Source organism: Sorex fumeus, unplaced genomic scaffold, assembly GCF_029834395.1.
Source record: "Sorex fumeus unplaced genomic scaffold, SorFum_2.1 ptg000039l, whole genome shotgun sequence".
NCBI lineage: Eukaryota > Metazoa > Chordata > Mammalia > Eulipotyphla > Soricidae > Sorex > Sorex fumeus.
This window is the reverse complement of record NW_026606096.1, coordinates 15468689-15540156: the sequence shown is the minus strand read 5'-3', so window position 1 is coordinate 15540156 and position 71468 is coordinate 15468689. Positions and strand designations below refer to the sequence as shown.

Genomic DNA, 71468 nt, shown 5'->3' with positions numbered 1-71468 from the left:
TCTTGCCGGACAGGGACTGCACCGAACCTTGTTGCAGGTACGCTGTGGTGAGTGTTCTTGGGTGTGCTGAGCTAGCTTCACGTTGATCCCCCTGGGTCTCTCGTGTCTGGGGTGGTTCTTGGGAGCATTAGGTCGGGAAGCTGGGTACCTTAATTAAGCAAGATTTTGATTTGACCCAGAATGTGGGGAGTTGTTATTGAAATGAAACTCAGGCTTAGTGAGGTCTCTTGAAGAGATGGTAGAGGTGCAAACTGGAACATGATTTTGAGTTGGACAGATCTGAGGGTAGGTGTGTTAAGGATGAAAGGAGAGCCAATGTGAACCCACGGCTGGAGTAATAGTACAGTGAGCTGAGTACTATCAGTGAGCAGAGCACACAGTCAACCTTGGTTCCATCACCTGAGCCCCTTTATGGCCTCCCATTTCTGATTATATGGTCAAGAGTAAGCCCTGAGCACAGCAGGATGTGTCCCGAAAACAAGACAATCTGGAGATTTTGGTACACATGGGCTTGAAAAGATTAGTCTAGATGAGGCTGGGAGGCGGGGCGAGGAGGCGGGGCGGGGAGGCGGGACTGGGAGGCGGGGCGGGGCGGGGAGGCGGGACGGGGAGGCGGGGCGAGGGGGGGTTGTGGTGATAGGTAAGAGGGAAGAGTGTGGCACACGAAGTAGCCTCCATGTGGACCTTTGAGATGCCCCTTCCCCCAGTCTCGCATGTTGGCTATGTCCAGGGTCAGTTTATGCTATTATTAATGTTCACAAAAATCTGAGTGATGGTTTCAGCTTGACAGATGAGCAGTCTGTGGTGGGTCCTTTGGGGTGTAAGTTCTCTACCCCAGGCTCTATTTCTTTGCTTCATTCTTTCCTTAAATGCTTTTTAATCATTTTCCCGGGTGAAATAAATGAGCAAGCTGGATGCCATTTGCACTTCAGGCATTTGACAATCTATTATGGGTATGGGAAGGTCCCACCAAAATATACTCTCGGTAGCTTGCCGTGCTCTCCGAGAGGGGTGGAGGAATTGAACCCGGGTCGGCTGCGTTCAAGCCTAATGCCCTACCTACTGTGCTATTGCTCCAGCCCACAACAAAAGAGAATAGTAAGAAAGCAAAAAGGCTTTCTTACTATTGCTTTTGTACTGGCTGGGAAAAATATTTGCATATATACCACAGTTTAATACCCAAGGTATATGAAGAATTTATGCAACTGAAATGTAAAAGAAAATCAAAGATGGGACCAATACGATAGTAGAGTGGGTAGGGTACTTGCCTTGCATGGTGCCAATCTGGATTCTATCCCAACTACCCTGCATCATCCCTGAGTCATTCCTGGGTATCCATATCATAAAAGATATGACAAATACTCTTTTCTTGAATATATCTATCTATCTATCTATCTATCTATATATATATATCAGGTCTGTTAGAGTGCTTTCACATTTTACAATTATTTTTTGTTTGTTTAGGTTTCTGTTTCTGGTTTTGATTTTGGACTACACTGGCAGTGCTCAGTACCTTCTCCTGCCTTTGTGTTCAGAAGCCATTCCTTGCTGTGATCGGGGGACTATCTGTGGTGCCAGAGATTATACCAGGTAAACCAAGTCAGCCTCGTACCAGAAAACCCACTATACTATCACTCTGCCCATGTTTGATTTTTTTTTTTTTTTTGCTTTGGATCACACCCAGAGGTTCTCAGGGCATGCTCCTGGTTCTATGCTCTGGAATCACTCCTGTTGATGATCAGGAGGCCAAATGTGTGGCAGAGGGCCACATCCAGATTGGGACCACACAATTGGTACAGCAGCTGCTGTAGGGTGGGTGTGTTGGGCCATACCCTACCCTTTGTTTCTCTGATTACCACTGGCAGATCCTGAGGAACAGTAGGGTGTGGCCCTGAAAGAAAAAAAAACACAAATTGACCTCTCCTATACAAGCAGCCTTAAATTCAAGTGCTCTAAATCTTGGCTTCTAACTTGGGATTCTATCTTGGAGAAGAGATCATCCTGGCTGGAAAAATGGCACCTCCGAGTTCCCCAGGCCCCAAGGGCTCATCAGCTGCAAGCGTTCCTCAGCCTGAGGAGGAGATGGTGCTGCCTGGCTTCCCGGACATCGACAGCTTCATGAAGTTTGCTCTAAGGTCAGTGGAGGCAGTCATTAAGGCATCTGGGAGCCTGCCAAAGTCTGGCCCAGAATATGATTTTTACCAAAGTTTTCCTGGCTTCCAAGCATTGTGTGAGACTCAAGGAGACAGAATACTTGAGGGCATGAGCAGAATGATGCAGTACTACGTGTGTCAGAGCAACATCAAGGATTGCAGGAAAGTGACGGACTTGGAAGACAATTTTGATTTATTGGTTGACGCCAATGATGCTATTCTGGATGGAGTGGACATTTTACTGGATGAAGCTTCAGGCATGAAGAAGCATCAGCAGCCTGTCCTCCCCATAGGATCACAAGCCCGCCAAATGATCGTGTCCAGCTGGAACCGGAAAGTAGGAGAATCTGGCAAAAAAACAAAATCTGAACCCTTCCGGCTGCTTCACGTGAAGAACATCATCCGACCGCAGCTTAAATTCCGAGAGAAGATCGACAATTCCAACACCCCATTTGTTCCGAAGATCTTCATCAAGCCCAACGCCCTGAAACCTCTCCCTCGGGCGCTGTCTAAGGAGAGTCGGGAGCACACCAAGAACCAATCAGAGGACCCGGATGTGCCACCGGCCCTGGTCCACTTCCTCCACCAGCAGCGGACACAGCAGGTAGAGCAGGACGTGTTCGCACACCCCTATCAGTACGAACTGGATCACTTTACGCCCCCAGAGTGGGCGCTTCAGAAACCGCAGCCCCAAGCCTACAAGCCCCTGGAGGACACTGCCTGCCACTTGGTGACCTCGCTGGACCAACTCGTGCAACTCAACGCGACGCTCCTGGCCTGTTGGGAATTTGCGGTGGACTTGGAGCATCACTTTTACCGCAGCTTCCTGGGCCTGACCTGCCTGATGCAGATTTCCACGCGCACCGAAGACTTCATCATCGACACGCTGGAGCTGCGCAGCGACATGCACCTCCTCAACGAGAGCTTCACAGACCCTGCCATCGTGAAGGTCTTCCACGGCGCTAACTCAGACATAGAATGGCTGCAGAAGGACTTCGGGCTGTACGTGGTGAACATGTTCGACATGCAGCAGGCAGCGCGCCTTCTTCGGCTGGGCCAGCACTCCCTGGACCACTTGCTGAAACGCTACTGCAACGTGCAGGTGAACAAGCAGTATCAGCTGGCCGACTGGAGGGTGCGCCCTTTGCCGGAGGAAATGCTCCACTATGCCCGCGAGGACACCCACTACCTGCTCTACATCTACGACTGCATGAGGCTGGAGCTGTGGGCTGCTGCCAGCGAGCAGCCCTCGAAGGCCCGGGTGGTGTGGCAGCGCAGTAGGGACATCCGCCTCCGGAAGTTCGCCAAACCCCTCTTCACGGATGAGTCCTACCTGAAGCTGTATGAGAAGCTGAAGACGCCTCTTAATACGCAGCAGCTGACAGCCTTCCGGCTGCTGTTCGCCTGGAGGGATCACCTGGCAAGGAGGGAGGATGAGAGTTGCTGCTATGTCTTGCCCAACCGCATGATGCTGAAGATCTCAGAAGAGCTGCCCGAGGAGCCCCAGGGCATCATTGCCTGCTGCACCCCCGTCCCGCCTCTGGTATGGCAACAACTTAACGAGCTGCACCTTCTCATCCAGAAGGCGCGAGGAACCCCTCTGTGCCAGTCGGAAGTTGCCACCGGACTGAGGAGGAGAGCACTGCTGCCCCATCCCGAGAGGCCTGAAAATGTTCTCGTTGGACCTCACGACCGCTCCAACGCTTGGTCGAGTGACTGCCCTGCCGTCCCCACCAATGAGCCCGTCCCGGGCCAGATGCAGGCCGGACTCTTCCCAGCCCAGCACGAAGAGAAGACCCTGCTGGCACCAGCCGCTTCGTTGCCACGGCCGCGGACACCTTGTTTAATGAGGCAAGTGCAGAGCAAAAGGACAAAACCCAGAAGAAAGTCCAGCCAGTGATGCAGTACTTGGAGAACCCATTCGGGATGCTTCCGCAGGCGCTCCAACACCATGCCCACATTTCCCAGGCAGCCAAGGCCGACCCTTCCTCCAGCATCAATGAAATCAGCGAGCGCTGGGAGCTGGCCAGCCAGGCGCAGGGACAGAAAGACTCTAAGGACACCGCCAGGAAGAGGGCAGCCCAGGCGACAGCCGCCCAAGACGAGGCCAAGGAAGGGTCGCAGACCCCTCCCCAGCCGGCTCTGTCGCTCAGCCAGCAGATCGCCCTGGAAAACGCTGCCAAGAAGAGAGAGCGAACAAGTGACCCCAGAGCCCCTGAACAGAAAAAAGAGGAGAAATGGTCCAAACTGGCTGAGAAGCCCAAGGACCCCAGAGAGGCGCGGGAGAAAGCTTCTACTTCCTTTGACTACTGCAAGCCAAACGTCCAGGCGTTTGCTGGAAACAGCAAGTCCCAACCGGCCTCCCAGTTTGACCCCGGTAAGCAGATCGTGGCTGGCAAGAAATGCTTCGCAGCCAAAGAACTCCAACAGACCGCGGGAAACAAAAGCATGTCCTTCGTTCCCCGTGAGTTGAACAGAGGGTTCAGATGCAACTGGCCCAGGAGACCGTGTCCGCCAGCCTTCCGGGTTCTTCCCGGGACTGGGAGGCAACGGCCTTGGGATGGTTTTGTATACCATCCCAATTTTAACACTGTTAGAAATAATTGTTACTGGGAAAAAGAATAACTAAACTGGAGCTTGTGACCCCATGTGCGGTCATGTATTTGAATAGGTGGTAGTAAAGAATCTTTTTTCATTTGTTTTTCTTGTTTGTTTTTGGGTTATATCCAGTGGTACTCAGCATTTATGCCTGGGTCTGTACTCAGGAATTACACCGGGCAGGCTTGAGGGACCATGTGGGGTGCTGTGGATCAAACTGGGGCTGGCTGTGGGGACAAGGCAAATCCCTTAGTTGCTGTACTATTGCTTCACTCCAAAAATCTTTTAAAAAATTGTTTTAGGATCAGAGAGTCGGTACATCAGGGACAGTTCTTGTATTTTGGTTCCAGAAATACCTTAGGGAGTGATTCCCAAGCACAAAGACAGGAGTAAGCCCTAATTATAGCCAGGTACGGCTCAACCCTCCTGCCTACAGCAAATTAAATAAAAAAACTGTTTTAAAATACATTTCTTAGTTCTGGAGATCAATGGATTGATGCTTTACACGGAGGAAAATTGAGTGTTGATCCGTGGCACCATATGGTTCCTGAGCACTGTTAGATTAGTGCCCAGCACAGATCTAGGAGTAACCCCTGAGCACCACTGGATTTACCCACTCCAAATTATTTGTTATTGTTAACAGGAAATGTTTGAATTGTATACATATGCATATACATGTACACCTGTATACTTGAATTGTATATACATATTACTCTAGTTGCATAAAAAATTATTGGATAGTGGGACTAGAGTGGTAGTTGAAGCTTGCCTTACACAACCTTAGAGTGAACTATTAGATTATTTTGGTTTTGCTTTGGGTCAGGGATTGGGTTTCGGAATGGGAACACCCAAAATATGGTGGTGAGAAGGTGTAATGGTGATGGGTTTGGTGTTTGAATATTAAATGTAATAAGATATTGTGAACTACTTTATAAAATAATTTTTTTTTAAAAGCTTGCCTTGCCTATGTCAGACCTGGGTGGTTCAATTTCTGGCACCCCATGGTGCCCAGTATCGCAGGAGTGACCCCTGATCACAGAACCAAGAGTAACACTGCCAAGTGTGGCCAAAAAGTAAAAACAAAATACCCCAAAACATATTGAGTGAAGGTGGTGGTGAAGGCCAGACAACTGGTACAGCAGGTAAGGCATCTACTTTGCCCACGGCTGAACTAGATTCAATCCCCAGCACTATTTGTGGTCCTCCAGCACTTCAAGGAATGATCTCTGAGAGGATTAAGCCCTGAGCAAAGCTGTGTATAACTCAAAACAGAGAAGGAAAAAAGGAAGGCTGGAGCTATAGCTTGGGCATTTGCATTGCACGTGGCCGACCTGGATTTGATCCCTGGCATCCCCTATGGTTCCCTGAGTACTGCCAGAAGTAATTCCTGAGTGCAGAGCCAGGAGTAACCCCTGAGCATTGCCGAGCTGACCCCAAGAACCAAAAAAAAAAAAAAAAATTAAATAAATAAATAAATAAAAATTAAAGAAAAATAAAAGAGAAGAAAAAGGGGAGGGGAGTCATGAGCAGAAAAATTTTAAGGAACCTGCTATAGCTCTGACTAGAGGCAGCCAGAATGCAGGGATATTTCCAGATGTTTCCAGAATCCCAGGGATGTTTTCAGGTGTGGGTTGAACACACATGCCCTGGATCCCCCGCAACACAGAGAGGAAACTCTGGCACAAGTAGTGCATGTTTGGTTACCATCATGTCCCACATTCCAGCTCCTTAGGCTTGAACTCCAGCGCCCATAGGTTCAGCGGCCAGTCCTCCCCTTAGCCAGTCACAGGGTGTCTGGTGGCTGAAAGAACCAGGTACAGACTTTTCCCTCCTCAGTTTGATACACGGCCCGTTTTTTGATACACACCCAGGATCCACCTCTCACCTGCTTCTCCATCATTTGGCCATGGAACCCTGTCCCACTCTTCTCTAGAGGAAAAACTCCTGTTTTTTGCACAAGCCAGGGGTTACTCCTGGCTCTGTACTCAGGAATTGCTCCTGGAGGTGCTCTGGAGAACATATGGGATGCTGGGAATCAAACCCAGTTGTGTCTTGTGCAAAACAAATGGTCTTACCCACTGTAGGGCCCCCAGGGGCTCTTGTTAGCAGTGGCCCCAACCCTCTCTATCACCTCCCTCCTGTCTCTCCCTGTGAGGTGCTGTTCCTCTAGCCATGCAATTGTTATTCAGGATCTGCATTTCACTCAGCATTTAGTTGAAAACGTGGGAATGAGAACCCAGTAACTTTCTCCATCCTTTGCATTGCTGGTATCCCCTGGTAGTCTTACCCCCTGATAGTCTTACTTAAAGCACAGTCACTCTTCGAAGAAATTCAGTAATTTTACTGAAGAACATGTTAGATGGGGCCAGTGCTCAGTCCAGCTTGCTCTTTGGACCCACAGCACTGACTATTGCTCACAGGAGCTGGGCTGGGAGATGGCTGCTCTCAGCAGTCTACGGTAGGCCTAGAAGCACGGAATCAGGTCATTTACTGCCCAGCAAAGGGAAACTTAAATGAAGGGGATTGGGTTTCTCCAAATAAATTTATAAATTTGATGTATTTTTAAGAGATGTTAAAAGGTCTGAGCATGTTACTAACATTTACGTATAAAAATAGAAGTTCTGTAAAAAGAAAAACTAATTCTGGGTAAAAATAATTGTACAAGCACCATTAGGATTCCTTTTAGTAAGAATATACAGACAAGATGTGTTTTCCTTACCAGAGCGGTACTAAGACTGGTTATTGCATTTGGGGATGCAGTGGGGGAGGTTACACCCAGAGTGCTCAGGGTTTACTCCTGACTGTATTCAGGGATACTCTTGGTGGTGTTCCAGGGACCATATGTGATGCCAGTGAGTAAACCTTGGTCATTTACATATAAAACAAACACCTTAAATGCCTTACAACTGCTTCAGCCCAACTACATGTTCTTAATGGTCCAGGAATACAGAAATAAAACACTGTAATGAAGTATAGTATAAAAAAAGCCATACAGGTTATGTGGTTCTATCTCCTCTTCTAATCGCATACATTCTCTGATTCTTTCTGAACATCTTCATTAGAGGTCGCTCCTCATTTCATGCTTCCTTTCCATTATTTATCATCTCAGTACACAGTATAATCATATATACATATGTATGTATATGTATAAGTGTGTGTGTCTACACGTGTGTGTGTGTGTTTGTGTATATGTGTTTTGCTTTATGAGTTGCGTTCAGCTCAGCACTAGGGATAGCAAGCCTGGAATCAAACACAGGCCTCACACACTCAGAGCAAGTGCTCTTCCAAATGAACTACATCCCAACACTTATTTTAATTTTTCTTTGCTTTGTTTACTTGGGGGACTTGGAGTTCCTCAAGAGTCTCTCCTGTAGTGATGGGGGAGTCTGTTTTAGGGTATACACCCTGGCCACCTGCATAGCCCCTTCCCCCGGCTCCTGAATCATCAGTTTCAGAAGCAAATCGGATTATTTTCATTTTCTGTGTAAAACCCTCATGGGTGCTTTGTACACACAGCTCCAATTTTATTGAGCCTGGACAGAAATTTTATAAAAGAGTTGAACTGTTTTGAAGTTCCAGCTATTTTAACAAATACCACTGCTCCTAACACTAGACAATGTTTCCTATGGCCAGTCTTCAATGGTGAGATGGCATTCCAGAGCACCCCTCTGTCCCCCAATTTAATAGATTGAAAAAAGCTAATGATATACCACGAGGCTCTCCACACAACAGAAATACAAATTTCTGAGCAGACATATAGTGACTACCCTCAGCAGTAATCTGGTGATATCACTAACTCATCACAAATTTCCCTCCTAATAATAATGAAAATTAAAGAGTCTCCTCAGATCTATTTAGAAAGGATTGTGAGAACAGTTGCACACTTTCTAGGGAAATATGTGTGCAGACTCTTTTACATAACTTAAAAATATGAAGGGAAAACTTGGGTGAAGGAAAAAGTCACAGCTATGTATAATATGACACAGGATTTTTTTTTCTTTTTGGGTCACACCCAGCGATGCTAGGGGTTACTCCTGGCTTATGCACTCAAGAACTGCTCCTGGCGGTGCTCGGGGGACCATATGGGATGCTGGGAATCGAACTTGTGTTGTCCATGTTGGCTGCGTGCAAAGCAAATGCCCTACCTTCTGTGCTATCACTCCAGCCCCGACACAGGCTTTTAATGCACATCCTGTGGTGATGTTGGGGGAAAGGGGGGCATCGTTGGTGTTTGTGGAACCACATGATGGAAAGAGCATATAAAATATGTGCCTGTCCTTTTTCTCATGCCCGTATAGTAGTTTTGAAAATGTGAAAGTATAATGAAGTGAAATTGTAGGATATGGGAACTGGGAACTTTGAAATAGTTTATTTAGAGTTTTTCTTCTCAGCTTAAGTACATGATGAACTCAGACAGTCTCTCACCCTGTTCGTTCCATTCTAGGCCATGGGTCCCAATGTGAAGTTCTTCAGCTGATCTTCTCGGTCCTATCTTGGCATTAAAATCACCCACAATGATCTTTTATTAGGTGTGGTATTCTTTATAGAACTTCTCTAGCTCCATGTAGAACTTCTCAATGGATGCATCTGATGCTAGCGTACGTGCATTGAAAGTACAGACGATCATTTTTGGAAAGGTAGGACTACAGCTGAATCTTACGAAGACAATGTACTCGGGAGTGACCCCTAGCTGCAATTTGAAGAACCGTAAGTGGTTCTGGGCAATTAAACCAGGGTCAGCAGGATGCAAGACGAGCATTTGAACTTTGATCTCTCAGGAGGAAACTTTTATATGTTAAAGAAAAAAATAATGTCCAGGAAGTATGACAGACTCTGAGAAGGGCTAAGGTTGAAGCGGGTAGGTCATTTGCCTTGCACGCGGCTGATCCGGTTTCAATTCTGAACACCTCATATGGTCCCCAGGGTCCACTAGGAATGATCCCTGAGCATAGAATCAGGAGCTAAGTCTTGAGCTCTGCCAGATGTGGTGCGAAAGACAAATAAAAAAATGGTGGCATCATCACTGAGCTGTGGAGGCGAATCAGTGCTATTTTTGAAAAAACACATACATTAGCTGACAGTCGGGAACAATTTTAACATGTTAGAGAAAAAATGATGTCACTACAGAATCTAAGGAGAAAATGATATACTAGGTTCCCATCCCTGGAGAGAGAATGACCAGTCAGTTTAGGTCTAAGTTTAGTATGTCCATTTCTTTTTGTTCTATTTTATTGTGATCCCTTTCTATAAGGATTACCCGTTGACCCTTACCTGCCCTTCCCACACCCGAGGATGGAGGAGGTGTCGGCAGTCCTGGCCAAAATGCATCCAGAGCTCATCTGTCCCGTCTGCCTGGACTACCTCGATAACCCCATCACCATTGACTGCAGCCACAACTTCTGCGCCTCCTGCATCCGCACATCATGGAAGGACCTGCAGGACAGATTCCCTTGTCCCGTGTGCCGGCGGGCCCTCCAGGAGATGCGCGTCAGTGGCAACGCCCAGCTGGGCAGGCTGGTGGACCTGGTCAAGCTCCTGCACAGCTCTGGGAGCAGAGAGATGGCGCAGGCATAGGAACACAGGTGTGAGGAGCACAGGCAGGTGGTGAGCCTCTTCTGTGAAGATTACCAGGAGCCGGTGTGTCCCCTGTGCCCCCAGGGCCCTGTCCACCAGGGACCCAACATCAGGCCCGGGGAGGAGGTTGCACATCAGTACAGACAGAGGCTCGGCGGCTTCATCGAGTCCCTGAAGTCACAGCGGGCAACGGTGGAGAAGCTCTTAGTCATCCAAGAGAAAAAGCTCCTGCAGCTGAGAGAGGAGGTAAGAATGCGTAACAGTCAGTTGGCCTCAGAATTTGAGCAGCTCACCCAGTTTGTGGAGCGTGAACAAGAGGCGGCACTCTGCAGGCTGGCCAAAGAGGACAAACGCCTGCAGCAGCAGCTCAGGGCCAACCTGGAGGCCTACTGGGACCACATCTGGGCGCTGAAAGACCTCAGACGGGAGGTGGCCGAGTGGAGCGTGATGTCCAAGGAGATGGTGCTGATGGGCGTGAGGGGCCTGCAGAAACGCTGGGCGGGCCTGCAGTCCCCAGTCATGCAGCCCCTGCTCTTCAGGCCGGTGGCCTACAGCCTCCCTCCTCTGTGCTCGGCGCTCAGCAGCATCATCTGGAGATTCCGAGAGCGCATCAGCATGGACCCCTACATGGCACACCCCAGCCTGCGCGTGTTCCAGGACCTCATGTCAGTGACCTGCGTGAGGGAGAGGCCCAAAGGGGATGGGAACACCGGCCCTGGGACTACACTGCCCCGTTGGTGGTCCTGGGCCGGGAGGGCTTCGCCTCTGGCCGCCACTACTGGGCGGTGCAGGTGGGCGCCAAGCCCAAGTGGGCCGTGGGCGTGTGCAGTGTCGCGCCTTCCGCCCAGGCCACCGGTCCCCTGGCATCTCCCAAGAGATGCTGGACGCTGCAGCTGCAGGATGGAGACTACCTGGCCCTGGGAGCGGGGCCCGTGCCTCTGGCTCTCAGGGACCAGCCCGCGGCCATCGGCGTTTACCTGGACTGGGAGCTGGGACAGCTTTCCTTCTACAACGCCGCCGACAGGTCTCACCTGCACTCCTTCACAGAGCCCTTTGCTCAAGAGCTCAAGCCCTACTTCCTCCTGAGGCCCGACTGTGCCCCTCTCTCCGTGGGTGTGGGGAGAGTTTAAAGGAAGGATAATCCCTTGTGTTTATTTTCCCACTCTAAGTGGAAAACTGTTGATGTAAACATGATGAAACGGATGCATAGATATTCATATTTAGGGACAATGAAGGAGAAACGTTCTCTTTTGTAATAAGTCGTATATAGAAATAATTGTACCATTATTTGTTGTAAATAAAACAAAAAATTTTTATAATGTAAAAGATATTTCAGGTCTTCTGTGCAACAGTAAAGTATTTTGAAAGCATTGCAAAACTTCACACATTATCTGTGAGGTTGGAAGATTTGACTTTCACCAATTTTGATGTTACAGAATCAATGTTCACTAATTTAATAACACCAAAAACAGTACTTTTATGAAAGAAAGAATGATAAAAGATTTCCAATTTTTTGGAAGAATATGTAAGTATGATATTTAACTAGTGGCAGACATTTCCACATAGACAAAAAATCTGAATAGACAGTACACCCTATCTTTAATTCCTGAGTACATGAGCCAGGAGTAACCCCTGTGCATTGCCTGGTGTGACCCAAAAAGCAAAAAATTAAAAATTAAAAAAAAATAAAAAGCATCTTTGATCTTAGAGATCTTAGAGATTGGTGAATGTAGGCAGATTCTGGGGAGAATGCAGTCAGTGATGTGTAAGAGAGAGGTCCAGCCCTGACTGTCACCTCATGGTCCTAACCAAAATGAATTCCTCTTCATTTGAAGTTTGATATGGGGTCTAAGAAGCAGGAATCATGAGTGGAAAGAGTGAAAACAATGATAAGAGGTTAGGGATGTTTGGAGTAATCCCTAAAGTAACATTGTAGACTCAGAAATTTTGATACCTCAGGTATTTGAAATGTAGGGAAAAAAAGAAAAGAAATCTCAGATATTTGAGATGTAGGAGAAAAGACAGAAAAGAGTAAGATAAAATTTGATTTGGTTAGAAGAGGGGCAACACAATAATGGTGAGCTCTAATATATTACTAGACAGCATTTTAGGCAGATGAAACAAAACTATTATGATAACCATAATAAATCCTCCAATAAAAATGTAATTCCAGCTTTCTTTTTCTCAGCCTTTTCAAGCAAAACTCAGACCACACATTAGTTCATGTGTAAATTCTAATTTTTGATAATTAATGGATAGAACCTGTTTTGATGTCAATAAATCATAATATAATTATTAAAAGGAAGGCTTGTAACAATTAGATGCTCAAAGATACATGGCCTTATAATACTTTTTCTGTCAGAATAAATGCATTTGTATCAGGAAAATGAATTAAACAAGTATTTGTCAGAGCTTGCTAGAAAATTGGAAAGAGTGTTCAGATTCTTTAAGGGAAGTGAGTAATGAGCACATATTTTCTTCTGACAGCTCGGTTACTGGAGGACTGAACTATATTCTGAAAGACTTATCTTCAGAAAACTTATATTCTAGGGCCAGAGTGATAGTACAGCAGATAGAGCGTTTGCCTTGCATACAGCCGACCCCCAGCATCTCATGTGGTCCCCCAGCACTGCCAGGAGTAATTCCTGAGTGCAGAGCCAAAAGTAACCCCTGAGCAATGCCGGGTGTGACCCAAAACAAACAAAAAGAAAAAGCCAAAAAGAAAAGAAAAAAAAACATTCTAAAAGATCTATCTTCAGAATACTTATATTTTAAAAGACTTATCTCCAGACATCCTTCTTCCAAGAATGGCTTTTTCCGCTTCCCTGGCCGAACTCCAATCAGAAGCCAGCTGCCCTCTCTGTCTAGATAACCTGAGAGACCCAGTGACTCTAGCCTGTGGCCACAACTTCTGTGTCTCCTGCATTCAACAGCGCTGGGTTGATCTACAGGACATCTTCCCCTGTGGTTGGGGACCCAGACAACCTGGATATGCTCATTTCATGTCCTGCCCTAGTAGGCCTGACCTCAGATTCTGTAAGCTACTCATCCCGCGTCTTGCATGAACTGGTAAGCGCCCCTCACTCCACAAGCCACCATCAGTCCCTATCCTCCTCTCCAGTTGTTCTAAACAAGCCCCCAAACCAGAGTCCCCTATCTGCATCTCCTCTGGTCTGCAGGAGGGCAAGAAATGTGACAGAGAAGAGTCAAATTTCATAAGAGCCAAAAGCAGGAGAAACCCCCTCCCCCACTTACTTATAGGATGTTTAAGGAGTAGCAGGTGTTGATAATCATTCAACAGCCCCAGAAGAACGATCTGCCCCCAGAATCGAAAGTCCAGTCCTCAAGATGAAGGGCCAGTCCAAGGTCTTACTGCCTTGAGGAGGAGCACATGAAATGGGGCAAAATAAAGAGAGGTTCTCTAGCATGGCATTAGTCCTACTACATGCTCTTCCCTGGGTTCTTTCTGTGTGACCTGTTGTGGTTTTTTCAAAAGACTTTGCAATATTTTTCAAAACACTGCTGCATCTGACCTTCAGTTTTCCTTTTGGTGGTAAACGGGCGTAAAGTGCTCACTTTATTATTTTCCTTCAGTTAAGCCACTGTAACATATTAACACTAATGCCTTCTTAATAAATTTGAACACAAAAATGGATGCTATCACTTCCACCCAAAATCTTTGATATCCAAGCAACCACACCATACACAGATGAATAAAGATTTTTGTCCTTCAGTTGGGGGAGGGAAACGTACCTGCCACAGAAGCAGGCTGGGGGTGGGAGGAAAATCAGAGAGATTGGTGGAAGGTAGTGAGCACTGGTGAAGGCATTGTTGGAACAATGTATGCCTGAAACTCAATCACAAATGGCTGTCGTTTTGTAAGTTTTGTTAACTCAATTTTAAAAAAGAAAAGAAAAAATATTTTTTACTTTCCCTCACTGCACCCCAATCCTCCAAAAAAGATAGGTGATTTCATCATCATTGATGCTTCAAAATAATTTGGGGATAGATTCCCCCTGACTGGCTTGACGAAAGCTGGCACCATGCAGAAAGGCTGAGCTGTGGAGGTACAGCTCTGGGACCTTGAAGTCATATGTGTGTCCAGGCAGTTGGCACTTTCAACTGTGCTGGTTGTGCTTCTTTGACCAACTTCTACCAATGCTGGTTTTGGCCCATCTGATTTCTATAACACAAGTACTCATGACAGTGATTCTTGTTTAAGAATAAAGGCCTCCTTTGAAGTCTTTCTTTAAGTGTTTCTCTCATGGTTTTCTACACACCTGTTTATACTCCACACCAGATTTGGAGGTCTCCAGGCATTGTGCTCTTATGTCTGATTGTGTCATCATCTTCTGGTCAACCACGACTAAAGATGAGTTCTCAGGATATTAAAATCCCAAACATTTGAGTTAGTGCCTATTAAAATCTTGAAGTAGAGACTCTAGAGATAGTGTAGTGGGTAATGGCATTTGTGTTGAGCACAGCTGACCTTGATTTAATTCCTGGAACCCCCTAGGGTCCCCTGAGACCCATCTGGAGTGATCCCCGAACATAGAACCACGAATAAATCCTGAGTACTTCCAGTGAGGCCCAGAAACAAAACAACACAGAGGCACCAGTTACAAAGTGTCTGGTCAAGCAACTAGCCATCAGTGCTGACCATGGCTACATGCACCACCGTACCAGCTGCCCGCTGGCGCCTCCGTGAGGCACACTTCTGTGTGCCCTGCCACAGAATGGGGGTAGCAGAGCAGGGTATCCCAGGCAATGACTGGTTGCAGAAGGGGATGCCCAGTGATGACCTCAGACATGGCCTGCGTCGAGAGCTGGAACCACGACTGCATGAAGTTCTTAGACAAATGACCATGTTACCAGCTATCCTTCAATAGAGGTGAGCCGCCCAGTTCCGCGAGTGTAGGAAAATGGCAAACTCAGCCATCATCACTAATATGGACATTTGCCCTACTTCAGGATGAAAGGACAAACTGGGATCTATCTCTGCAGAAAATAGTTTTGACTGGAGAGATGCTCAGAGGACTGGAGCACAAGTTTTGCCCACATGAGACCTGAGTTTGATCCCTGGCATTGCATGGTATCCTGAGTGTTGCCTGGAGTGACCTCTCTCCACAGGGATGGATTAACAAATGAACCCAAAACCTAGCACTCATGATTCTTTTGTCGTTCTGGAGGTCAGAAGTTTAAAATGGTTCTCACTGGCTTCCCCCCAGCATGCTAGCTGGCCTCAGTTCTGGGGAGAAACAGACACTCTTCCCTCACCTGCCTCCACATTCTGGGGCTGCCATCCTAGACCGTGAGCCTTTTCTGTAGTCAGAGTCAAGAACATCGCATCTTCACATCTCTCTTAGCTTCAGGCTCCCAGCACCTACTTCCTTACTGATTCCTGCTTCCTTACTAATAAGACCCTTGAAATCCTATGGAACACACTTGCATAGTCCAGGATTCTCCAGTTCTCCTCAGAGATTTTAGCCTGAAGACCATATAGTTTCATTGGATTGCCTCAATATCTCTTCTGAGATTAGCCATGAACGTGATTAGGATGTTTGCAGAGTGGCACATGTCCCCCTCCTTACTTAAATGGAATCTCCCCACTCCTTCTGTAACAAGTTATCCATCCTCTGAAACAAGCACTGTTACTACCCTTAGCAGAATCAACTATCTCTTAGCCATAACAGGGGCTATTCCCCCTCAGGGAAGAGCCAAAACCTGAACGTTTGTATGCTAGTTCAGATCCATTGCTCCCTCACCAGAACTTTGTGAAGAGAAATTTGGATATATTTTGAAGAATTTTTTTAAGCTTAGTAATGGATTTGTTATGTTAAGTGTAACCTTCTCTTTCATCTGGCAAGATGTGAACACAGGTTTGACTCACTCGTGCACACTGGATGAGAAATAGGATCCTTTATTGTTTAGTGGGAGAGTGGGGGGGAGCAATAGTTGGGGAGGGGATGGAGTCTCAGGGAATAATCTGGGGACATGGAGCTATTTCCAGTAATACTCGTCAAACCAGGCTAAATGTTAGGAAGGTTGTTGTTCGACCTCTGTGGTGTATGGGGTTTGGCAGATTTTCAAAAGCAGATTGGGGGCAAGGATCTGTGATGCTCTTCAGAAGTAGTGATCCCAGAGGGAGAGGCCAGATTATGCATCATCTCACACACCCTAACTTGCATATGCAACCAGATTGGTCAGTGGATAGGCTCATTTGCATAAATGCAGACGAGATCATTTATATGCTCAGATGAAGGGATTAGTTATCTGGTAGTCTTCTAGATTTACTTGCATCAACGTGTATATGTGAGATCATCTTTTCTTCTCTCTTGTTGGGATATACAGTGCAGTTAATTAATCTTTACACTTTTATTGAAATTTACAGTACTGTTAGTTAAACTAAACAACTAATCCAGGTTCCATTGCCGGCATCCCATATGGTCTCCATGGAGAATTGCTAAGAGTAATCCTGAGTTCAGAACCAGAAGAATGCACTGAGCATTGCTGGCTGTGGCCCCAAAACAAAACAAAACAAAAGAAGTTTTAGGATGGTTCTGAGATAACAAACCATGAATTGGAGTTCATAACTGATGTTTGTCATATTATTCGTGTACAGTTTATATGATAAATGTTAATTAGTCTCAGAAATGTTTCCACACATCTGTACTTTGTCAATGATGGACTTGGTGTTCCATTTGTTTAAGTTTCTCTGGAGATTTCACCTGACTGGGAACAAGAATCTGTAAACATATTAGTCCAAAACACTGCCCTCTCATTGATCATCGATTTGCTCCAGCAGGCCAAATAACATCTCCATTTTGAGATTTCTTGTTACTGTGTTTAGCATACTGAAGACATCATGGGTAGCTTGCCAGGCTTTGCTATGCAGGCGAGATACTCTCGGTAGCTTGCCTGGCTCTCCTAGAGGGGCAGAGGAATCGAACCTGGCTCAGCTGGGCTGGCTGTGAAGAGAGCAACGCAGAGTCTTCTGCCCCCTTGCCTGGCTGTCCTTGCTGGCACCCCTTGGAGGGGGACAGTTTGAGTTCCCCTCCCCGCCCCGAGCAGAGATCTGGCAGCCGAAGACCTCCAGAACCAGCCACAACCATGCTGAGCCCACTCTCCACACACATGAAGGAACCGGTCGAGGAACACAGGTAAGAGGGTCCCGGGGCTGAGATCTCCAAGCCTGCTTGGATCGGGGCTAAGTATCCTCCACCCAGATCCTCCATCTTCCAGTAGGCAGCGGTCACACCCACCAACTGCCCCCTGGTGCTGTGTAATCCCATCAATGGCGAAGACCCAGAGACTATAAAAGCCAGCTCCCTGAAGCGCATGGCCACGAATGTGGGACATCTTATTATTTCATTTTTGCTTTGGACAACCTGGCAAGCTACTGAATGTAACCTGCCCACACGGCAGAGTCTGGCAAATACCCCGTGGTGTACCCAATATGCCAAATACCAGTAACAATGATGGGTCTCATTCTCCTATCCCTGAAAGAGCCTTGAACATGGCACTTTTTAAAATCTCAGGGCTAGGACCGAAGGAGACGTTACTGGTGCCTGCTCGAGGCAATCCATGAGCAACAGGATGATCGTGATGGTGAGGGTGATCGACCGGGCTGGTTGCGCGCAAGGCAAATGCCCTACCACTGTGCTATCGCTCCAGCCCTCATTAGTCCAAGCAGAAAGAAATAACAAGTTACCTGAGAATTGGGCAAAAATATAGGCACACAAACACCAGTGGGTAGAAAACTTGAGATGTTTCTCTAGGCATTTTGAGAACAGGATGGTATAGAGGAGAGAGAGCTGACTCACTGTACAGAATGTCTGAAGTGTTGTGAGGCATCTGACAGCTCTGTCCATACCTTGATTTAAGAAGTGCAGTTCTTTTTTTAAAGAAACTTCACTTAAGTCCTATGGTTTACCAAGGTGTTGGGCTGGGGCGATAGCACAGTGAGTAGGGGGTTTGTCTTGCATGCCAGTGACCCGGGATCAATTGCTCCTCCCCTCTCAGAGAGCCCAGCAAGCTACCGAGACTATCTGCCCGCACGGCAAAGCCTGGCAAGCTCCCCGTGACATATTCGATATGCCAAAAACAGTAACAAGTCTCACAGTGGAGACATGACTGGTGCCCACTCGAGCAAATTGATGAATAATGGTAGGACAGTGCTACAGTGCTACCAAGATGTTCATAATATATTTGTTATGGGCATTCCACGTTCCTACACCAAACCCACCACCAGTGTGACCTTCCCTCCACCATTGTCCCCATTTCCCCCATTTTCCTAACCACTCCCTAAATTGCCTCATTAGTGTAGGCCCTAAATAATTTATTTTTATTGCCTGTTTCAATGAGTAATAGACGAATGGAATATCCATTAATCTAAATGACTAAAGGAATTATAAAAAATAATCACTAAAAGAAAATTTGTGAAGGGTCTTATATCTCGCCATGGGGTCATTAAGTCCTTTTGTTGCTAGTTGAGCCTTGTATTTGTTTTTGTTCATTGAGTTTAGTTGGCTTCTATGTCACTTTCCCATATAATTTGGTGTGCTTCTACTGGAATGTCAGTATTGTACGATTTGGAGGTGTTACCAGACAACACACGCCCTCCTACACCCCCGCCCCCCCCACCCAAGGAAGTCCAGAAATTGTAGACCTGAGCTAATGAATGAGTTTACATGGCAGAGACTCTGGCATGTGGGAATTAATGACTTCCAGGGCTTCCTAAAGTTCAGGGTCAGGAAGGGGGAGAATGGGAGGTTGCCCACCGCCACTCTGAAAAGACCCAGAGTTTTCAGCCTGAAAACCAGTGTACTTGAATTTGTGTCTGTTTGGTGTCTCTGCAGAGATTTGTCATGAAGCAGTGGAGTTGGGCCTTTGGCAGCTTTAGGATACAGCTACAAAGACTTTGGGAGGGTGAGGACTTAGCATCTCCCCACAAAGACACCCCCAGGGATTTTCGCTGGGAATTTGGTGTATCCATGAATTTTAGTGGGTTGGCTTACATCTCCTTGGAGATTTAGTTATGACTCTGAGACTCCGGAGAATACTATTCTTTTAACATGTGTTCCCTACATCTTGCAAAGGATAACACGAACCGTTCTGGAAGTTCCTTTAACATCTGTGTTCATCACTCAATCACAACAGGAAATATAATTTTTGAAGAAAGAGACCCTCCTGAAGAGACACGTCTCAATCCAGTCTAGAGTCAGGGTTCCCACTGACAAGACCGTAAAGGCACAGCACCTCGGGGCAAGCTCTGATGATGGACACCTAGTACCACAGGCTGAGCTCGGTGCCCACAACTAGAGCTGGTGACTGTGTGAATGCTGAAAAGCACAAAATGTGTTTGGGATCCAGAAAACAAGAGGCAAAAACTAAAGCTGGAAATACCTCTCTTACTGACAGGGGAAGTAAAACTGCTTGATCAGAAGTTAATCACAGAGTCAGCCCCTGCCCCCTGGGGAAATGCAGCTGAGGTCTGCTTCAAAGGCCATACTCATGGCAATGCCAACAGACATTCCTCTTTGTGTCCAGGAAACTCAAGTTTAACAAAGATCATTGAGCTGGATAAACTTTCTTTAGTCTTGTGTGAAATGGAACCTAGGAATCACATTTCCCTTAAAAAGTGAATCTTGGGGCTGGAGTGATAGCCTAGTAGGTAGGGAGTTTGCCTTGCATGCGGCCGACCAGGGTTCAAATCCCAGCATCCAATATGGTCCCCTGAGCAATGCCAGGAGTAATTCCTGAGTGTATAGCCAGGAGCAACCCCTGAGCATCGCCGTGTGTGACCCCCAAAAGGAAAAATAAATAAATAAATGAAATAAAAAGTGAACCTCCCTGACATTTGCTTTGGAAGGAGACAGGAAACCAAACTGCCCTTTCCTCAGTGTGGAGAGATCATCCCCACCTATCATTGCCTCCGCCCCCGCCTCCTGCAAATGCATAGTTTCTCTAAAGGGCTCAATGGCTCTATCCTAATTCATGGGAAAATATGGGCCACTAATCACTCTTCTTGTTCCCACCTGAAACACTTTGAAAGAGGTCATCCAAAAAAAGGAGACTTTAAAGGATTTCAAATACATATATGAAAACTATTGGAACTCAGACAGGAAATTTTATAGACTAGAAGGGCTGGAGCGATAGCACAGCGGGTAGGGCGTTCGCCTTACAAGCGGCCAACATGGCCGACCCGAGTTCGATTCCTCTGCCCCTCTCGGAGAGCCCGGCAAGCTACTGAGAGTATTCGATATGCCAGACACAGTAACAACAAAGTCTCCAATGGAGACGTTACTGGGCCCGCTCAAGCAAATCGAGTATAAGAAAGGAGGCATTGAAAGAGTTATGCTTGGAATATCATGTTTCACTCAAATGAGAGAAAGAATCTGGAGTTCCGAACTCCTTTGACGATCAAGAATAAAGGGCACTGTCTCATTTGCCAAGGCGTCAAAAATCAGAAGGTCTGGGCACGCACATAATGAGATTTGGAGATGACCGCTGGACTAGAGCCGGTTTACTGACTGGATTCTACGGGACTTCTTCATTAAGACCCTAAATGATTGGTTTGAGGCTCTTTGTGTTCCTAGAACGAACAGACACCATTGGGCTACGCTAGCACGCGACAGGGAGAAATGGAGACGTTACTGGCACCCGCTGGAGCAAATTGACCATTAATCGGAAGTCAAGTGATCAAGTCTAAGAAAGAAACAACAGAAAACACAAGCAACTGAATAAAAAACGCCTTTATTGGAAATGTGGTATACAAAGGAGAAGCCTGTCTGCCATCCCAGGCAGCAGGGAAGGGCATGTGCTTCAAGCCCAGTGTAACCAGGACAACTTATTTCCACAGTGAGGAATTTCCTGAAAAGTCACCGGTTTTTGTGAGGGTGAGAGGTGAGCACACATGGTTGAGCTACAGAAAAATAAATTTATATAATCCTGCATGGGACATAACAAAAGAAGTCTTAAGACCATCTCCAGGTAGTACATCTGAACACTCAGGGCTGGGATCTACAGCCCACCCATACCACCATCCCACCAAAAAAAAAAAAAAAGGAACAAGAGGCAATATACAGAGAAAAAAACAATGCTATTCTTCCCTGAAAGTGAAATGAATACTTTTCAAAAAAATCATGCCAGATTCGATGACAACTGAATTAAATAAGACACAGTGATCATTGCAAAATCCACAACCTACTCTATAAAGTAATTACAGGAGGAAAACAGAAACAGGGATCAAGCTCCTACGTCCTCCCCACGCCCACGGAGAGAGGGGTGCAGTCACGCCCCACGCGGAAATAGGGCTTGAACTCTTGAGCAAAGGGCTCGGTGAACGAGTGCAGGTGAGACCTGTCGGAGGCGGCGTTGTAGAAGGAAAGCTGGCCCAGCTCCCAGTCCAGGTAAACGCCGATGGCCGGGGGCTGGTCCCTGAGAGCCAGAGGCACAGCCCACGCGCCCACGGCCAGGTAGACGCGGTACTGCGGCTGCAGCGTCCAGCATCTCTTGGGAGCCGCCAGGGGACGCGAGGCCTGGACCGAAGGGGCGACACTGCACACGCCCACGGCCCACTCGGGCTTGGCGCCCACCTGCATCTCCCAGTAGTGGCGTCCAGAGGCGAAGCCCTCCCGGCCCAGGACCACCAGCTCGGCGGCATCTTCCGGTGGCCCAGGATCCCCAGCAAGGTTGGGATTTTTCCTCACCCAGGTCACAGACTTTTTATCTTTAGACACGCGCAGGCTGGGGTGGGACGTGTCGGGGTCCAGGCTGATGCTCTCTCGGAATCTCCGGATGATGCTTTTGAGCGCTGAGCACAGAGGAGGGAGGCTGTAGGCCACCGGCCTGAAGCACAGGGGCTGCACTGCCGGGGCCTGCAGGCCCGCCCAGCGCTGCTGCAGGCCCCTCACGCCCCTCAGCACCACCTCCTCGGACATCACACTCCGCTCCGCCACCTCCCGTCTGAGGTCTTTCAGCGCCCAGATGTGGTCCGAGTAGGCCTCCAGGTTGGCCCTGAGCTGCTGCTGCAGGCGTTTCTCCTCTTCTGACAGCCTTCGGAGAGCTGCCTCTTGCTCACTCTCCACAAACTGGGTGAGTTGCTCAAACTCCGAGGCCAGCTGACTCAAGCATTCTGGCCTCCTCGGTCAGTTGAAGGATCTTTCTATCATGGGTGACTTCTAGCTTCTGCACCTTTGCCAACCGCTTTTCCAGTGACTTGATGTACTTGAGCCTTTGTCTGTGATAGGATGTGGCCTCCTCCACAGAACACTGAAGATCAAGACACCGGGCACACAGGGGACACAGCAGCGCCTGGTCGTCCTCGCAGAAGAGGCTCATCCCCTGCCTGTGGTCTTCATGCCTGTGCTCCTCTCCCCGTGCCATCTTGCTGCTCCCGGAGCTGTGCAGGCGCTTGGCCAGGTCCACCAGCCTGCCCAGCTGGGCGTTGGCACTGATACGCATCTCCTGGCGGGCCAGCTGGCACACAGGACAAGGGAATGTGTCCTGCAGGTCCTTCCATGACATGCGGATGCAGGAGTCGCAGAAGTTGTGGCCACAGTCGGTGGTGACGGGGTCATTGAGGTAGTCCAGGCAGACTGGACAGAAGCATTTTGACTGCATTTTGGCCAGGATTGCTGACACCTCCACCATCCTCAGGTGTGGGAAGGGCAGGACTGGGATAGCGTGGGCTGTCTGAATGTGGGACTCCTCAGGTGGTTTCCTGTCAAAATAAGTTACACCTTCAGACCTCTATCGTATACTCAATGTCTTTCTCAGTGAGGATCCTTCTCTGATGACTTATCATACTGCCTGATCCACTGTTGTCCAGTGACTCAAGTCACAAGGAGCAGCCCGTCATGAATAAATGTGGATATGAAGAGAAGTCGAGCTCACCAACTCTCTTGGCCAGCAATATCTCCAGCTTTAAAACAGCTGATATGTTCTGAGGAAGAGAAGACCCTCCCAAGGAAGTAGGAGAATGAGCTTTCCAGGGCCCTGCTCACCGTCCTCAAGGCAACCAGATTCTCCTTCTTCATAATCACTCAAAGATGCCAACTCTGTAAGGCTTCATGGAATAGAACCCTGAATATTTAGTGATAATCCCCAGCTGTGACCAAAGTCCTGGAGATGGGGAAATGACTCAACGTAATCCAGGAAGATAGGTGCTAAAGTATAGTACTTCATATAAGCAAACAGATATCAGATCGTCTATGAAGTATTTCCTCCAATAAAAATAGTGTTCTCATAGAACAGACACTAGGAATGGAAATTATGCTCTCCCTCTGCCTCCCATAAACCCACAGTCCTTATTGGTTATTTCCTGGATCAGTGACCCGGGTCTGGCTGAGTCCTTGGTAGTGTTGAGCTGACTCTCCCTGAAGGACTGTGGAAGTCGGCCTGGCGCTGTCCTGTGATTGACCTGCGTTTTTATATTCTGTTGGATCGGTGGGGCTTTAGAGAAAAGACCAGTCAGAACGAAGGGAGCTGCATTAATCCTGATAGGATACTCTGAAATAAGGGATTAAGTAGTACTAGCCAGGTGGAAGGGGTAGGCCACTAATCCTGAAAATCCAATCTCCACAGTGAATTTCCTACCTTTATCCTTCTCATGTTTTTTTTTTTTTTGCTTTTTGGGTCACACCTGGTGATGCACAGGGGTTACTCCTCTCTCTCAGCCCTCAGGAATTACCCCTGGCTGTGCTCAGGGGACCATATAGGATTCTGGAAATTGAACCCGGGTCAGCCGCGTGCAAGGCAAACGCCCTTCCTGCCATGCTATCACTGCAGCTCCACCTTCTCATGTTTCTTAATCCCATACTGGTTGAGAAAGAAATAGTAGTACCATGCTGTGTTTCAAGTTCAATCTTCCTTTCTGAAAGTGCAACTGAATTTTTAAGTTTCTACTTCTCAACTGAGATTCAATTCCATTGCATATGGTCCCCCAAGCACTGCTACGAGTGACCCCTGAGCACAGAGCGTTGAGTAACACCAGGTACAGCTAAAATCAGAACAAATGTTGCACATTCTCAGAATCTTTAGGCTCCCTGGAAGGCTTGGAATTATTTTTCTTCTAACAGGCAAACAAATAAATAAAACTTTCTGGCTTTGTTCAAGCTACGGGATGCATGATGGTTGGCATGTCAAAGTTTTCTCCTATATCATCCACAGAACTGTGAATGTCTCTGTCTTGACCTCAAAATTTTCTTGATCTTTTCCTAATCACTGTGGATTGGTGGGGCGTTAAAGGAAATCCCCACCATGTTCTGGTTCTGTTATTATTTGCTTTTTTACAGGACATACCTGGGGAAAGAGAGGTCAAAAGAAGCAAGAGAAAATATCTTTCAGTGGTTTGATAACCTGTTAAAAAGCTTTTCTTATAAAACCTGGAGCGATAGGACAGTGGGTAGGGCATTTGCCTTGCACGGGGCCGACCCAAGTTCGATTCCCAGCATCCCATATGTGCCCATATCTCTCAAGTCTCTACTTCAAGATTTTAATAGGCACTAACTCAAACGCTTGGGCTTTTAATATCCTGAGAACTCATCTTTAGTCATGGTTGGCCGGAAGATGATGATAAAGTCTGACATAAGAGCACAATGCCTGGAGACCTCCAAAATTGGTGTGGAGTACAAGCAGGTATGTAGAAGACCATGAGAGAAACACTTAAAGAGACTTCAAAGGAGGCCTTTATTCTTAAGCAAGAATCACTGTCATGAGTACTTGTGTTATAGAAATCAGATGGGCCTACACCAGAATTGGTAGAAGTTGGCCAAAGAAGCACAATCAGCACAGTTGAACGTGCCAACTGCCTGGACACACATATGCCTTCAAGGTCCCAGTGCTGGTCCTCCAGAGTTCAGCCTTTCTGCGTGGTGCCAGCTTTCGTCAAGCCAGTCAGGGGGAATCTATGCCCAAATTATTTTGAAGCATCAATGATGATGAAGTCACCTATCTTTTTTGGAGGAATGGGGTGCAGTGAAAGAAAGTAAAAAAATATTTTTTCTTTTATTTTTTTAAAATTGAATTACCAAAACTTACAAAATGACAGTCATTTGAGATTGAGTTTCAGGCATATATTGTTCCAACAATGCCTTCACCAGTGCTCACTACCTTCCACCAATCTCTCTGATTTTCCTCCCACCCCCAGCCTGCTTCTGTGTCAGGTACATTTCCCTCCCTCCATTGAAGGACAAAAATCTTTATTCATCTGTGTATGGTGTGGTTGCTTGGATATCAAAGATTTTGGGTGGAAGTGATAGCCTCCATTTTTGTGTTCAAAATTATTAGGAAGGCATTAGTGTTAATATGTTACAGTTGCTTAACTGAAGCAAAATTATAAAGTGATTCCTTTACAACTGTTAACCACCAAAAGGAAAACTGAAGGTCAGATGCAGCAGTCTTTTGAAAATTAATACAAAGTCTTTTAAAAAAACACACAACAGATCACACAGAAAGAACCCGGGGTTAGTGTGTAGTACAAGGACTAATGCCATGCTAGAGAACCTCTCTTTATTTTGCCCCATTTCATGTTTTCCTCCTCATGGCAGTAAGACCCAGGGCTGGCCCTTCATCTTGAGGACTGGACTTACGATTCTGGGGACAGATCTTTCTTCTGGGGCTGTTAAATGATTATCAACACCTGCTACTCCTTAAACACCCCATAAGTAAGTGGGGGAGGGGGCTTTTCCTGCTTTTTGCTCCTATGAAACTGGCCTCTTCCCTGTCACATTTCTTGCCCTCCTGCAAACTAGAGGAGCTGCAGATAGGGGACTCTGGTTTGGGGGCTTGTCTAGAACAACTGGAGAGCAGAATAGGGACTGACTCTGGCTTGTGGGGGTGAGGGGCGCTTACCAGTTCATGCAAGTCCCGGATGCGTAGCTTACAGAATCTTAGGTCAGGCCTACTAGGGCAGGAGATGAAATGAGCACATCCAGGTTGTCTGGGTCCCCAACCATTGGGAAAGAGAGAAAGCAAACTGGAGCCTGGCACAGGTTGGGGTGGGTGGAGATGGGGGCTACTGGGCCGTGGAGGATCCTGGAGAGAAATCTGATACAGGGCCTTGAGTAGGAAGTCATTCCTATCTGTGTCCGCAGGTTTCTCTAGTTCCCTATCTTGTTCCTTTGTGAGTGCAGGAATGATCAGAATAGGTATCCCCAAGTAAATGAGTTCATCGAAAAGCAAGTAGCTAAGATGTTGGTGGTTACTGGTTTATATGAGAGGAGGGTCACTGTCACTGTCCTACCATTGTTCATCGATTTTCTCGAGCAGGCTCAGTAACGTCTCAATCTTGAGACTTTGCTGTTATTTTGTTTGTCATATTGAATACGTCACGGGTAGCTTGCCAGGCTTTGCGGTGCCAGTGAGATATTATTGGTAGCCTGCCAGGTTCTCGGGGAGGGGCAGAGGAATCAAACTTGGCTCAGCCAGGCCAGCTGCACACAAGGAAAATGCCCTACCGCTGTGCTATCGCTCCAGCCTTTGAGAAGGGGGTAGCACAACTCAAGATTTTCTATCCCTAAGCAGGTAGGGTGTTTGCCTTGCATGAGGCCGACCTGGCCGACCCAAGTTCAATTCCTCCACCCCTGTCGGAGAGCCTGGGAAGCTACCAAGAGTATCTTGTGCTCAAGGCAAAGCCTGGCAAGCTACCTGTGATGTATCCAGTATGGCAAACACAGTAACAAGTGTCAAAATTGAGACATTACTGGGCCCGCTGGAGCAAATCGATGGAAAATGGGAGAAGAGTGACGTGAAGCTTTTCTCCTCTCCAAAAATCCTGCTAAGTAGTCCAGGAAGGTTTGGCTCAAGGGGAAGAAAAAAATGTGAGCCCTATAGAATTTCAGTAGGCAGACAACAAATATGAACCAGGAACTTATAAATCTTCTAAACTTTATTTATAAACCTTATAAACAGTCTTTCTAAAAATAATCACTCAAACACACTCAAACACAAATAATTTTCATAGTAGTTCACCATTCCTTTGTGGTCAAACATATTGAAATTGATTTTGAAGAGGGTCCAATAGCAAAATATGGCATCAGTTTCCCTGTGAATTTATCAGTGATTTTACACAAATATAATCTGTTATTCAAACGATAAATGGAAAGTTCTCCCAGTTCATAGTCTAGAAATACACCAAATTGCATACCTGGGTCTGCTTGTTTAATGTCCATGTCCTGTTCTGTGTTCTTTGCAGTCTGTAAAAATGCCCAATAGCCATTTTCAGGGGTTGGTAGTATCCCAGAATTTCCGCAGAATGATTTTTTACAAACACCTATGGACCATTCACCAACCCCTGTGACTTCTACTTGCCAAAAATGCCTGCCCCCATCAAAGCCCTCACAGCTGAGCACAGCTGGGTAAGGAGTAAATGTCTGGGAGTTGTCAAGAAATTGCGGTAGACTTGTTGTAGATATACTTTTCCTGTCTTTGGAGATAATCAGACTTGGATGTGCAGTTTCAGGATCAAGTGTCAAATCTACCTGGAACTTGCTGATCATTGTGTGCAGACCAAAATAATGTGGAGGGAGGGCTAAACTCTCTGTCTTGAGTTTATACAAAAAGACTGCTGGGAGGGTTAAGTCTTTGTGCCGACTTTGAATACTTTTGATGCTGGATAGCAACTCTAGGTTGGGCAGCAAATACTTTTTTCTTGCGTCACTTAGAAGATTTTTATGTGTGTCCATGTGACTTGAAATATAGCTTTTGTTTTCGGTGAATTTATCCTTCTCTTTGTTCTCTTCCTTAATTAATCTGGCATCACTTGCAAAATGTTCCCTTCTCAAGAAAAAAATGAATTCTTTAAATTCAGAATCTAATTCTGTCTTCTGACTCTCTTCAAGACTCTCTTCAAGAAATTTTGAAATTTGTTTCTTACAATCCATTTCAGTGGTTTCAATCTTCCTCTTCAGAAGCTCCATGTAGCTTCTGAGCTTCTTTCTTTGACTTGCTGCAGCTCTCTCAGCAGGGAGGAGGTAGTGATCCTGGTGGTCATGGGCGGTCCTGCACTGGGGACACAAGAGCTCAGAATCCTCCTCACAGAACATGTCCAAGACCTCCTGGTGCTTCTCACATAGTTTCTGTTCCTGCCGTTTCCTTTTATTCCCTCTGATGGGGAGCTGATTAACGATGTCAGTGATGTGACACAATTGGTTGTTTCTCTTCAAGTTCCTGTCAGGGCAGTGGTGGAGGCAGACAGGACAGGGGAAGATGTCCTGTAGGTCAACCCAGCGCTGTTGAATGCAGGAGACACAGAAGTTGTGGCCACAGGCTAGAGTCACTGGGTCTCTCAGGTAATCTAGACAGAGAGGGCAGCTGGCTTCTGATTGGCGTTCGGCCAGGGAAGCGGAAAAAGCCATTCTTGGAAGAAGGATGTCTGGAAATAAGTCTTTTAAAATATAAGTATTCTGAAGATAGATCTTTTAGAATGATTTTTTTTCTTTTCTTTTTGACTTTTTCTTTTTGTTTGTTTTGGGCAAACCCAGCAATGCTCAGGGGTTACTTTTGGCTCTGCACTCAGGAATTACTCCTGGCAGTGCTGGGGGACCACATGGGATGCTGGGGGTCGGCTGTATGCAAGGTAAATGCTCTATCCGCTGTACTATCACTCTGGCCCTGGAATATAAGTCTTCTGAAGATAAGTCTCTCAGAATATAGTTCAATCCTACAGTAACCGAGCTGTAAGAAGAAAATATATGCTCAATTACTCACTTTCCCTAAGTAAACTGAACACTTTTTCCAATTTTCTTGCAAGCTCTAACAAATACACATTTAATTCATTTTTCTCATACAAATGCACTTATTCTGACAGAAAAAGTAACATAAGACAATTTAGCTTTGAGCATCTAATTGCTACGAGACTTCCTTTTAATAATAACAATAATAATAATAATAATAACCTGGAGCGATAGCACAGCAGGTAGGGCGTCTGCCTTGCACGCAGCCAACATGGCCGACCCGAGTTCGATTCCTCCGCCCCTCTCGGAGAGCCCGGCAAGCTACCGAGAGTATTCAATATGCCAGACACAGTAACAACAAAGTCTCCAATGGAGACGTTACTGGGCCCGCTCGAGCAAATCGATGATCAACGGGAGGGCCTTTACCTTTTACCTTTAATAACCTTTACATAGGACCCACAAGAAATTGGAGTTAGCTCAGAAGTGTTCATAGAATGCTTTTAAAAAGCATCTTTGAGTGTCTGGAGCAATAGCACAGCGGGTAGGGTGTTTGCCTTGCATATAGCCGACGTGGGTTCAATTCCCAGCATCCCATATGGTCCCCCGAGCACTGCCAAGAGCAAGTCCTGAGTACATGAGCCAGGAGTAACCCCTGTGCATTGCCTGGTGTGACCCAAAAAGCAAAAAATTAAAAATTAAAAAAATATAAAAAGCATCTTGGACCTTAGAGATTGGTGAATGTAGGCAGATTCTGGGGAGAATGCAGTCAGTGATGTGTAAGAGAGAGGTCTAGCCCTGACTGTCACCCTATGGCCCTAACCAAAATGAATTCCTCTCCATTTGAAGTTTGATATGGGGTCTAAGAAGCAGGAACCATGAGTGGAAAGAACGTAGAGTGAAAACAATAATAGGAGGTTAGAGATATTTGGATTAATCCCTGAAGTAACATTGTAGACTCAGAAATTTTGATAACTCAGGTATTTGAAATGTAGGGAAGAAAAAGATAAGAAATCTCAGACATTTGAAATGTAGGGGAAAAGACAGAAAAGAGTAAGATAAAATTTGATTTGGTTAGAAGAGGGGCTCGACTCGACTCCAATTCAAGTAGGCTTGGAGGTCTCGGCCCCGGAACCCGCGTGGCTTTGTCCCTCTGCCAGTACCTTCATGTGTGCGGAGAGTGGTCTCAGCATGGTGGTGGCTGGTCCTGGAGGTCTTCGGCTGCTGGAGCCCCGGTCGGGGCGGGGAGGAAAGCTCGACCCGCTTCCCTCCAAGGGGTCCCGGCAAGGGACACCCAGGCGCGGGGGCAAATATTTCCTTATTATTTCTTATTACCTCATTCCTACTTTGTACAAACTTGCAGGCTATCGAATGTAGCCTGCCCACAGGGCAGAGTCTGGCAAACTCCCCGTGGCCTACCAAATATGCCAAATACCAGTAACAATGATGGGTCTCATTCTCCTAAAGAGCCGTGAATATAATCTCAGGGCTAGGATGAAAGAGACGTTACTGGGGCCTGCTCGAGGCAATCGACGATTAACAGGATGATGAAATGAAAAATGAAATGAGAAGAGGGGCAACACAATAATGGTGAGCTCTAATATATTACTAGACAGCATTTTAGGCAGATGAAACAAAACTATTATGATAACCACAACAAATCCTCCAATACAAATGTAACTCCAGCTTTCTATTTCTCAGCCTTTTCAAGCAAAACTCAGACCACACATTAGTTCATGCGTAAATTCTAATTTTTTTGATAATTAATGGATAGAACCCGTTTTAATGTCAATAAATCATAATAAAGTAAAAGTAAAAGTAAAGGCCCTCCGTTGAACATCGATTTGCTCGAGCGGGCCCAGTAACGTCTCCATTGGAGACTTTGTTGTTACTGTGTCTGGCATATCGAATACTCTCGGTAGCTTGCCGGGCTCTCTGAGAGGGGCGGAGGAATTGAACTCGGGTCGGCCATGTTGGCTGCATGCAAGGCAAACACCCTACCCGTTGTGCTATCGCTCCAGACACTCAAAGATGTTTTTTAAAAGCATTCTATGAACACTTCTGAGCTAACTCCAATTTCTTGTGGGTCCTATGGAAAGGTTATTATTATTATTGTTATTATTGTTCCACTTCCAATCCCTTTTTGGTTCCTGACCTGTGACAACTTAACATTACTTTCAGTCTCTTCTGACCAGATTAGCACCCCCACCCGTACCACCCAACCTTATTGTACAAGACCCATCTGTGAATCCATACAGACCATCTCCCATAACTATAATCCCTTGATCAATCCACTTCCAAGGTGATCACGTCTTCCTGCTTACCTTGAACAGTTCAAGGATCTTTGCTCTGCGTTTCTTCAGGGCTGGTCTCTGACAGATCTCTTCGAAGACAATAGGACACCAGGCTGATAGCAGTTTGTGCTCTTCTGTTGTGAGCAGGGCATTTATAGGCAACTAGGTGGGTCTAGGACATTGTTGACACTCTTTAAGGTGTGGCGGATCCTCCCCCAGGTAGGAGGACAGAACCAACAGGAGCTAAAAGGATATTCTGTGTTTCTGATTAGTGGTGAGGCACAGAGGAATCTCTCAGGATTGAACCAGTACCGGGTGTCGTTGTGCTGTGCTAAAATGCATGTTTTCATTTGCACTGAATTCCATTGCTAAGGAAGAAAGTGAAATCTGAAAGTCTATGTCAGGATGTTCATTTTGCCCCCATTGAATTATTAATTGGACACAGCTTTTATCTCTCTTCATAATCAGCAGTTTCCTGTTGCCTAGAGGTCTTTGAAAAATTGCTTTCCATCTAATAGGTGAAAGATATTAGTTGATTTAAAAATAATCTCACCAAGGGCTGAGGAAATAGTACAATGGGTAGGGAGCTTACCTTGCACACTGCCACCCAGGTTTTGTTCCTGGCATCCCGTATGGTTGCCAAACACTACCAGGAGTAATTCATGAGTGCAGAGACAGGATTAAACTCTGAACATCACTGGGTGTGGCCCCAAAACCAGAATAAATAGATTAATAAATTAAAGAACTTCAGCTGCTATACTAAAAATCCTGATTTTCTAGTCTCTACATCTTTGATAGCCATTTTGCTGAAGAGCAAATTTAGAAATCTCTGGAAGACTTTTTGAGTTCTCTCTTTTATAAAGTTTAAGAAATGAATCCAACGGCAAGACCAGGAATCAGTTTGAATTTTTGGGAGGCCACACCCAGCAAAGCTCAGGCGTTACTACTGGCTCTTGGGCTCAGGAATCACTTCTGGAGAAGCCTTGGGATCCATGTTCAAGAGAAGTGTGTTGGAACACTGTACTGTATCTCCAGCCCCTCAGTTTTCATTTCTATGTCAGCAAGAGTCCCTTGGCCCTTTTTGCCTAACATTTCTCTCTGCTTCCGCCTATTCAGCTTCCGCATGGTGGCTCCATTGTTTCATAAAAAAAAAAAAAAAAATGCTATGTCAGTTTCTGCACACAGTAACATAGGAGAGAATTAAAATTTATACTTTGAATATTTGGATGGAGCAATAGCATAGCGGGTAGCACGTTTGCCTTGCATGCAGCCAACATCACTGACCTGAGTTCGATTCCTCTCTCCCTCTCAGAGAGCCTAGCAAGCTCCCGAGAGTATCTCGCCCGCACAGCAGAGCCTGGCAAGCTGCACGCGCACAGTAACAACAAAGTCTCCAATGGAGACGTTGGGCCTGCTCAAGCAAATCGAGGAACAACTGGAGGGCCTTTACCTTTACCTTTACCTATATACAGTAACAAGTCTCACAATGGAGACGTTGCTGGGCCCACTCGAGCAAATCGATGAACAATGGAAGAACAGTGACAGTGATATTGTACTCAGGATGATGTTAGTATAAACATGAACGTTAAAGGTGCCTATAGTGTGGGCTCAGAAGGAGATGAGGAATACACTATTTGAAACTAATTTGGTCCCCTGAGTGATCCTTGCTTAGGCATGAAGTTGGAAGTCAGCCCTAACCTGCTTGTGAAAAAACAAACCAAAACAAAACAAAACAAAAAAACAGAAAGCATAATGGAAAGAAAAAAAAAAGTGTTTTCTAACTAACCTCATTATATGCATGTATATGCAATATGAATAAAATAATATTAGATATAAAACCCTCAAAACATACAAAATAGGCAATCACAGTTCCACCACACAGAATTAAAGATAGGGTGTACTGTCTATTCAGATTTTTTGTCTATGTGGAAATGTCAGCCACTAGTTAAATATCATACTTACATATTCTTCCAAAAAATTGGAAATCTTTTATCATTCTTCCTTTCATAAAAGAAATGTTTTTGGTATCATTAAAATTAGTCAACATTGATTCTGTAACATCAAAATTGATGAAAGTCAAATCTTCCAACCTCACAGATAATGTATTATATAATAACAATTGTGAACTTTTGCAATGCTTTCAGAATACTTTACTGTTGCACAGAAGACCTGAATTATCTTTTACATTTTAAAAATTTTTTGTTTTATTTACAACAAATAAAGGTAAAGGCCCTCCCGTTGATCGTCGATTTGCTCGAGCGGGCCCAGTAACGTCTCCATTGGAGACTTTGTTGTTACTGTGTTTGGCATATCAAATACTCTCGGTAGCTTGCCGGTCTCTCCGAGAGGGGCAGAGGAATCGAACTCGGGTCGGCCATGTTGGTAGCACAGCGGGTAGGGCGTTCGCCTTACAAGCGGCCAACGGGAGGGCCTTTACCTTTACCTTTTACCGTGATTTAAAAAAGTCATTCTTAGTTGAGTTTCAGGAATACAGTGTTCCAACAACCAATCCCATCACCAATGTCAACTTCCCTCAATCAATATTCACAGCTTTCCTCCAGCTGCTATAAAGCTAAGAAAAAATGGTTATCAATATCTATGCTAAATGATTATATCCAGCACTGATAAGTATATATATATATGTATATATTTATTAATACTTAGATTCAAGAACTGTAACAGTAGTTTCCTTTCAAATCTATGTAACGGGCTGGAGTGGTGGTAAGGTGCTTGCCTTCCATGTTGCTGACCCAAGTTTGATCCTGTCACCCACTATGGTCTCCTGCCTGAGCCTGCAAGGAATAATCCCTGAGTGCAGATCCAGGACTAAGCTACATAGTAAGGAATTTGTTTTAATACAGCCAATTAGGGCTGGAGTGATAGCACAGCAGGTAGGGTGTTTGCCTTGCATGCAGCTAACATGGTCAACCCAAGTTTGATTCCTCCGCCTCTCTCGGAGAGCCTGGCAAGCTACTGAGAGTATCTGGCCTGCACGGCAAGCCTGGCAAGCTACCTGTGACGTATTCGATATGCCAAAAACAGTAACAGCAAGTCTCACGACTTGTTGTGAGATGTTACTGGTGCCCGCTCGAGCAAATCTATGAACAACAGGAGGACAGTGCTGTAGTACTACAGCCTAATGGGGTTTGATCCCCAGCATCACAAAGGGTCTGGAAGTCACGTTTGAGTATAAGCCAGAAGTAAGCCCTGAGCACAGCTGCATCTGGATTTAAAAATAAATAAGTAAAAAATAAAACACTTACCACCACCAGTGGGCTGGAGCGATAGCACAGCGGTAGGGCATTTGCCTTATGCGCAGCTGGCCTGACTGACCCCGGTTCGATTCCTCTGCCCCTTTCGGAGAGCCTGGCAAGCTACCAAAAGTATCTCGCTCTCACAGCAAAGCCTGGAAAGCTACCCATAACTTATTCAATATGCCAAACACAGTAACAACAAAGTCTCAAAATGGAGACGTTACTGGGCCCGCTCGGAAAATTGAGGAACAACGGTAGGACAGTGACAGTGATGCCACCAGTAATGACCCCAACACTACATTCCAAATATTCTTTCTAGTCACCTTAGATCCTAAGTCTTCACATAGTCCAGACATGTATGGTACCACTGTATTACTTCCGAGGCCCACATTTATGTGTTTTTCTACTTCCTGCTTAGAAATCTGGTCTTAAACTCTAGATCTATAATGGTCACTTGACATTTTCACCCAAAGAGTCAAAGGAAGAGCAGCAAGTTTACATGCTCCCCAGAACCCAGTTCATTGACACTTGTAGCACTGTAGTACTGTCCTCCAATTGTTCATTGAATTGCTCGAGCAGGCACCAGTAATGTCTCCATTTTGGGACTTTTTGTTACTGTTCTTGGCATACAGAATACGCCACAGGGGAGCTTGCCAGCCACTGCCATGTGGGTGGGATACTCTTGGTAGCTTGCCTGGCTCTCCGAGAGCAGCGTAGGACTCAAAACCGGGTCAGCTGCGTGCAAGGCAAATGCCCTACCTGCTGTGCTATCGATCCGGCCCGAAATTCTATGCTAGACTTTATAAATCCTAATTTGTGGACAGTCACAAATTTGTCATTCTCTCTATGATTCAAGAAAATCAGCTGAAAGGAAAAGGGAGAATTTGAACTGTGGACACTAGCTAATTAGGGATTTATTACACACTTAACCTATCTTTGTGGAACCGGTGCTCTTTTTATGCTTTAGAGTTACATACTGAGGTACTCAGAAATGTGACTGACATTAGAAGAGGGAGAAGACTGTGTTTGAGATGGAAACATTTGTAACCATTTACATGAGGGTCATTCTACTTTTGTGTATATTTTAACTTTACCTTAAACCAGAAATTTTGTTGTTGTTTTTGAATCACAGCTGGCTATGCTCAGGGCTTATTCCAGGCTCTGCGCTGTGGGATCAATACACATGGCAGGATTGGGGAACCATACAGGGTGTCAGGGATCAACCCAGGCAAGCCAAGCACCAAACCAAACTTCATGCAAGTCAAGCACGAAGCTCTACGGTACCCCCATCCCCCACCCCTCCAATTTCTAATTTAGGAGCACATAAAACCCAATTTAACCACCTAATGCTGGCAACTTGGATTAGGTTTCTGAATTAAGATGATTATTTGTTTCGGGTTTTTTTTGGGGGGGGAAGGGAAGCATACTTGCACGCAAAGCTTGTGCTTTAGCCCATTATTACATTTTTCTCTCCAGTCCCAGAATAAGCCAATTATTTTTTTTTAAACTTCAAATAGTTTTTTATTTTTCACCATATAGGTAATAGAGACCTTAAAACACTGTAAGATTCACAAACTTTAAAAGTAAAAAACCCAATAAGTGTTAAATTGGTATGAATGTTTTAAAATGAACACTAATTGCTTATTTTAAATTTTTGAGTAAATTTATAATCTTTTATAATGTAACCATAATGTATCTTTTGGTTTCCTAATATTATTTAATTAAAAATCCAGAGAGAAAGAAAATAATTGGCCTACTTCTGAGGGATATTTTCCCTATATACTAGTTAAAAAATAATTTGGTATTGTATATAAGAATTTATATTTCTTATCCTGGTTTTATAGTAGCTTTAATACATAGAGGTTAGAAAATAGGCTAGGTGAAATGTAGTCTTCAAATACTTCATACACATGCATTTTGTCCATAGGTGATAACGTCCTATTTCAATTATTTCATTGGGATCATTTTATTACGTTATCTCATGACATTTTCTTTTTTTTTTTAATTTTTATTAGTGAAACACCATGTGGTACAGCTGTAGACTTACAAAGTTTTGTGCTTGGATTTCAATTATACGATGGTCAAATACCCATTCCTCCATCAGTGCCTATTTTCCACCACAACGGGTCCCAGTATCCCTCCCACCCCCCCATCCCCCCATCCCACCCTTCCTCTGTGGCAGGGTATTCCCTTTTGTTCTCTCTTTCCTTCTGGGTGCTGTGGTTTGCAAAAGAGGCATTGAGTGGCAATCATGTCGGGTCTATAGTCTACTTTCAGCATGCATCTCCCATCCTGGGAGGATCCTCTCAACACCCTTTATTTGATGCTCCCTTCTCTATCTGAGCTCCCTCTCCCCCTAGTATGTGTAGCTGGCCTCCAAGCCATGGCGCAAACATCCTAGTACTAATCCTGGCCACTCCTGGGTGTTAGTCTCCTATTTTATTAGAATAAACCAATTCTTAACGGGATTGGGCACTGTGACTCAATGGGAAAGCATATGCTTTGCATGTTTAATCCCCAGCACCTTTTTTTTTTAGAGATCAAAAGAGCAAGCAAGATTTTTATGTCTACTCTACTTCTGAGGTATTATTGTCCACTATATATATATATATATATATATATATAAGATCTTCCTGTTAAACTGATAATTGAAGAGTCAGGGAAAAACCCTTTCTCCTGTCTTACCTCCTAGTAAAGGGAATCAAAACCACTACTTGCTTTCCTTCCTGTCAGTCCTTCACTCTTGTTCAGAAATCCCCAGCATTTACATACTGCTCCAGGCCCTTCTCTAGGGCAGGGGAGTGCCTAGATGGTTAGCTACATCTAACCAGGATCATTCCACCCCAAGTGCTAGGCTAGCTTCCTGCTATCTATCAGAAGACTTCTCTCTGCCTCCAGCATTTCCTTTCCTTCTCACTGTCCCTTTCCAACCAAAACACTGCTTATAGCCTGAGAGACAGGAGAGGGGTTAAGGCATTTGTCCTGCATGTGGCCAACCGTGGTTGTATCTCTTGCACTATACCACCAGGAATGATCCCCGAGCATGGAGCCAGGAGTAAGCCATGAGCACAACCAGGTGTGCACCCTCCCTGCCGCAAAAAAAAAAAAAAAAAGTAAGACCACCCCACCTGAAAATTTTGCAGTGAGCTTCTGTTGTTGTTGGAAACAACAAAAATGTTCAACTACAGATGACTGGATTAAGAAATTGTGGTATATTTACACAATGGAATACTACATAGCTCAAAGAAAGAACAAAATCATACAATTTGCAACAACATGGATAGAAATAGAGGATTTCATGCTGAGTGAAGTCAATCAGAGGGAAAAAGAATTGATACAGATAGATCTCAGGTGTGGGGCTTAAAGATATACAGAAAAGTGGTAAAAAAGGGCCTAAGGCAACACAACTAAAAAATTAATCCACAAAGTTCAGTGTTGGTGGGGGTTTGAAATGGAAGGGTGCTGGGGTTCTTTGGAGGAGGGGGTGGGTACACTGTATCGGAATTATGTGCATGAGAATCCATCTTTAACATATTGTAATTTACAATCAATTTAAAAAAGTTAAAAAAGAAATTCCCTTGGGAAATCATCACTTTAAAGAATTAACTGATCACCCCAGGCACACAGCCTGCAACCCACCCTTTCTAAAACTGTGCTCCCTGTTCCCTTTTCTTTTTGGTTTTTGGACCACACCCAGCTGTGCTCAGTAATTGCCTGGCAGTGTTGAGGGACCCTATGTGTAAATAGAGATTGAACCTCTGCTGACAGTGTTCGAAACAAGAAATTTTATCTGATACACTATTTTTTTATTGACCCTCCTCAACCCTACACACATTTTTCTTTCTTTTTTTTTTTAATTAGTGAAACACCATGAACTACAGCTGTAGACTTACAAACTTTCCTGCTTGGGTTTCAGTTATACAATGATCAGTACCCATCCTTCCACCAGTGCCCATTCTCCACCACCAATGATCCCAGTAGCCCACCCCCCTCCCCCGAACCCCACCCTGCCTCTGTGGTAGGGCATTCCCTTTTGCTCACTTTCCTCAAGGGTGTTGTAGTTTGCAATAGAGGTATTGAGCAGCCATTGTGTTCAGGCTATAGTCTGCTTTCAGCATGCATCACTTCAATACAATTTTCTTTTGAGGATCTGAAAAGACAGCTCAAAGCATTGAGCACATGCTTTGCATGCAGGAGGTCAAGGTTCAACCACAGGTACCCCATGCTTCCTCAAACACTGAGCACAAAGCTAGAAGTGACACTCTTTTGAGCACCAGTTGGTGTGGTCCAAATTCCCAAATAAATAAATAAATAAAAATCTCTTGTTTTAACCTTTCAGGCAAAAGAGCTATTTTAAGAACATTGTTGCCCATAAAGTTTGGTGTGAATGAGATATCCAGTAATCCTGGATTTTCCAGGCCCACAAAAAATTGAATACAAGAAAGAAAAGTTGCCAAGAAGTAACAGTTTATTGAGAGTAGAGACAGGAAGGATGCTTGAATGGGAGGGCCATCAGAGAGAGCACAATGGGAAGGTTGGTGACTCAGTTTCATAGATTCTCTTCCTAGTAGTCCTAGCTTGGACCACTACTTTATGGTAGATGGTAGTTGCCCGACTGAATTAGGGTATCTTCGGATTTCCAGATTGAATTTTGAGAAAAATGTCAGATATTTCACTAATCTGTTATGTGGCCATGGCCATATTTTACTTTGGAAGTCACGTCTTTAATATTTGAGTGTACGCTCACTTACACTCGTGTTCAACCGCTCATCCTAGATCTCTTAATGGCAATAAAGGTCTATTTCCTGATGTATCCTGTCATCCATGCAAAACTCAAGCTTATCATATCTTTTTTTTTCTTTTTGGGTCACACCCAGCGATGCACAGGGGCTACTCCTGGCTTGCACTCAGGAATTACCCATGGTGGTGCTCAGGGGAACATATGGGATGCTGGGAATCCAATCTGAGTCTGCCCCGTGCAAGTCAAACGCCCTAACCTTTATGCTACTGCTCCAGCCACAAAGGTTATCATATCTTGTTCATTGGCTTTTATCCCTATTAAAAACTCCTGGGTCAGGAGGTGGCTCAAAGGGCTGCAGAGATGCTTTCATTTGGGAGACTATTTGGTTCTATCCTAGCAAGTGGAGGGTAAAAAAGCACAGAGGGGTGTGACCCCCAAACAAAACAGAACAAGTCTAAACCGAAATTCTCAAGGTTGCAAGTCCTTGGGGCAGCAAGATTATTGCCTACTGATCAGTCTCAACAAAGAGTTTTTCATCTTTTATACATCCAGACCCTCCCCGTTGAGATGCAAACCAAACCAATAACTTTTAAGTTCGACCTGTGCTGATTTCTTGAGTCTTAAAGATGTTTTAACCTCTGGTTTATTCAACTAAGTAAAATTTTACTGTGACAGTTTCTCAGAAGATTTCAGAGAGCCAGAGCGGGGCAGAATTTACTGGGTCTGGCAGTTCTGTCTATTAAGATGTGAAGAGTTCCTTGCTGGAAATGTACCTCTTTCATTCCAAAATGTAATCCTTCAGTGTATGAAATGAGGGTGTGGCAATGTAATTTTGAAAAATTCACCTTCAGGGGATTCAAAGAAAAACAAACAAAAAAAATAAACAGAAAAAAAAAGAGAGACACAGACAGAGGAAGGAAGGAAGGAAGGAAGGAAGGAAGGAAGGAAGGAAGGAAGGAAGGAAGAGAAAGATCCAACCCAACCTTCAACCTTCCTTTTAATCCCAAATTGCTCACGGGGCTGAAAAATAGGAAGAAACCTAAAAACTGCACCTCAAGAGATTGAATGCAATTAACAACAAAATGATAGCAGAGGGGAAAATGCCTCTAGGTGTGCCAGGATCCCTTCCCTCCCTCACTGGCTGGTAGGGTGGGTCATTGACTCACCCCTTTCTGGAGTTACAGCCAATCGTGGTCCAGACTGTGTCATGGGCTTATAGCTCTAGGGTGGGTCATTGACTCACCCTTTTCCGGAGTTACAGCCAATCGTGGTCCAGACTGTGTCATGGGCTTATAGCTCTCGCATATTTAGTCTCCTGGGATTTTGATTTCAGATCCACCTCTGGACCTGGATCTGAGGTTCCTGCTGCTTCTTGCCGGACAGGGGCTGCACCGACCCTTCTTGCAGGTCCACTGTGGTGAGTGTTCTTGGGTGTGCTGGAGCTAGCTTCACGTTGATCCCGCTGGGTCTCTTGTGTCAGGGGTGGCTCTTGGGAGCATTAGGTCGGGGTGCTGGGTACCTTAATTAAGCAAGATTTTGATCTGATCCAGAATGTGGGGAGTTGTTATTGAAACGAAACTCAGGCTTAGTGAGGTCTCTTGAAGAGATGGTAGAGGTGCAAACTGGAACATGATTTTGAGTTGGACAGATCTGAGGGTAGGCGTGTTAAGGATGAAGAGAGAGCCAATGTGAGCCCATGTCTGGAGTAATAATACAGTGAACTGAGTACTATCAGTGAACAGAGCACACAGTCAACATGGGTTCTATACCCCGAACCTCTTATGGCCTCCCATCTCTGATTATATGGTCAAGAGTAAGCCCTGGACAGAGCAGGAAGTGTCCCCAAAACAAGACAGTCTGGAGATATTGGTACACATGGGCTTGAAAAGATTAGACTCAATGAGGCAGGGAGGCGGGGCGGGGAGGCGGGGCGGGAGACAGGGGTGGGGGGTGGGGGTAGGAGATAGGGCATGGGCCTGTGGTGATAGGTAAGAAGGAAGAGTGTGGCACACAAAGTAGCCCCCATGTGGACCTTTGAGATACCCCTCCCCCCAATCTCGCATGTTGGCTATGTCCAGGGTCAGTTTATGCTATTATTAATGCTCACAAAAATCTGAGTGATGGTTTCAGCTTGATAGATGAGCAGTCTGTGGTGGGTCCTTTGGGGTGTAAGTTCTCTACCCCAGGCTCTCTTTCTTTCCTTAATTCTTTGCTGAAATGCTTTTTAATCATTTGCCCGGGTGAAAAAAAATAAGCAAGATGGAGGCCATTTCCACTTCAGGCATTTGACAATCTATTATGGGTATGGGAAGGTCCCACCAAAATATTGTAATAAGGGCAAAGTCACATCGCAGGCTCCGCGTATTAGATGGACAGTTGTGTGAGGTTAAAAAAGGTCTCGGTGTTTTATGTTTACAGAAAATATTTAAGTTTACATTTTCTCAAAAATGGTCATTTTCCGAGTTCTGCAAGCCGGCTCTTACATACAGCACTGGAGGGACCAACAGCTAGATATTCTAAGGGCGGGGTTGGTGGACTATGTCAGGAGCTGGACCCAAATGATCTGCACTGGTGGTACTAGGCGAGCTCAGAACTGTCAGACCCACATAGTTAGACCTGGTGTTCGGGGTTCTCCCAGCCCCAGCACAGCTAGGAGTCCTGCACTGTCCATCCCTAGATCCTAGGCAGAGAAAATGCAGGAGGTGATAGTACAGTGGGCAGGGCAGCTGACCCCAGGGTGGGTATGACCTTCAGAGCACCACCAATTGTTTAGGTTTTCTTTTTTGTTTTTCTAATTTTGCATGGTTTTGGACCACACCTGGAAGTCTTTGGGTCTGACTCCTAGTTCTGTGCTCAGGCATCATTTCTCGTAGGGCTCTGGGGACCCTATGGGATGCTGGAGATAGAATCTGGTCAGGTTTGCTGCATACAAGGCAAGCACCCTACTCGCTGTATTGTCTCTCTGGCTCCACACCACAAATTGTGACCCTCAAACTATCAAAAATGTGTGAAGTAAATTGCTACAATCATGAATATCTTATGTATTTTTAAAAAGAATTTCCACTCAACAATCTTAGTGTTTGTATTCGATTCTTATGTGAACATTTTAATACTTCAGTACTTATTGAATGGTATTTTAACATAATGTTTTTCTTACTCTTTAGGAGGACTTAGGAGGATTTAGTCTTGGACTTGAGGCTATTTTCCTGAATAAGAAAGCCATCATTCACATCATCCAGTGCTAAGGCCAGCAGCTCAGCTGACACTGTCCAGTATTCCATCGACTATATATAGCCTGTGGGAGTATTTTTGACAACAAACGTTCTAAAGGTAACGGGCTAAAGGATAAACAGATGTGTAGAGGCTGCCATTAACATGTCCATCCAGTTAAACTGAAAACTGGTCATTTCGCGATATCTATAGGAGGATATTCACTGTTCACTGGGTTTTGTCTTCTAGAGAGCAAAAGGTCATACCACCTTCCCACTTTGGTCTTTATATCAGTGGAGATGGAGACGGCCCTGGAAGACCTCCAAGCCGGAGCTAGCTGTTTCCTCTGTAACGACTACTTGAAGAACCCAGTGACCATTAACTGTGGCCACAACTTCTGTTTCTCTTGCATCAACAAGTTCTGGGAGGACCTAAAGGATATTTTTCCCTGCCCTATTTGTCGAATGTGCTTTCCAGGAAAGAAATTCAGGAGGAACACCCAACTGGGTAATTTGACTGAAGCTGCTAAGCTGCTCCAGAAAAGAAGAAGCAAGAGGAGGAAGCAGAAAGAAAAGGTTGTTTGTAAAAAGCATAATCTAGTGTTGGCCTTTTTCTGCCAGCAAGACCTGGAGGTTTTATGCTCACAGTGCAGCTTCTCCTCCGACCACAAGAAACATCACATCTGGCCTGTCGAGAGGGCTGCTCCCTATTATAAGAAAAGATTGGAGCAGTGCATTGAGTCATGGAAGAAAAAAGTGAGACGACTAGAAAAAGTCAGGATTATACAAACCAGAAGAGCCTTGGAGTTGAAAAAACAGGTAGAACATGCAAGAGACGAAATAGAGTCTGAATGTGAGCGGCTTAAATTCTGTCTTCAAAATGAGCGAGAAACTCTTCTTCAGCAGTTAGAAGAGGAGGAAATGGCTTTTGAGACCAAACTGCGTGAAACCCGAACACAGTGTTCCGAGTATACCTCGACATTAAAACGTCTGTTACAGGGCATAAAGAGCAAATCAGCCCTGGCATTACTGACAGACGTTAACTGGATCTATCATGCCTATCAAAACTTAAAGTCCCCTGAGCCTTTTTCACTCCAGTTAAAGGAATACAGTTACCATTTGCCACCCCAGTATTCTGGTCTAAACAGAGTCATTGAGCGATTTGAGGTAGATGTGTTTCTAGATCCAGAAACAGCACATCATGATCTGACTGTCTCAGAAGATAGGAAAACGGTTCGATATGGAAGAACACGGCAAAAGTCAACTCATAGCCCATGGAGATTCTACCTCTTCCCAGCTGTTCTGGGTTCCAAGGGTTATAATGCTGGCAGGCACTACTGGCAGGTGGAAGTGAAGGACAAAGTTGGGTGGATTGTGGGTGTCTGTAAAGAGACTTTTCTCGGGAGGAATCAAGCACCGAATCAAGCTTTTTCAGTACAAGATGGATTATGGGGTATTGGACGACGGGATGTGGATGATTATGTTGCGTTAGGGCCTCAAAAAATCGATCTCTTCCCAGTCGTAATGCCTACAAAGATTGGTATTTTTTTAGACTGTGATTTGGGTGAAGTTTCCTTTTACAATTTGAGTGACAAATCTCATCTGTATACCTTTAAAGTTTGTTTTCTGGATGCAGTTTGGCCTTATTTCTATACTGGAACTGACCCCCAACCTCTGAGGATATGTCCAGCAAGAGATTCTGAATAATAAAAATGATTTGTAGGCTTGCTCTTCAAGCCCATGTTCTCCCTTGAACAAGTATCCTGCTTGCTTGCTTGTGTGTCTCTTTGCTTGCTTCTTCCACTCTGGAGCAGCTTGTGTTCTATCTCGAGCACATTTCCCCTCTTTCTCTCCTCTCACCTCTTTCTAAGCAAGTTTCATTCAATAAAAGCTATCTTGCTTAAAAAAGAAACTATTGTAAGACTTGTAATTTGAAACTTTTTTTCTGTAGTGGACAGTGGGTATGCTCTAGAGGCCATGAATTTTAATTTTTATCAAGGTTACCTCAATTTTCAGTAATACACTGTGTGTCTTCCTCAGTCTCAAGTTGGTAAATGCATATACACATTCTGTTTGAGTGTGTGTGTGAGTGTGTGTGTGTGTGTGTGTGTGTGTGTGTGTGTACATGTGTGATATCTACTGTTATCTACTGATACCTAGCACAGTGGGTAGGGTGTTTGTCTTGCACACAGCCAATATGGCCGACCCGAGTTCGATTCCTCCGCCTCTCTCGGAGAGCCCGGCAAGCTACCGAGAGTATTCGATATGCCAGACACAGTAACAACAAAGTCTCCAATGGAGACGTTACTGGGCCTGCTCGAGCAAATCGATGATCAACGGGAGGGCCTTTACTTTACTTTTACTTAACCTTTCCTCTGTTCCTTTTACATTTGGGAACCATACCTGGCAGTGCTCAGGGCTTCCTTCATGCTCTGTGCTCAGGTATCACTGCTGGTGGGGGTTGGGAGATTGGATGCTGGGATAGAGACCAGGCCTGATTCTCCCAAAGGCATAAAGACAGATTAGGGGGCCAGAGCATGTAGGACTCCTGTGTTGCATATGGACAACTCAGGTTTGATCCTTGGCACTCCATATGGTTCCCTAAGTCCTGCCAGGAGTGACTCCTGAGCACAACCAGATGTACCTCCCCCCAGGGCAAAGAGGTCCTATAAGCCGATAGAACATCACCCATGTTTGCCAAGCCCTACGCTGAACTCCACACCTGACACATCTGGCCTGGCAATATGTCCAGAAGAAGTCTATTAGTATCCAGACAGCTGGTTACAATAAAGATGGATAATTGTAAACCCAGGACAGTGATACTTACCATTTCCACTTTTGCCTCACACTGAGGGAGGGAGCTGGCAACTTTCACAACTGGTAGGGATAATTGGGAATAGCCTAAGGGCTAGAAGGTGCAGCTTCCATGGCTGCTATGGAGGCAGTGCTGGAAAGTTTCCACAAGTTTTGCTTAGTTGGATGACAACTGGGGTTGGGGTAGTAACCATTAAGGCCTTTCCTGGAATGCCCACACTCCATAACCGCAGTTTAACCCCTTTTCCAATAGCTCCTAGTTTTCTATTATTGGAGGCTGGATCTCAGATAAGGCCATCAATAGATACTTGCAGAAGGTTAACATGGTCCCTGTGGCGTGGGAAAAAGGAGAGGGAGTGCAGGTATTGGTCTAGAGACACTGGAGGGCTGGGGGCAAATCATTTCCAGCCAGAAACCCATTTACCCCCTTTACAATGTAAAAGAGGGCATGTTCGGATAGAAGTCCAGATGAACTCAGAGAATCCCGTGTCCAGAGGAAGCTGGGCTGCATTACCCACTACATCCAGGACCACCAGGACCTCCATACCATGAATTGTGATGATACCTGCAGTGTCTCTAGGCCTCCATGCTCGGAATTCACCTCTATCAAGGCCAATATGGAGGGGCCCAAGCAGGCCTCATGTCAGGGGTCAGTTCTTTTTTTTTTTTTTTTAATTAGTGAATCACCGGGAGGTACAGTTATAGACTTACAAACTTCTGTGTTTGCGTTTCAGTCATACACTGACTGAGTACCCATCCCTCCACCAGTGCCTGTTTTCCACCACCAATGGTCTCAGCATCCCTCCCACTACCCCCACCCCATCCCTTCTACCCTACACTGCCTCTGTGGCAGGGCATTCCCTTTTGCTTTCTTTCCTTTTCAGTTCTTTTGTTGTTGTTATTTTTTTTAAATATCTTATGGAATCACTGTGGCATAGATAGATGCCATGTAAATAATGTTCATATACCTTGTGGAATTAAAAATAGAAATCAACAAAAGAATAATATTGTAGAATCTGTAAATTGTTTTTGAATCCGTAAATATTTTAAAATTATATCCTTTCAAACAACCCATGGGTCAAATATTCCAGAAAACTATTTGGGAAAGAGGGTAGTGCTTAATAGTCCTGGTTTTGTAGCGACATCCGGAGGTACTTGGGTGACCATTTGTAGTGCTGGGGATTCAAATCCATTGAGTATGAAACCTTCCTTCATGTATCATGTCGCCAGTCCCTGTATCTGGAAATCTTTAAGTACTTTTAAAATGAAAATGAAATTTCCAAAAAGGACACAGGTTATTTTTTAATTTTTTTATTATTTTATAATTTTATTATACTCATATGTTTCTAAATTTATATTCTCTCACATTCCCACTATTCATTTTTTAGCGTCAAGTCCCAGAGTATCCTATGTGATATATATGGAAATCCAATTAACTAATTAATATATTTATTGAATCATCACAAGATACACAGTTGTAGGGCATTTGCCGTGCTCACAGCCAGACTGGCCGAGCCGGGTTCTATTCCTCCGCCCCTCTCGGAGAGCCCGACAAGCTGCCGAGAGTATCTCGCCCACACGCCGCAAAGCCTGGCAAGCAGCAAAGCCTGGTAAGCTACCCGTGATGTATTCAATATGCCAAACACTGTAACAACAGGTCTCAAAAATATGGAGATGTTACTGGGCCCACTTGAGCAAAAATAATGAACAACAGGAGAACACAAGATACAGTTACAAATTTGCTCATTATTGGGTTTCAGACATACAGTGTTCCAACACCAATCCTTTCACCAGTGTACATTTCCCACTACCTAGTTTCCCTGACACCACCCTCTTTCCCATCCAACTTTCCTCAATGGCAGACACTTTTCTTTTTCTCTATAGGTCTCTCTCATTTTCTTTGTCCTGTCTCTGTCTCTGTCTCTGTCTCTCCCTCTTTCTCTATCTCTCTCTCTCCCTATCACTCCCGCATTCTTTTTTCCTTTCAGCACTCAGTTCTTGTTCAGAGTGTTGGAATTTCCAGCTATCATTGTCACAGTGATCACTTCTCTATCCACCCGCACCTACTCCTAACCTGCGGAAAGTTTCCAACTATGAACCAGTCCTCTTAGTCCTCATTTCTATTGTCCTTGGGTATTAGGAGGACACAGTATTCTAAAAAAAATTAAAGGTGCCGGAGTTATAGTACAGTGGGGACGGTGTTTGCTTAGCAGATGGCAAATCTGGGTTCAATCCTCGGTATTCCACATGATTCCCCAAGCGCTGCTAGGAGTAATTCCTGAGTGCATGAGCCAGGAGTAACCTCTGAGCATCACTGAGTCTGATCCAAAAAGAAAAAAAAATAAGAAAAAGAAAAGAAAATTGGAAGTATTAAATGTGCAAAGGGATAAGAGTTCTGGATTTAATAATATAAGATCCTCCCTTATGGAGTGAAAAACATGGGGGAAACAAGGGGCTGAAGAGATAGCTTTATGGACTAGAGTGCATACTATGTAAGTAGGAGGTCTCTGTTTGATTTCTAACACTGCATAAGGTTCCCCAGCAAAATCAGTAACGACCTCTGAGCACTGACTCAGGAGTAGCACCCGACCACTGTTGTGCATTCCCAAACAATTTTTTTTAAATAAAGGAAACTAAAGATAAGAGCAGATAAACCTAAAAGTAGAAGAAGAAAATCAAAATTGTAGTAGAATCAGTAAAATTGAAAATCAGAAATGAGTGGAGGGCTTGGGATGTAGCAGCTGTAGCAGAATTTGCCTTGCCTGTGCAGGCAAGAGTTTGGATTTACAGCCTTCCCCCCAAAGAAAGCCATTACCAGCAAAGAAATAATTAAGAAAATCAACAAAACTGAAACTGAATCTTTACCCAGATAACATGGAGGTAATAAACTGGTGACTGGTATAAACAAATCAACTCAATTCAGATTTTAAAATATAGGCTGGTTCCACTATCCCAGTGGCCTAGTTTGGTGAGACTTCATTAGAGAAAGGGAGGTTCGGGGGAGGAATATTAAGTAGCAGGAAACTGGCAAGAGTAGGAGAGGACTGCTGGAAATACACCATCGATTTTTCAATCAGGAAACGCTTCTAACAAAAATGAGTCTATGATTGTATTCTTGCTAAGGAAGCCAGTGAGTTGGATTTTAGATAGGAGACAAGGGAGAGGGGTTAGCTCTAATTTGAAACTCTGGACTTTTCCAATTGCTCACTGTAATCGTGCTAGTTATGGGATTGCGGAAGTTATCTCAAGAGTCTGGAGGGCATTATTTTCATGTGATCTACAGGTTTCTCTCTAGTACTTTCCCAAAAGATGGCACTTGTGAGGTGTAGTGAAACACAAATAGTGGCAGTTTTTTATTTTTCCTCTTAAGATTAAAATTTAAGTATATTTTATTCATTTTTTGCACACTTTTTAAAGATTAATTTATTCCTGTTTTTTCATGCCACACTGGCAGTACTTAGGGCTCACTCATGGTTCTGTACTCAAGGATCACTCCTGGTAGGCTCAGGGCATCACATGGGGTACCTGCAGTAGACCACCTGCAAAGCAAAAGCCTTCCTAGCTGCACTCTCTCTCTGGTCCATAGAACTTACACACTTTTATCACCTCCCACCACTTGTTCAGGGATCAATCATCACACCGGAATTATTCAATAGACTCTTCGTTTGTCTCCCTGATTCTTCTGATTTTGCTTCTTGCAATGATACCTTCTTTTTCTTCCTTCCATCCTTGCTTTCTTTTGAGGTAAAGAAAAAATATATTGAGAATACATTGAAAGATGTTAGTCAGATTTTTGATAGTCAGATATCTTGCAGTGCCTGAATGGATAGAATCATTGACTGTGTTACCAATGCAAAGGACAATAATATTAAAGGTTATAGAAATTTACCCTGAAATGTCACCCAATCTTTTCTAGTGAAAAACACACTTTAGGTTAGCCAAAGAAACAATGGGGATGACCGCCCCATAATGCAAAATGGATTTTAATTCTTGAATATTATAGTTACTGAAAAATTAATCATATCATGCTTCTTCTGGGGAGGGAAGTATCCTTGGGAAGGGGTTCTATTTTCAAAAAACAATTTTTAAGTGCCAGTGATTTAATTTTATTACCCATTGAGTAAAAATATCCATGCCTTCCTTCTCAGACATTTAAAAACAATGTGTTCTATGACCATGGGCAATTTAGGTAAGGTAACAAATTACCTGAATTTCTCCACGGTTATAGCACACATTCTTCTGATGGTTAAGATAAAGCACACTTTCTTCAGGTTTATTCTATGTCAGTAACTGAACATTATAAGGCATGATGCCTCTGAATGTGTCTCTAGGTTATAGAAACATAAAATAGAACCTCGCCCTCATACTTTGTGTTCTATAATTTAATGAAGTTTTTGGTTTCTGATGAGATCAAGTTAAGGATCTTATTTCTAACCTTTATTCTGCATAAGAGAGCTTGCTCAATTTCTCTCTTCTCTCAATATTTTCTAAAGATTCTAAAATTTTCTTCAAGGAGCACAACATGCTGTGCTAGGGATTAAGTTCAGAACTTGGTACATCCTCGTTCCAAAAGAACACGTCATTTGTAGTCACCAACACTGACTCAAGCCAAGCCTTCCAACTCCTTTTTAGGACACTTGAATATTCTCCTACTTCCAACCTTGCATCTCCTCTCCGATGCCCTTAAGCTTTCAAGTTTTTCCTTTTTCTTTTGGGCCACCCGGAGGTGTTAGGGGCTATTCTCATCTCTGTGCATGGGAATCACGCCAAGCAGTGCTCAGGTGACCAAGCTGTGCCCTGGGCCTCCTCATGCAAAGCATGCCATCCAGCCCTCTGATCTATCTGTCTGTTCTCACACACCCTCTACATCTCTGGTCTCTTCTTGATCCTCTCTAGTACAACTCCTACTCCTTTTCTGGGACCTTCCTTCAGCTCTGGGATGGCTTAGCATCTCAGCTAGCAGCTCTCCTTTCTGTCCATTTTCTAGCAGATGGAGCACCCTTTGCTCCAACATCTTTGTACAAGCAGATTTCTTCATTGTCTTTCCTGTTGCTACGGATTCTCTGGTTGTCATTTTCTCCAGATCTAAACGGTCCCTAACTCAATTTCCTCCCAGGCTCTCCACTTTATTTAAACACGATAGTTCATAAAGTTGTTTGTGAAGATTTATTAGAGGCATTCACTATTCCAATACCAGTCCCTCCACCACTGTCACCTTCTGTTCACCTTTGTCTCCATTGTCCTACCCACCACTGAAGCCACTCCCAGTAGCAGGCTCATAATTATTGATTTTATATAGTTTGTTGTGTGATTGGTGATAGCACAGCAGGTAGGGTGTTTAGCTTTCATATGGCCGACCCAGGTTCGATTCCTCTGTCCCTCTCAGAGAGCCCCTCAAGCTACTGAGAGTATCCCACCCACACAGCAGAGCCTGGCAAGCTCCCTGTGGCATATTTGATATGCCAAAAACAGTAACAACAAATCTCACAATGGAGACATTACTGGTACCCACTCGAGCAAATCAATGAACAACTGGAGGACAGTGCTAGGGTGCTATTTTGCTTGTTACCATTAAATGGCTAATGGAATGATAAAAAAAAATTCATAGAAGAAAATTTCTGAAAAATTATTGTATCTCACACTGGGGATATTAAGTCCTTGCCCTGGCTCCATCTTGTCCTCAATAAGCAATAAAGCCAGCATTATTATTTTAACTCTTCTTTGAATTTGGTCATTGTGCAGGGTTTGGCACTGCTCCCTGAATGTTGCTCTGGTGTACATTGGCCATTGGTACCAGAGTCAAAGCCTTAGGCTTCTTAGGGTACAGCATATGCTCCAGCCCTTTGAGTGTCTTCCTGGCCCCATCTATTCATTTGTGTGCTTATAAATTTATACAAAGATTGTGCTGAAAATCCTACAGAAGTTTAACCTCCTTATGATCCCTGATATAAATATATCCTCATGTATCTCCTCATTTATTATCTAAAATATTGGCTTGATTTCTGTTTTTATCCCTTGAAACTAAGTTTCTTTGGATGGAGTGGAGTGAACAGTCAAAGATAATACAGAGGTTAACTAGTGGCAGACTCAGGTCTTATTCCCAGCACTGCATATGATTCCGCGACTACAAAGCCAGAAGCCCCAAGAACTGCCCATTTCTCAAAAAAAAAAAAAATTACTGTGACCAGGCCAATAAGTTGACAAGCTGACTCCATTCCTACCTCTCAATAAATCTCAACCACATTGCCAGTGTAGCCCTGGTGACTACACTCCTTATACTGCTGGGTATGACCCAAGCAGTGAACTGGCACATCAGAGTTGAGTTTCACTGGCTGTGAGTGACTGCTCCTCACACCACCCCAGACCCCAGTAATATAAAATGTGCCCTATAAAGATTGGGTTCCCTTGGACAACATATTTAAGCTGTGTCTGTAAGCAGGTAGATGCTTGGATTAGGCCAAGATCAAATTTGTTATTCTGAGGAAACAGGAACACCTAGCCAATAGTTTGAATTAACTAGTTCTCCTTACTTGTCTACAACCACTTCTCATGCAGACATTGTGAAACCTGTTCACATGTGCATTCAGAATAGCACATCTGGAAAATTTGAACCTTTCAGGTTTTATCGTCACCATCCCAAAGCCCATTCTTATTGTTGGGCAGTGGAGGGGCTGGCCATAATAGATGTTGTTCAGGGCTAACCCACCTGGCTCTGTGCTCAGGGAGCACACCTGGTAGAGTTTAAGGGACCACATGCAGTATTTTAGATTGATCAAGGGTCATCTGTGAGCAAGCTCTTACGTCTGGTAAGGTACTATTTCTCTAGTCTCTAATACCCATTTTTTCTGTCCATAGGGGAGAGTAGGAACTGGCATTTTATCAAGACTAGAAAAGTCCTGTGATAGTAAAGGAACCAAGGGAACGGTACATATTTGGTGTGCAGCTGACTGGTTGATCCTCTGCAGAGCTTGGAGTACTACCGTATGTGGTCCAATATCCCCTGCCTCTCAAATGTTGAGTGGGAGAGAAGACTTCATTGATTCCATGCATAGGGAATACCAGCACTGTATGGTCCCTTTAGCACCACCAGGTGTGGACCCGCACAAAAGGAAGAGGAAATAATTCAAGTAAATTAGTAGGACAAACTCCTTTAGGGACTGGGAATTATAATAAAAGTCACTTCCCCTTTTTTTCAGAGAAGTATACCAAGTTCTAATCCAGGACACTCCCAGAGCATCCCTGGTTAAGTCTGGATTACCAAGGATGGAGCTCAGTGCTCCGACATGGCTCACCAGCCATTTGAGAGTAGATACTCTTTGGAGCAGCAATCCGGAGCCGTGAATGAAACTGAGGCTCTTCCAGGCTCCAACCTCCTTTACCCACATCTTGCTGTCTCTCTGTTTACCTGGCCCGTTGACTCTAGGTGTGTCTGTGTCTGTGCATTAGGATCTCTGCCAAGTGTAGCCGAAGTCAACTAGCAGCAGAGCTCTAATGTGAAATAATATACCTTAGATGGTTGTGGCTATTAGGCCCCGCCCAGCAGAGACTACTGACTTCTTCACTAGGCAGGAAGTGGGGGCAGGGGCAGGCAGGGAAGGGTGGGGAGGGGTGGGGAGGGGCAGGGAGGGGGCAGGAAGGGACAGGGAGGTGCTGGGAGGGAGAAGATGAGCGGAACTAGGGAGGAGTCAAGAGGATGCCGAGATTATCTGGTTTAGAAGGAGAGGGTCCAACCCGAGTCCAGCTACGCAGACTAGGAACAATGTTCACATGCATTTGCACCTTAATCATCCTCCCTTGTATTTCTGAATGCCACTTAATACCATTTTTGTCAGAGGAAAAAACAAATCTGAATATGGGCATGGGTTGGGGCGGTGTCATCTCTCCTCGGTGATGCTGGCTTTGGACCCGGTTTCAAACGGGTCAGTGGTCTCTAGTCTCCAGTACTGTGCAGAAGGAAAGAGAAACTGGGGGGCTGGGGAAATAGCACAGCGGGTAGGGCATTTGCCTTGCACACGGCCGACCCGGGTTCGATTCCCAGCACCCCATATGGTCCCCTGAGAACCTCAAGGGTTAAATCCTGAGTGTTGAGCCAGGAGTAACCCCTGTGCATGGCTGGGTGTGACCCAAAGATTTAAAAAAAAAATTCTTGGTTCCCTGCAAGTTTACATCTGGCTGTAAAATTCCCCGTGATCATAGAATTTCTCACTGGAGAGGCACGGTTCCTAGAAATTACTCTGGACCTGCTTTTCATTCAGGTAGGTTAATCAGAGAGTCGGAGCCACTGAGACAATTGTGTAGTTCCGGTTCCCTGAATCATTGTGCCCAAAAAATGAAAGGGACACGTGACAAGATTAACAGTCCTGTATAGTGCAAATCTTAAACTATTTTATTCTTTGCTATGATCTATAAATTACTAAGAAATGGGTTTTTGCACTGTTGTTTCTTGGTTTTATTTTCAGGGGAGGTACACTTAGCAATGCTCATAGACCACTAGATAATAGGGGTTCTCTCTTGGCCATGCTCTGGGAACCATGTCATGCCTGAGATTGAGATCAAGCTTCCACATGCAAGATATAAGTTCAGTCCTTTGAGCTATCTCTCCATTCCTGGGAACTTAGCTCTATTAAGATTGTCCACAGTTTTTGTTTGATTGTTTTTGGGCCATGCGGGTGATATGCAAGTATTATTCCTCTCTCTGCACTCAAAAATTACTCCTGGTTGTACTCAGATACCATAAGGGATGCTGAGAATTGAACTCAATTCAATTCAATTGGCCCAGGTGGGCCATGTGCAAGACAAAAGCCCTTATCTGCTGCACTATCTCTTTGACCCCTGATTGTCCAGTTCTTTCAGCTTGCTTCAGTTGTTCTTCAATTTTACATCCTTAGGAGCGATAACACAGTGGGTAAGGCATTTGCCTTGCACGCGGCTGACATGGCCAACCTGGGTTTGATTCCTTCACCCTTCTCGGAGAGACCAGGAAGCTATCAAGAGTATCTCGCCCACTCGGCAAAGACTGTCAAGCTCCCCCTGACGTATTCAATATGACAAAAACAGTAACAACAAGTCTCACAATTTGTTGTGAGATGTTACTGGGTCTGCTTGCGCAAATCAATGAACAATGGGAGGACAGTGCTACAGTGCTATATTGCATATATGTACACACATGTATCTACGTATAATATATATATATATATCATCCATATATGTATTTTTCTTTTTAGTTAGGTCACTTCACATATTTACTTTCAATTTCTTCAGTTTTGTTGGGGATTACAAACTTTTACCTTCGGTTTCAAAATAAATGAATCGAGGTGTAGCCCCATAATGAACAAACAAAATTATCTGGGTCTCCTACAGGCAAAGCTTGAGCTCAGTGCATTGAGTTATCTCTCCTTCCCCTTCACTTCCACACCCCCCCAACAGATTAGGAGCTGGAGTGATACCACAGGGTGTAGAGCATTTGCCTTGCATGCAGCTGACCTGGGTTTGATTTTTCTGCCCCTCTCAGAGAGCCCGGAAAGCTACTGAGGGTATCCCCCCTGCACAGCAGAGTTTGACAAGCTCCCTGTGGCATATTCGATATGCCAAAAACAGTCACAACAAGTCTCACAATGTAGACATTACTTGTGCCCCCTCAAGCAAATCGATGAACAATGGGAGGACAGTGCTACAGTGCTAACTGGTTTGTCTAACAGTTACAAAAGTCTGCCACATTTTCTTCATACAGTGATCACTGGAAGGGCATGCCATTTTCTTTCATCTGTTAACTATAGTGAATAATGAATGCAACAGTAAATACTGATGGATAATAACATTTTTGTTCATCGGGGAGATATCAAAATTGTGTTATTGGATCTACTATAAGCAGTAGCTCTAACAGGTTTGAGGTGCTGACTTATACCTATCTTGGTTTATGTTTTTGTCATAATAAATGATGAGGAGTATATATTTCAGGGGCCTGTTGGTCATTCTGTATATCTTATTTGGGAAATGTTTATTCAGATTTACTGATGATATTTTCATTTCATTGTTCTTTTTTCTTTTCTTTTTTTCCCCCTTTTGGGTCACATCCGGCAATGTATAGGGGTTACTCCTGGCTCGTGCTCTGAGGAATTACTATTGGATCAGGGGACATATGGGATGTTGGGAATCAAACCCAGGTCAGCATTGTGCAAGGCAAAAGCCCGACCCACTGTATTACTGGTCCAGCCCCTCATTGGTTTCTTTGATTTTTGTTTTTGTTTTTAAGTCACAGCTGAAACACTGGTTTGCACAATGCAAATGTTTATATACTTTAGGAGCATAATGTTACCATACCCTGTCAATCACAAAAATGCTAATATCCTCCACCAGAGCCCATTGAACCTTAGCCCACACCAACTACCCATGGCAAATTCAACTCTATTTTCAGAATCCGAAGAACCAGTGGCCATAAAATAAATAGAAAACATCTTAGTTATTTATTTCTTGACATCCAAGTCTTGGAGGACTTCACCCCAATAGCAAGAAAAATGAAAGAGGGCCAGAGAAATAGAACAGTGGGTAGGGTGTTTGCCTTGCATAAAACTGACTCAGGTTTGATTCCTGGCATTCCAAGCCTGCCAGGAGTAATTCCTGAGTGCAGATTCAGGGGTAGCCCCTGAACACCACTGGATGTGACCTAAAAGCCAAAAGAAGAAAAGGAAATAAAAGAAAAAGCAAATAATTGCCTCTACATCAAATTTTAAAGACTTTACACAACAAAAGAGCACTGTAGCACGGTAGCACTGTCCTCCTGTTGTTTATCGAGTTGCTCGAGTGGGCACCAGTAACGTCTCAAAACAAATTGTGAGATTTGTTGTTATAGTTTTGGGCATATCGAATATATCACAGGTAGCTTACCAGGCTTTGCTGTGCGGGCGAGATACTCTCGGTAGCTTGCCGTGCTCTCCGAGAGGGGTGGAGGAATTGAACCCGGGTTGGCCGTGTTCAAGCCTAATGCCCTACCTACTGTGCTATTGCTCCAGCCCACAACAAAAGAGAATAGTAAGAAAGCAAAAAGGCTTTCTTACTATTGCTTTTGTACTGGTTGGGAAAAATATTTGCATATATACCACAGTTTAATACCCAAGGTATATGAAGAATTTATGCAACTGAAATGTAAAAAGAAAATCAAAGATGGGACCAATGCGATAGTAGAGTGGGTAGGGTACTTGCCTTGCATGGTGCCAATCTGGATTCTATCCCTGCTACCCTGCATCATCCCTGAGTCATTCCTGGGTATCCTTATCATAAAAGATATGACAGATATTCTTTTCTTGAATATATATATATATGTATATATATATATATATCAGGGCTCTTAGAGTGCTTTCACATTTTACAATTATTTTTTGTTTGTTTAGGTTTCTGTTTCTGGTTTTGATTTTGGACTACACTGGCAGTGCTCAGTACCTTCTCCTGGCTTTGTGTTCAGAAGCCATTCCTTGCTGTGATCGAGGGACTATCTGTGGTGCCAGAGATTATACCAGGTAAACCATGTCAGCCTCGTACCACAAAACATGCTATTCACTATACTATCACTCTGCTCATGTTTGATTTTTTTTTTTTTTTTGCTTTGGATCACACCCAGAGGTTCTTAGGGCATGCTCCTAGTTCTGTGCTCTGGGATCACTCCTGTTGATGATCACTTAATCACTTAATCAATTAACTTCCCGTTAGTCGTCGATTTGCTCGAGCGGGCGCCAGTAACGTCTCCATTTGTCCCTGTCGCGTGCTAGTGTAGCCCAATGGCATCTGTTCGCTCCAGGAACATGAAGGGCCTCAAACCGATCGTTCATGATCTTGACAAAGATGTCTGACCATCTGGTAGGTGGGCGGCCACGCGGTCTTTTGACATCCCGTGGAATCCAATCAGTAACAGCTCTAGTCCAACGGTCATCTTTAAATCTCATTACGTGACCAGCCCATCTTATTTTCTACACCTTGGTAAATGAGACAGCGTCCCTGATCCTTGATCGTCGATGGATGTCAGAACTCTGGATTCGTTCTCTCATTTGAGTGAAACGTGATATTCCAAGCATAGCTCTTTCTATTCTTCTTTGGGAGACCTGAATAGCGTTCTTATCTTGTTTGCATTGGGCCCAGGTCTCTGAGGCATATGTTAATGCAGGAAGAACAGTGGAATCAAAGAGATGTGCCCGGAGACCGGAGGTTCTTCGTCCTCTTAGCTATTTCTTCAACGTTCTTGAAGGCGTTCCAAGCCGCTCTTCCTCCTGGGCAGTTCTGGTGCCAGGTCATTTGTCATGTTGACCTCTCGACCTAGGTACACATAGCTGTTGCATTCGGAGATGGTCATTCCATTGAGAGCGAATGGGGCGTCAGGAACGAGGCTGTTTCTCATAAACATTGTCTTCGTAAGATTCAGCTGTAGTCCTACTTTTCCACACTCACGGTCAAAGTCGGCCAGCATTTGTGCCGCTTGGCTGATGTTTGGTGTTATTAAAACAATGTCATCAGCAAAACGGAGGTGGTGTAGTTGCTGACCATCTATCTTCACTCCCATTCCTTCCCATTCCAGTCGTCGCATGATGTTCTCGAGGGTGGCACTGAAGAGTTTTGGTGAAATGGTATCACCCTGCCGCACCCCTCTCTTGACATCAATGATCACTTCTTTGTAGAATGGTGAGATCCTGGTAGTGAATCCGCAATACAGCTCACAGAGGATCCTGATGTATTGGGCTTGAATGCCCTGATTGGCTAGGGCTTCAATGACCGCTCCCGTCTCAAAGGCCTTCTTTAAATCAATGAACGTTAAACAGAGCGGCATCTTGAACTCCTGAGAAACCTCAGTGAGCTTGGTTACCGTGTGGATATGGTCGATTGTGCTGAATCCTTTGTGGGACCCGGCTTGCTCGCATGGTTGTCCTTCATCTAGTGTTCTGCCAATCCTATTTAGGATGACTCGAGTGAACAACTTGTAGATGAGAGAGAATAGGCAGATCGGGCGAGAGTTGCCAATGTCATGGATGTCTCCCTTCTTGAACAGTAGTACGGTCCTGCTGGTTTTCCATTGGGACGGAACCTTGCATTCAGACAGGTAGCGAGTGAAGAGCCGAGCCAGTGTATTGATGAGTACTGACGGCAGGTTCTTCAGGTGTTCAGGTCTGACCTTGTCTGGGCCGGGTGCTGGTTCTTTCTTTACCGAAAAAATGGCGTGTTGGATTTCGGAAGGGAGAATGTTGGGAACGACATATCCATCCTGTGGAATTTGGTATGTCGGCAAGTGGACATGGCTATCGAAGAGATTTGAGTAGAAGTCATGGATAATCTTCTCCATTGCCGTTCTGGAGGATGTGATGGATCCATCAGGACGTTGGAGGGCAGTCATCCTGATCAGGAAGCCAAATGTGTGACAGAGCGTCACATCCAGATTGGTACCACACAATTGGTACAGCAGCTGCTGTAGTGTGGGTGTGTTCGGCCACACCCTACCCTGTGTGTCTAGGATTACCCCTGGCAGATGCTGAGGCACAGTAGGGTGTGGCCCTGAAACAAAAACAAACACAAATTGACCTCTCCTATATAAGCAGCCTTAACTTCAAGTGCTCTAACTCTTGGCTTCTATCTTGGGATTCTATCTTGGAGAAGAGACCATCCTGGCTGGAAAAATGGCACCTCCCAGGCCATTTCCGAGTTCCCAGGCCTCAAGGGCTCATCAGCTGCAAGCGTTCCTCAGCCTGAGGAGGAGATGGTGCTGCCTGGCTTCCCGGACATCGAAAGCTTCATGAAGTTTGCTCTCAGGTCAGTGGAGGCAGTCATTAAGGCATCTGGGAGCCTGCCACAGTCTGGCCCAGAATATGATTTTTACCAAAGTTTTCCTGGCTTCCAAGCATTGTGTGAGACTCAAGGAGACAGAATACTTGAGGGCATGAGCAGAATGATGCAGTACTACGTGTGTCAGAGCGACATCAAGGACTGCAGGAAAGTGACGGACTTGGAAGACAAATTTGATTTATTGGTTGACGCCAATGATGCTATTCTGGACGGAGTGGACATTTTACTGGATGAAGCTTCAGGCATGAAGAAGCATCAGCAGCCCGTCCTCCCCATAGGATCACAAGCCCGCCAAATGATCATTTCCAGCTGGAACCGGAAGGTAGGAGAATCGGGCAAAAAACAAAATCGGAACCCTTCCGGCTGCTTCACGTGAAGAACATCATCTGACCGCAGCTTAAATTCCGAGAGAAGATCAACAATTCCAACACTCCATTTGTTCCAAAGATCTTCATCAAGCCCAACGCCCTGAAACCTCTCCCTCGGGGGCTGTCTAAGGAGAGTCGGGAGCACACCAAGAACCAATCAGAGGACCCGGATGTGCCACCGGCCCTGGTCCACTTCCTCCACCAGCAGCGGACCCAGCAGGTAGAGCAGGACTTGTTCGCACACCCCTATCAGTACGAACTGGATCACTTTACGCCCCCAGAGTGGGCGCTTCAGAAACCGCAGCCCCAAGCCTACAAGCCCCTGGAGGACACTGCCTGCCACTTGGTGACCTCGCTGGACCAACTCGTGCAACTCAACGCGACGCTCCTGGCCTGTTGGGAATTTGCGGTGGACTTGGAGCATCACTTTTACCGCAGCTTCCTGGGCCTGACCTGCCTGATGCAGATTTCCAGCACACCGAAGACTTCATCATCGACACGCTGGAGCTGCGCAGCGACATGCACCTCCTCAACGAGAGCTTCACAGACCCTGCCATCGTGAAGGTCTTCCACGGCGCTAACTCCGACATAGAATGGCTGCAGAAGGACTTCGGGCTGTACGTGGTGAACATGTTCGACACGCAGCAGGCAGCGCGCCTTCTTCGGCTGGGCCGGCACTCCCTGGACCACTTGCTGAAACGCTACTGCAACGTGCAGGCGAACAAGCAGTATCAGCTGGCCGACTGGAGGGTGCGCCCTTTGCTGGAGGAAATGCTCCACTATGCCCGCGAGGACACCCACTACCTGCTCTACATCTACGACTGCATGAGGCTGGAGCTGTGGGCTGCTGCCAGCGAGCAGCCCTCGAAGGCCCGGGTTGTGTGGCAGCGCAGTAGGGACATCTGCCTCCGGAAGTTCGCCAAACCGCTCTTCACGGATGAGTCCTACCTGAAGCTGTATGAGAAGCTGAAGACGCCTCTTAACGCACAGCAGCTGACAGCCTTCCGGCTGCTGTTCGCCTGGAGGGATCACCTGGCAAGGAGGGAGGATGAGAGCTGCTGCTATGTCTTGCCCAACCGCATGATGCTGAAGATCTCAGAAGAGCTGCCCGAGGAGCCCCAGGGCATCATTGCCTGCTGCACCCCCGTCCCGCCTCTGGTATGGCAACAACTTCATGAGCTGCATCTTCTCATCCAGAAGGCGCGAGGAACCCCTCTGTGCCAGTCGGAAGTTGCCACCGGAGTGAGGAGGAGAGCACTGCTGCCCCATCCCGAGAGCCTGGAAAATGTTCTCGTTGGACCTCAAGAACACTCCCACGCTTGGTCTGGTGACTGCCCTGCCGTCCCCACCAATGAGCCCGTCCCGGGCCAGACGCAGGCTGGCCTCTTCCCAGCCCAGCACGAAGAGAAGACCCTGGTGGCCACCAGCTGCTTCGTTGCCACGGCCGCGGACACCTTGTTTAACGAGGCAAGTGCAGAGGGAAAGGACAACGCCCAGAAGAAAGTCCAGCCAGTGATGCAGTCCTTGGAGAACCCATTCGGGATGCTTCCGCAGGCGCTCCAACACCACGCCCACATTTCCCAGGCAGCCAAGGCCGACCCTTCCTCAAACATCAATGAAATCAGCGAGCGCTGGGAGATGGCCAGCCAGGCGCAGGGACAGAAGGACTCTAAGGACACTGCCAGGAAGAGGGCAGCCCAGGCGACAGCTGCCCAAGACGAGTCCAAGGAAGGGTCGCAGACCCCCGCCCAGCCGGTTCTGTCGCTCTGCCAGCAGATCGCCCTGGAAAACGCTGCCAAGAAGAGAGAGAGAACAAGTGACCCCAGAGCCCCTGAACAGAAAAAAGAGAAGAAATGGTCCAAACTGGCTGAGAAGCCCAAGGAACCCAGGGAGGCGCAGGAGAAAGCTTCTACTTCCTTTGACTACCGCAAGCCAAACGTCCAGGCGTTTGCTGGAAACAGCAAGTCCCAAGCGGCCTCCCAGTTTGACCCCGGTAAGCAGATCCTGGCTGGCAAGAAATGCTTCGCAGCCAAAGTACTCAAACAGACCGCGGGAAACAATAGCATGTCCTTCGTGCCCCGGGAGTTGGACAGAGGGTTCAGATGCAACTGGCCCAGGAGACCGCGTCCGCCAGACTTCTGGGGTCTTCCCGGGACCGGGAGACAAGGGCCTTGGGATGGTTTTGTATACCATCCCAATTTTAACACTGTTAGAAATAATTGTTACTGGGAAAAAGAATAACTAAACTGGAGCTTGTGACCCCATGTGCGGTCACATATTTGAATAGGTGGTGGTAAAGAATCTTTTTGCATTTGTTTTTCTTGTTTGTTTTTGGGTTATATCCAGCGGTACTCAGCATTTATGCCTGGGTCTGTACTCAGGAATTTCACCGGGCACGCTTGAGGGACCATGTGGCGTGCTGTGGATCAAACTGGGGCTGGCTGTGGGGACAAGGCAAATCCCTTAGTTGCTGTACTATTGCTTCACTCCAAAAATCTTTAAAAAAAATTGTTTTAGGATCAGAGAGTCGGTACATCAGGGACAGTTCTTGTATTTTGGTTCCACGAATACCTTAAGGAGTGATTCCCAAGCACAAAGACAGGAGCAAGCCCTAAGCATAGCCAGGTACGGCTCAACTCTCCTTCCTACAGCAAATTTAATAAAAAACTGTTTTAAAATACATTTCTTAGTTCTCGAGATTAGTGTATTGATGCTTTACATGGAGGAAAATTGAGTGTTGATCCGTGGCACCGTATGGTTCCTGAGCACTGTTAGATTAGTGCCCAGCACAGATCTAGGAATAATCCCTGAGCACCACTGGATGTACCCATTCCAAATTATTTGTGATTATTATCTGGAAATGTTTGAATTGTATACATATGCATATTCATGTACACCTCTATACTTGAATTGTATATACATATTACTCAAGTTGCATAAAAACTTATCGGATAGAGGGACTAGAGTGGTAGTTGAAGCTTGCCTTAAAAACCTTAGAGTGAAATATTAGATTATTTTTGTTCTGCTTTGGGGCAGGGATTGGGGTTCAGGATGGGATGATGGGAAGATCATCAAAATATGATGATGGGAAGATGTAATGATGATGGGACTGGTGTTTGAATATTAAATGTAATAAGAAATTGTGAACTACTTTATAAAATAAGTTTTTTTGGAAAAGCTTGCCTTGCCTAAGTCAGACCTGGGTGGTTCAATTTCTGGCACCCCATGGTGCCCAAGCACTGCAGGAGTGACCCCTGATCACAGAACCAAGAGTAACACTGCCAAGTGTGGCCAAAGAGTAAAAACAAAATACCCCAAAACATATTGAGTGAAGGTGGTGGTGAAGGCCAGACAACTGGTACAGCAGGTAAGGCATCTACTTTGCCCACGGCTGAACTAGATTCAATCCCCAGCACTATTTGTGGTCCTCCAGCACTTCAAGGAATGATCTCTGAGACCGAGAGGATTAAGCCCTGAGCAAAGCTGGGTATAACTCAAAACAGAAAAGGAAAAAAGGAAGGCTGGAGCCATAGCTTGGGCATTTGCCTTGCACGTGGCCGACCTGGATTTGATCCCTGGCATCCCCTATGGTTCCCTGAGTACTGCCAGAAGTAATTCCTGAGTGCAGAGCCAGGAGTAACCCCTGAGCATTGCTGGACTGACCCCAAGAATCCAAAAAAAATTTAATAAATAAATAAAAATTAAAAAAAATAAAAAGAGAAGAAAATGGGGAGGGGAGTTATCAGAAGAAAAATTTTAAGGAACCTGCTATAGCTCTGACTAGAGGCAGCCAGAATACAGTGATTATTTCCAGATGTTTCCAGAATCCCAGGGATGTTTTCAGGTGTGGGTCGAACACACATCCCCTGGATTCCCCGCAACACAGAGAGGAAACTCTGGCACAAGTAGTGCATGTTCGGTTACCATCATGTCCCACATTCCAGCTCCTTAGGCTAGAACTCCAGAGCCAAGAGGTTCAGCGGCCAGTCCTCCCCTTAGCCAGCCACAGGGTATCTGGTGACTGAAAGAACCAGGTACAGACTTTTCCCTTCTCAATTTGATACACAGCCAGTTGTTTGATACACACCCAGCATCCACCTCTCATCTGCTTCTCCAACATTTGGCCATATAACCCTGTCCACTCTTCTCTAGAGGAAAAGCTCCTGTTTTTTGCACAAGCCAGGGGTTACTCCTGACTGTGTACACAGGAATTCCTCCCGGAGGTGCTTTGGGGAACATATGGGATGCTGGGAATCAAACCCAGGTGTGCCTTGTGCAAGGCAAATGCTCTTACCCACTGTAGGGCCCCCAGAGGATCTTGTTAACATTGGGCCCAACCCTCTCTATCACCTCCCTCCTGTCTCTCCCTGTGAGGCACTGTTCCTCTAGCCACACAATCGTTATTCAGGGTCTGCATTTCACTCAGCATTTAGTTGAAAACATGGGGGTGAGAATCCAGTAACTTTCTCCATCCTTTGCATTGCTGGTATCCCCTGGTAGTCTTATCCCCTGATAGACTTACTTAATGCACAGTGACTCTTCGAGAAAATTCAGAAACTTTACAGAAGAACATGTTCTTCAGATGGGGCCAGTGCTCAGTCCAGCTTGCTCTTTGGACCCACAGCGCTGACTGTTGCTCACAGGAGCTGGGCTGGGAGATGGCTGCTCTCAGCAGCCTACGGTAGGCCTAGAAGCACGGAATCAGGTCATTTACTGCCCAGCAAAGGGAAACTTAAATGAAGGGGATTGGGTTTCTCCAAATAAATTTATAAATTTGATGTATTTCTAAGAGATGTTAAGAAGTCTGAGCACGTTACAAACATTTTTGTATAAAAATAGAGGTTCTGTAAAAAAAACTAATTCTGGGTAAAAATAATTGTACAAGCACCATTAGGATCCCTTTTAATAAGAATATACAGACAAGATGTGTTTTCCTTACCAGAGCGGTACGAAGATTGGTTATTGCATTTTGGGGTGCAGTGGGGGTGGTTACTCCCAGCGTGCTCAGGGTTTACTCCTGACTGTATTCAGGGATACTCCTGGTGGTGTTCCAGAGACCATATGTAACGCCAGTGAGTAAACCAGGGTCATTTACATATAAAACAAACATCTTACAACTGCTTCAGCTGAACTGCATGTTCTTATTGGTTCAGGAATACAGAAATAAAACACTGTAATAAAGTATAGAATAAAAAAACACATACAGTTTATGTGGTTCTATCTCTTCTTCTAACCACATACATTCTCTGATTGTTTTTGAACATCTTCATTAGAGGTCGCTCCTCATTTCATGCCACCTTTCCATTATTTCTCATCTCAGTACACAGTATAATCATATATACATATATATGTATATGTGTGTATTTACACGTGTGTGTGTTTGTGTATATGTGTTCTGTTTTTGAGCCGCGTTCGGCTCAGCCCTAGGGATAGCAAGCCTGGAATCAAACGCAGACCTCACACATGCAGAGCAAATGCTCTTCCAAATGAACTACATCCCAACCCTTATTTTAATTTTTCTTTGCTTTGTTTACTTGGGGGACTTGGAGTTCCTCAAAAGTCTCTGCTGTAGTGATGGAGGAGTCTGGTTTAGGGTAGAAACCCTGACCACCTGCAGAGCCCCTTCTCCTGGTTCCTGAATCATCAGTTTCAGAAGCAAATCGGATTATTTTCATTTTCTGTGTAAAACTCTGATGGGTGCTATGTACACACAGTTCCAATTTCATTGAGCCTGGACAGAAATTTTATAAAAGAGTTGAACTGTTTTGAAGTTCCAGCTATTTTAACAAATACCACTGCTCCTAACACTAAGCAATGTTTCCTATGGCCAGTCTTCAATGGTGAGATGGCATTCCAGAGCACCCCTCTGTCCCCCAATTTAATAGATTGAAAAAAGCTAATGATATACCACGAGGCTCTCCACACAACAGAAATACAAATTTCTCAGCAGACATATAGTGACTACCCTCAGCAGTAATCCGGTGATATCACTAACTCATCACAAATTTCCTTCCTAATAATAATAAAAATTAAAGAGTCTCCTCAGATCTATTTAGAAAGGATTGTGAGAACAGATGCACACTTTCTAGGGAAATATGTGTGCAGACTCTTTTACATAACTTAAAAATATGAAGGGAAATCTTGGGTTAAGGAAAAAGTCACAGCTATGTACAATATGACACAGGCTTTTTTTTTCTTTTTGGGTCACACCCAGCAATGCTTAGGGGTTACTGCTGGCTCATGCACTCAGGAATTGCTCCTGGTGGTGCTCGGGGGACCATATGTGATGCTGGGAATTGAACTTGTGTTGTCCATGTTGGCTGCGTGCAAGGCAAATGCCCTACCTGCTGTGCTATCGCTCCAGCCCCGACACAGGGTTTTAATGCACATCCAGTGGTGATGTTCGGGGAAAGGGGGGACATCGTTGGTGTTTCTGGAACCACATGATGGAAAGAGCATATAAAATATGTGCCTTTCCTTTTTCACATGCCCGTATAGGCCCTCCCGTTGATCGTCGATTTGCTCGAGCGGCCCCAGTAATGTCTCCATTGGAGACTTTGTTGTTACTGTGTTTGGCATATCGAATACATCATGGGTAGCTTGCCAGGCTCTGCCGTGCGGGCGATATACTCTCGGTAGATTGCCGGGCTCTCCGAGAGGGGCAGATTAATCGAACTCGGGTCGGCCATGCTGGCTTCGTGCAAGGCAAACGCCCTACCGCTGTGCTATCGCTCCAGCCCTTATAGTATGCCTGTATAGTAGTTTTGAAATATAGTAGTTTGAAAAATACTAGTTTTGAAATATAGTAGTTTTGAAAACTACTATGCCCGGATAGTAGTTTTGAAGATGAGAAAGTATAATGAAGTGAGTAAGAAACTATACAAATGATCCCTGAAAATATAATTTTTCAGGTGAGGGGCTGGAGCGATAGCATAGCAGTAGGGCGTTTGCCTTGCACGCAGCCAACATGGCTGACCCTCGTTCGATTCTTCTGCCCCTCTCAGAGAGCCCGGCAAGGTACCGAGAGTATATCGCCCGCACGGCAGAGCCTGGCAAGCTACCCGTGATGTATTCGATATGCCAAACACAGTAACAACAAAGTCTACAATGGAGACGTTACTGGGCCCGCTCGAGCAAATCGATGAACAACAGCAGGGCCTTTACCTTTACCTTTATAATGAAGTGAAATTGTAGGAGTATGGGAACCGGGAACTTTGAAATAGTTTATTGAGTTTCTCTTCTCAGCTTAAGTACATTATCATCAGTTTGAGGGGCAGGGAGGACACCTGGTGATGTTCAGGGGCTATTTCTGACTCAGCACTCAGGAATTGCTCCTGGAACCTTATGAGATGCCTTGGATCAAAATTCAGGTTCCCAACATGCAGAGCAAGCGCCTTACCCGCTGTACAATTTCTCTAGTCCCAAGCACATTATCATATTTTAACACAAGGCTGCCCTCTACTGGTTGTTTTATTTGATTTTATTCCTACTTTGATCTTACTGTTACATCATTATCTAACAATAGCCATGAAGTTTTCTTCTTTCCTCCTCCTCCTCCTCCTCCTCCTCCTCCTCCTCCTCCTCCTCCTCCTCCTCCTCCTCCTCCTCCTCCTCCTCCTCCTCCTCCTAGTTTTTCTATGCTCAGAGCAGAGCAGTGCTTGGGAGACTATGTGTTCCAGTATGCTCAGAATTGAGAAATTGGTTCCACTGTGCCATGAAAAAGACAGGAATTCTCAGGACCCAGACGCTGGAGGGGGAGAGGAGCCAGATCTGGGGGGAGCAGCAGAAGTAACCTCTATCTAGGTCTAATAATTTTTCAGCGTCAGTAGGAAATATCTGGATAAACCAGCTTGTAGGTACGTCTGAGACTTCCCCCGAATGGAAAAGGATGGTGTAAGAGTGAGCATAGAGAAATGGCAGAAAACCAAGCAAGAGAGGACAGATGTGCCGGTTCATGTAGCAGTATGGAAGATGCTCTTGAAGCGAAGAGAACAGAAAGCCTGAGTGGTCTCTAGACCACAGGTGGTCCATAGTGTCCTTCAGCACGACAGACATACAGCACAGCACAGAAGGTCCCTCCCTGACCTCTGCACAATCTCCCCATCTTCTCCATGGCCTGGTGGACAGCAAACAGTTCACAAAGAATAGGCCAGATACAGGATATATAGATTCGATACAAATATTTTTCTTCTAAAAGATATATTGATTAGTATAATCAGTGGTTAATGCATTTTTTAAAATGTTACGTATTGTTATTTACTAATTGCTTGTATGACCCTATACTATTACTGCTCCAGCAACCTGATGAAACTTGCTCTCGCTCTGTTCTTGTTGTACCTGTGTGATTTACAACCTAGAAGTCCTGCCTCTAATTTTCCCACCTCATGAGAAAACATCTGGCCATACTTCAATACCATGCAGTTTTATTTCAGGTTAAAATTAGGTGTTCCATATATATATGTGTATATATATATGTATATATATATATATAAATCTACCCTCCTGGTTTGTAATTCAATGTACAGAAAGAGATTGATATGAAAGAAAATTTTCACTGTGATGATGTGTACAGGGCTGGATCGATAGCTCAGTGGGTAGGACCTTTGCACAATTAGTTTTATGAGTTCGATTCCTCCACCTTCAATTCCTCCGCCCCTTCAAAATGTCACTGTCACTGTTCTCCCATTGTTCATGAATTTGCTCCAGCGGGCCCAGTAACATTGTGACACTTGTTACTGTGTTTGGCATATTGAATACATCACAGGTAGCTTGCCGGGATCTCCAAGAGTGGCGGAGGAATCGAACTTGGGTTGGTCATGTTGGCTGCGTGCAAGGCAAACGCCCTGCCCACCATGCTATCGCTCCAGCCCACAGATGTGCACAGAGGGGAGAAAGTCTGAATTTAGAGAGATTATGGTGATGGAATGTCTAAGATAAGAAAGAAGAGAAAGACCTAAGGAAGGAGATGAATGTCAGAGGGAGTTTGTTTGAAATTATAGAAAAAACAACATAGAGGCAGGGCAGGGAGGGGCAGGAGGGAAACTGGGACCTTGCTGGTGGGAAATGTACAATGGTGAAGGGAGAGATGTTGGAACTTTGTATGACTGAAACCCAATCAATCATGAACAACTTTGTAACTGCATCTCATAGTGATTCAATTAAAAAAAATTTAAAACTGCATTCAAATATCATGATGTTTGATAGATGTCAAACTGAGAAAGTGAATGTAGAACTGACACTGAGCAGTCTATGGTGGGTTTGATGCAGGATAAAGAGATAGATGATTTGGGGCTGGAGCAATAGCACAGCGGGTAGGGCGTTTGCCTTGCACTTGGCCGACCCGGGTTCGATTCCCAGCATCCCATATGGTTCCCCAAGCACCGCCAGGAGTAATTCCTGAGTGCTGAGTGCAGAACCAGGAGTAACCCCTGAGCATGTGTTGGGTGTGACCCAAAAAGCAAAAAAAAAAAAAAAAATAAGAGAGACAGATGATTTCATACTGGTGAACGGCTGGGAGGGACCTGGACCCATTCTAAACCTTAGGGCAGGGTGCTGTGCGAACTCTGTAGGAATGGTGAGTGCTAGTGCCAGACCACAGGGCTGTCTTTCTAAAGTATTCATGCCTCTCTTTAAGTCTGAAACCCACGTTACTTTAAATAGTTATTTCATGGATTGAAGAGATACCTCAATGAATGGGACTAAGTGCATATAGTTGCTTGCAAGAGATCTAGGAGTGATTTCACAACAATGGAGTCATCCAAAGAACACAAGAACTAGACAGAAGAATGTAGTGAAAATGAGGAGGAAAAAAAAATCTGTCTCCAGAAAAAAATATCGTCATGTTTTCTGAAAATGTCTTAGAATATCAAAGACAATGAGATGTTAGATTCTGCCTGATAGACTGGTGATACATAAGTGTTGTGCCATTTTCAGAAATATTCAGGAGCTTACAATCTCAGGTTGATAATGGGATTTGATGCTGGCATTAGTTTTAGTGATAGAAACTCTTTGCAGAATTAGCCTAATGTTCTTTGTCTTCTAAATTCAGAGACAAAATATAGATGAAAAATGCATCAGAGGACCTGGAGGGCCCTCCTAGCACACTGGGAGGGAGGGGGCATTTGCATTGCACTCAGCCAACCCACGTTCAATCCCTAGCATCCCACACGGTCCCCCGAGCAACACCAGGAGTAATTCCTGAGTTCAGAGCCAGGAATAGCCCCTGAGCATCGCTGGGTGTGACAGAAAAAGCAAAATAAAATAAAATAAAATGCATCTGAGTGTTTTAAGCATTACATATGTGACATCCTTTATGTCTTGTGTACTTTATTTGTGAAGATAATCAAGAATTTGATGCTGTATAGATATAAAGATGCAAATTACAGAGATATCTTTGCATTAAATTACAAAACCATTGTGTTTACTTTCATGAATACAAAAATTCCTTTCATAATGGTGGTTTTCCCTACAGTTTCTAGCATTAGTTTCAGATAAGACTGAAGAGATTGAACACCACTCTACTGGAATTATTTCATTGATTTTTTTGAAGGCTGTCATAGCTTTCTTTCCTTGTGATGATCATCTCAAATGGTTACCAGTTTTGTATATATGTCAAGACAATGGAACTATAAATATCTCTATTGTAGATTCTAGATTTATCTATAATAATTCAAACTAAAGTTTAATAAAGAGAAAACTGATCAATAAACTATAAAATAATTTAGATATCAAGTTTCTATTCCCTGATATTGTGGGGAAAGGGAACAACGAGGAGAACTTTGGGAAATGATGTTTCAGTGAACTCTGGGCACACAAGACAAGTGGAGGAGCTGGGAATGCCAGAAGTGCCCACGGCCACCAGCACAACTTACCTTTACGGTGACCACTTCAGTGTCTGACCATAGGGACAGGTAGCTGGAGCTTCTGACACTGGTGGTGCAGAATTGGAAGAGACTAGTAAGGAAAAGGTTTGGTCATTGTTCATTTTTGTTTGGTGCATCAGACAGTGCTGAGGCAGACACTTTTCTAAATGCTCTATGGTATTAAAATATAAAGATTAACTCTCAATAGGAAGAAAACAAAATGTGAGGATGGAGAGGTAGCTCAGCATTTCTTTTTACTCTCTCTCCTTTCGTGAATTATGATTTATAATACAGGTACTAAGAGGTCATTGTGTTCAGGACATTCAGTATTTTTATTAGGAAGATAAGGCTGGAGTGGTGTTTTTTTTTCCTTTTTGTGTTACACCTGGCAATGCACAGGAGTTACTCCTGGCTCTGTGCTCAGGAATTACACCTGGATGTACTCATTTCATCTCCTGCCCTAGTAGGCCTGACCTCAGATTCTGTAAGCTTCCCATCCCGCGTCTTGCATGAACTGGTAAGCGCCCCCCACCCCACAAGCCACAGTCAGTCCCTATTCTCCTCTCCAGTTGTTCTAGACAAGCCCCCAAACCAGAGTCCCCTATCTGCAGCTCCTCTGGTCTTCAGGAAGGCAAGAAATGTGACAGGGAAGAGGCCAATTTCATAGGAGCCCAAAGGAGGAGAAGCGCCCTCCCCCACTTACTTATGGGGTGTTTAAGGAGTAGCAGGTGTTGATAATCATTCAACAGCCCCAGAAGAAAGATCTCCCCTAGAAACGGAAGTCCAGTCCTCACGATGAAGGGACAATCCTAGGTTTTACTGCCATGAGGAGGAAAACATGAAATGGGGCAAAATAAAGAGAGGTTCTCTAGCATGGCATTAGTCCTTGTACTCCACGCTCTCCCCTGGGTTCTTTCTGTGTGACCTTTTGTGTGTTTTTTTTAAAAGACTTTGTATTATTTTTCAAAAGACTACTGCATCTGACCTTCAGTTTTCCTTTTGGTGGTAAACCAGGGTAAAGCGATCACTTTAATATTTTGCTTCAGTTAAGCAACTGTAACATATTAACTCTAATGCCTTCTTCATAAATTTGAACACAAAAATGGATG

General features: G+C 45.0%; 4 protein-coding genes and 1 pseudogene across 4 annotated transcripts; 4 read left to right on the top strand and 1 right to left on the bottom strand.

The window, feature by feature from the left end:
• The first annotated feature begins 2013 nt into the window (after positions 1 to 2013).
• LOC130028170 (exosome component 10-like) lies at positions 2014 to 4778 on the top strand. The gene is given in 2 exon segments (XM_056118878.1): positions 2014 to 3954; positions 3957 to 4778. Coding segments are annotated over 2 exon segments (2763 nt in total).
• Positions 4779 to 10043: 5265 nt separating this feature from the next.
• LOC130028169 (tripartite motif-containing protein 75-like) lies at positions 10044 to 11455 on the top strand. Its single transcript, XM_056118877.1, has 3 exons — positions 10044 to 10319; positions 10410 to 11003; positions 11081 to 11455. The coding sequence occupies exons 1-3, from the start codon at positions 10044 to 10046 to the stop codon at positions 11453 to 11455; spliced, it is 1245 nt and encodes a 414-aa protein (XP_055974852.1).
• A 10125-nt stretch (positions 11456 to 21580) lies between these two features.
• LOC130028168 (tripartite motif-containing protein 75-like) lies at positions 21581 to 22979 on the bottom strand. Its single transcript, XM_056118876.1, has 2 exons — positions 22521 to 22979; positions 21581 to 22417 (listed from the first exon to the last, which is right to left on the bottom strand). Exons 1-2 carry the CDS (start codon positions 22977 to 22979, stop codon positions 21581 to 21583), a joined length of 1296 nt encoding a protein of 431 aa, XP_055974851.1.
• Positions 22980 to 24881: 1902 nt separating this feature from the next.
• Positions 24882 to 44204, top strand: LOC130028167 (tripartite motif-containing protein 60-like; annotated as a pseudogene).
• A 5283-nt stretch (positions 44205 to 49487) lies between these two features.
• On the top strand, positions 49488 to 61738 carry LOC130028166 (exosome component 10-like). The gene is given in 4 exon segments (XM_056118875.1): positions 49488 to 49500; positions 58997 to 59470; positions 59473 to 59970; positions 59973 to 61738. Coding segments are annotated over 4 exon segments (2751 nt in total).
• Positions 61739 to 71468: the final 9730 nt, after the last annotated feature.

What these genes read in the sequence shown, in the direction of transcription:
- LOC130028169 (XM_056118877.1), top strand. Translation starts at nt 10,044, where the DNA reads ATGGAGGAGGTGTCGGCAGTCCTGGCCAAAATGCATCCAGAGCTCATC. An exon ending in GGAGCAGAGAGATGGCGCAG is followed by an intron (nt 10,320 to 10,409) that starts GCATAGGAACAC and finishes CTGTGCCCCCAG; the next exon opens with GGCCCTGTCCACCAGGGACC. An exon ending in ACCTCATGTCAGTGACCTGC is followed by an intron (nt 11,004 to 11,080) that starts GTGAGGGAGAGG and finishes CTGGGCCGGGAG; the next exon opens with GGCTTCGCCTCTGGCCGCCA.
- LOC130028168 (XM_056118876.1), bottom strand. Translation starts at nt 22,979, where the DNA reads ATGGTGGAGGTGTCAGCAATCCTGGCCAAAATGCAGTCAAAATGCTTC. An exon ending in TGGAAAAGCGGTTGGCAAAG is followed by an intron (nt 22,418 to 22,520) that starts GTGCAGAAGCTA and finishes CAACTCACCCAG; the next exon opens with TTTGTGGAGAGTGAGCAAGA.